General features: G+C 41.0%; 3 protein-coding genes across 4 annotated transcripts in view; all 3 read left to right on the forward strand.

Annotated features, from left to right (window-relative positions):
* Positions 1-308: 308 nt before the first annotated feature.
* Positions 309-25,409, forward strand: pank1a (pantothenate kinase 1a). Of its 2 annotated transcripts, none has more exons than XM_083988268.1 (8): positions 309-1,175; positions 11,887-12,033; positions 12,160-12,365; positions 13,332-13,585; positions 15,969-16,145; positions 16,920-17,043; positions 18,819-18,944; positions 19,097-25,409. In XM_083988268.1, the coding sequence occupies exons 1-8, from the start codon at positions 836-838 to the stop codon at positions 19,154-19,156; spliced, it is 1,434 nt and encodes a 477-aa protein (XP_083844394.1). In that variant the 5' UTR covers positions 309-835; the 3' UTR covers positions 19,157-25,409. The 2 variants fall into 2 exon arrangements, with proteins under 2 accessions (XP_083844394.1, XP_083844395.1); XM_083988269.1 differs by lacking the exon at positions 309-1,175 and adding an exon at positions 1,725-1,920 and having other exon boundaries at positions 19,097-23,433.
* Positions 25,410-26,753: 1,344 nt separating this feature from the next.
* On the forward strand, positions 26,754-39,407 carry LOC310998131 (monocarboxylate transporter 12-B-like). Its single transcript, XM_083988058.1, has 9 exons — positions 26,754-26,937; positions 29,929-30,280; positions 33,129-33,232; positions 34,229-34,372; positions 35,417-35,512; positions 35,737-35,893; positions 36,555-37,283; positions 37,378-37,637; positions 38,019-39,407. Exons 2-9 carry the CDS (start codon positions 30,141-30,143, stop codon positions 38,195-38,197), a joined length of 1,809 nt encoding a protein of 602 aa, XP_083844184.1. The 5' UTR covers positions 26,754-26,937; positions 29,929-30,140; the 3' UTR covers positions 38,198-39,407.
* Positions 39,408-69,138: 29,731 nt separating this feature from the next.
* The window catches only part of bcl2l11 (BCL2 like 11), an 18,260-nt gene continuing 15,309 nt past the window's right edge, over positions 69,139-72,089 (forward strand). Inside the window, exons 1-2 of the mRNA XM_083987598.1 lie at positions 69,139-69,384; positions 70,341-70,762. Of these exons, the coding sequence (XP_083843724.1) occupies positions 69,347-69,384; positions 70,341-70,762 (460 nt within the window). The 5' untranslated portion in view covers positions 69,139-69,346. The remainder of the gene's footprint in view (positions 69,385-70,340; positions 70,763-72,089) is intronic.

A 72,089-nucleotide genomic window follows, 5' to 3' on the forward strand; every position in this document is an offset into this window, starting at 1 on the left:
TTGTTATCAGAACCCATTGCTGAAAGAAACACATTTGTGTAATTGGTTGTGTGCTTTTGCATACAACAACAATAACAGGGTTACTACGGTTTGTTTCCACGGCTGATCATATTGACTGGCAGCTTTGTGCGCACACATCACGCGTGCAGCAGACTGCTGGGAATGAGTATGACAGCGAACAGCGTCGCTTATAAATAAAGCGACCACCACCACCACAGCTGCACGGACTGGTACCGCTTGTGTGTGCGTGTGTGTGTGTGTGTACATGTGTGTATTGGACTGTGTGTTTAATATTCCAGCCGCGGCCCCGTCGCTGTGCACGAGACGAGTCCTTTCTTGCGTCCTCGTGCTGAGTTACAGTGTCATTTTACCGCAGAGGAGAGAGAGAAAACCGGTCGGAGGAGGTGAACGGGTTCGGGCCTCGGTTGGAGGAGGTGGAGTGACGTAGCAGTCCACATACACACACACATTTGACATACACACACGCATACAAACACCGGCTGCTGCTGCTGCCGCTGCTGCCAGGATCTCAATGTAGGGAAATGACCGCGAGTGACCTCAAAGGAAACACTGTATTTTAGCGTCGCTCGTTTTTTTATTTATTTATTTCAAAGCAAAGATGGATGTTGGATATTGACTTGACGTTTTTTTAACTGTAAAAAAAAATCACGTTAAATCACGGGAACAAGCAGCGTTTGCTTCGGCTGTCTGACTGACTAGTAGCTTGCAAAGCGGCTAACGGTAGCTAAGCTAAGCTAAGCTACGGCAGCCCGGGCGGCTTGTCATTTGTCATTTAGCCAACGGCCGGCGGGCTAATGCTAGGCTAGCCGTTACCATGGATAAAGCGAAGTCGATGATGGACAAGAAGGGAGCGTCGGGACCCTTTCATGTCAACAACGGCCAGAGCCAGAGGGGCTTCCACGGACACGGCCACGGACACGTCGTTGTGGCCGCTAACGGGAGCTGCTGCTGCTGCAGTGGCGGCGGCGGCGGCGGCAACGCGTACGGTTCGAGCCCCGGCGGACCGAACTGCAGCGGCGGCGGCGGAGGAGGAGGCACGATAGAGAACATGCATCATCTGCACCGCAGCGGCGACGATGCGGAGTGCAACGGGTCCCCGGCCAAGAGGTGCAGGCTGCGGAGGAGGACGGAGTCGGTGCGGCGGAACAGACCCCGTAAGTTGTCATTGAATTGAATGTGTGCACACGATGTGACGTGGTGTATGCTGTTGTGTGTTTGTGTGACTGTTGTTGTCACCCTCGACTGATCAGCCGGAGGTTTGCACAACCAACCGCGCCGTGTTGCAATGAGAGCAGTCCCCCTCTGACACTGACACATAGCGTGCACTCCCCCTCTCACTGCCTGTATATGAACTGCTCTTATTGTTCGTGTTTTGTTGTTTTTTTTCTCGGTCACAATCTTGTCTTTTCTTTATTATCAGATTAGATGTCATGAGTCTCCGGCCAGCCGTCGTCAGGGAGAGAGAGAGGAGTCCCCCTTTTGTTTTTATGAACCCTCAGGTTGCATTTGGTGCGCGATGATTGGTCGTCTCCCCGGTGGTGAAAAAGCTCCTGATAAGTGGGCCTGGCTTGCCTCAGCCAACCAACACCCGCCTCTTGTCTTCAGAAGGCAGGGTTGAATGGGTCGGCACCCCGCCCCCTTATTTACCGAGTATTTCGGATGATGTGAGTAAAAGATCATCCAAGAAAAAACTTTCCGGTTTTCAGCGAAGAATGTAGAGAAAGTGTCGTTTTCTCTGTTGTGTGTTGAAGTGTGAGACTGACTGAAGCCAGTTGATCTCTCCTGTGACAACCTCGTTTAATATACCTCTCTTAATAGCTTCTTTTTTTTTTGATTTATATGCACCTGTGAGCTGATATTTTGCCTCAACTATGAAGCTTATTAGTGAAAAGAAGCCTGGTAAGTCTGAGTTGGTTTATGTTTCATTGTGGCAAAACATTTAAATCTCTTTTTACTGCTTTGAAAACAGATCTCTTATTTACCTGCATATTAATGTGTCAGTGAGTGTTACACATATGAAGGCAAAGTGTGACAACCACAACAGACTGGACCTTCTCAGTATGTGCTGTTAAAAGCCATGGTTTTGCAGACAGCTGATGGTGTTTAATAGCATGTAATTATTACTAAACAAACAAGATTTTTTTCTCCCCTGCAGTCAAAACCGCAAGGTTTGTTGTGTCCGAGTGCAGTTGTCATGGCAAAACTTGTTCTCACTTGGCAGAGATAACGGCTGTAAGTGTAGGAGCTTCGTTCCTTAGTCAGCCCTTTCGCATTGTTGATATCCAAATGTAATTGTGTTTAAGTGAAGGGTGGGGCGTCAGTTTTGGTTTCTGCTTCTTGGCAACTATTCAAAAGTATCACATTTTATTCAGAAATCATCTCACACAACAGGCTCCTCTATCGTTTAGATCTTTTTACTGTGTGACCATGGATGCTGCGGGTGAAACATTATTGGCAATCACTGATTATCACAAACCAATGCAGTGATCAGAAGCACTTGGCTGATTCACTGTGCGGTGATTTATAGCATTTATAAGGAGTCTTCCCCTTTTAAGCTACATCCCATCTAATTTAACCCTTTGTACACCTCCAGCTTTGGTCTGAGAGGTTATACCTGTACATGACAAAGTCACTACAGCTTTCACTTACTCTCATGTCGTATCAGGTTTTGATTTTAGTTTAAAATTAAATAGTTTTCTTTCCAATATCACTGTACTGAATGTTGTTTGCTCTTGCTCAGACACCATTCAGGATCATTTCTGTCCTTGATTCCTCAGTGGGTTCATTCATAGAAATTTGCAGCTTGTTGCGTGTTTTAACACAACATTGATAATTTGCAGTGCACATCCATCCAAGTGTGAAGTGAAGCATCAGCTGTCTCCTTTCACTGGAATATGAAACATGTTGTTACTCATCAGATAAAACCAAATCGCCACGTGCCAGAAATGTTGACGGTTAATCAGGCTCTCCACCGTAGATGTACAGTCTGTGGTGCAGATTCTGTATCTGTCACTGACACTGAGATGAGATGTTTGTTTCATATGAAAAGTTCAACAAAGCCAGTTATAAACCAAGAAAAAAAAAAACATAAGGAAACTCTCATCTCATCCTCATCTTGCATCATATGGTTGTGGGATAAGCAGTGTGATGTTGCAGTGAACAGACGGACTGAGAGATAATGCATTCTATCTTTTCTATTGTTTGCTGTGATGCATATATAGTAGTCAGAGAAAGAAAGAGAGAGAGAGAGAGAAGCTGTGCACTGGAGCCAGATGAAGTAATTAAAGGACATCTCATCAGTAAACTTTGAAATGTCCAGTCAGAGCTCCTATGCTTTATGGCTGAGTTATCCTTGGAAAGAGGCCAGCCGTCCCGATAAACCCGGATAACCCTCTAAGCTTTTCCTCACCGAGGGCCAGCCGTGGAATGTATTCCCCTCGGGGATGTGATTTTTCACTTTTGTCCTCAGACTTTTTCTCTACTCGGGGATCGAGGTGGTTTTAGGATCGGGGGTTACTTTTGGATAACGCTGCCAGCAGCTCCTCTTTGTTTACACCAGAAGCAACTTGGCAGCAATTTCACTGACTGTCTCTGGAGCAGAATTGCCCCTTATTGTAACCAACAGGCTTATCTTCCAGCTCCATCACTTCACTGTGACAGAGCTGAGGAAGTTTATTTTTATACTTCATATCTTTTCATAAATGTGTGTAAGGTAATTTGGGGGAAATTGTGTCATTTCAAGACAAACATCCCAGTAATTATAATTTCTAAAATACTTATATAGCATATGTAGATGTCACAGATTAAAGTAATCTCTCACTGTGTCTGTTGTTGGACAGCTTGATTTTATGGCTCGTTCACAGGACATACTGTTAATTATTACTGTGCTTATTATGTAACCCTTTCTATTTGACCTTGATGTGCCTGAAACTTCTTTGTGTACATTTTGTTGCATTTTAAATCACCCTGTATAAGACCGTATGGGTGTGGTTGGTACCGGGTTGGATAGATGGGTGAACAACAGTCAAGATGTGCTCAACATCCCAGTGATGAGAAGTCTTTAGTGATACCAGTGAAAGAAAAAAGAAAGGAGGGGGGGAGAGGGGGGCTTTCTCTTTTCTCTCTACAGGCTTTGTACGCTGTTGTGTACATGTGACAAGACACATGGCTTTGAGGGAGGTGTGTTGCACCGTTACATCTGCTGTGCGGGGGTCATCTTAAAATAAAAACAGGCAGCTCAGCAGTATTAGTAGTACGCTTTATTATTAGTTGCAATTTGCACTATAGGTAAATGCTGAAAGAGGTTTCACGTCGTACGCTATCAGCAGCGTTTCATGTACAAGGCCAATAGTTGATTTTGCAGAAGCCTTTTTCCAGTCAGATGGAAACACAGCCTGTGATGTTTGGTCTCAGGTTTTGAGGAATTTTGACTTGAATATTTCCAGACTCAGTGTTTTGACTGCATTGCAGAGAAATTGGTATTTTGTCACAGATAACAGGGGGATATGATGTTGGAAGTCATGGAAAAAAACAACTTTACCAGGAATCTCTATTGGGAGAAAGTTCCTAGTGTTGAGACTAGGCTTTCCCCACTGGTACGAAGAGGTTGTATCAGCAGCACCTGGAAGATAAAACAGCCCAGTTTTACCCATTGAGAATCACAGAATTGCTCCATCTTTAATACAGAGCTCTGGTTCAGCCAGTTTGGTTGGTTTGGGTGAACAGTAACTGCCTGAGAGTGTGTAATTTAGTAACAGAATAACTACAAGATACCTTACAAGGTTTGTCAGTGTCAATGTTCTACCACTGTCTGTTACATATTGATGACGTGCTAACAAGTTTCAGTCAGCTATAGGTGATTTGGGGGGGGAGGGGAATGGGGCCGAGGTGAGAGCGTAGAAGAGTTCATGTAAATCAAGATGATGGGAACTGTTCAACTTCGCTCTGTGGCACACCCGAAAACTATCCCAAACTCGTCGCTCTCTCTGAAACTGCACAAACCAACATGGTTAACATTTCTCAAACAAGGATATATCAGCCTCCTGATGTTTTTACTTCTCTGACTTATGTGTTCTCTTTGTTCTGACTCAGATATAAAAATGTTTTTCCTTAAAGCCCAATGATCTGCACAGTGGATTAATAAGCAATTAGTCAGTAAATGGATAGTTACCTGGCAGCTGTAATGATAATCTGTTGATTTTTCAAACACGCATGCCAAAATAAATAATCTGGTTTCAGCATCTCAAATATGAGGATGTGCAACTTTTTCCTAATTTTACATCACGACAAACTGTTGGTAGGACAAAAAGCGTTCAGTACATTTTATAGACCGTAACACTTCATGGATTAATTACAGAGATAATTGGCGTAATCACTGTTTAAGACAAAAAAACCCATCATCAAGCACTCACAATAGGAAACATGCAGCAAGGAAATAATGAGTATTTTTGCCTGAAGAATCACTTAAATGATAAATAGAAATGGCTGTACATTAATTTTAAACAATTAAGTCTGATTTGACTTATCGATTAATTGTGTCAGAGTGAAAGATGTTGCCACAGAAGCAGTAGCAATGCAGGTACTGGTAGTTAAAGTACTGAGGAGATAAATATTGAAACTAAAGTGAATCAGTGAAGAGAGTAACAGGACGAACTCTCCCGTGTTGTTATGATCTGTATTCGTAACGAGCGTATGTTATTGTATCTTCTGAATACAGGGCGTTCAGCTGCCTGCTGGTGTATCCTCCTCTTATCATTCAACACACTGTACAAGTGTTGTTCTTGTCCTGTGCTTGCTCTCTCTCTCTCTCACACACACACATGCGTGCACACACACAGCCGTCCTGTGAAACCTGAGATTAAAGGTTAAGCAATAGGAAATTTAATAGAAACTGTTTGTTGTTGCCGTTAATCCCTGAGGTCATGTTGGAAAGCTGAACATAGTCACAGTGGAAAAAAAAGAGATGTTTTATTTATTTATCTATGAGTCTCTTCTCTATTTTCATACTTACATACTGTACCTACCACATGGGCAAGGTACTGAGAGTGAGGCCAAAGACCTTTCACCTACATGGACGCAAATCACTCCCCTACCCTGCTCTTTGTCACACTGACCTTTGACTGGACACCGCGTGCGTGTGTGATTTATGTGCCTTTTAAATAGAAATTGTGCGTAAGTGGGCACGTGTGAGGTCTGTTGGACACACACAAGTAATTTGATGCATAGATTTTTTCATTTAATTTGATGATAAATATAAAAAATACATTATATAATAAAGCAAGAGCCACATATCTTTACCATCAGTCTGAGATGACATGACTGAATGAATGTGCTGGATGAGAGGGTGCTGCACCATTATAGTTTTTTGTGTTGTGTGTGTGTGTGTGTGTGTGTGTGCGTGCGTAGATTTAGCCACAGGGCTTAAGTGGATGAATGAAAGACGTTGGCCTGACTCTTCTTCCCTCAGTGCGTCGATGTCTTGACATCACTGACAGCGCGGCAGTAATGGCTCCTCTGGCGTGGTGGTGTATTAATTTTGTTGTCAGTTGGTTGTTGTTGTTTTTCCGCTGCTCAAGTGAATGATCATGGGAGAGAATCAGTCGATAAATGTCAAGTAGACTAATGACAGAGCTGGTCAGTTTTACTCTGTACATTCAGGACGCCTTAGATACACAGGTTATACAGAAATAATAACTGCAATCAGTCTTGGTACTTTAAGTATTTCACCACAGAACAAAAAAACTCCAACTCAATATGTGTCTGCAATTTTGAATACAAAAACACAACATATGCTGCAAAGAGAAACACTTGAATTATTAAAAATTTTGTGCACAGTATTATCCGATTGAAAGAAACCTTCACACAGAAACAACAAGCATGTATTAATGCTGTCCAGACTGTAAATTAACATTCACTCTCTCACTACAAACATGACTTATACTAGAAAAGCTGCTGGTTTTCCTCTTCCCCTTAATTCTGTGCTTTGCTGAAAGTCATATTGAGCACTTTGTTAAGGCTCCTAAACAAAATTGTAAATTACTTTGTTTGGATTGTCAAAATACCCAGTGTTATATAATAATCAGATTAGGATGACAACTGCAATTAATTGGTATTTTCATCAATTTCTGCTTGAAAAATGACTAAATGAATAAATGATTTAGCTGCAGATATATTTTTCTGTTGATCAACCACTCAGTTAATCAACCATTCAGCTCTCATGAAGGCATGAAACTGGAAACTGCTGCAGCACTGATTTACTGAACATTTTGACACATCAGTGTGTGAGATTATTTTTTTCTCCTCTGCTAAATACTTGTCTTCCTTAGCACCAGTTGCTATGTGGTGTTTTGGTGACATATTGCAAAACTAAAATTTTAAAAATTCCCCGCTATTACAACATCAATTTACAGGAAGAGAAACTCAAAGATTTACTAATAAATGCATGTATAAACAGTTCAATCTGAGTTCACAGCAAACAGCACTGACATAAGACACAGTCAACGTGATATTTGTGTAGTTATTTCAGACCAGAAGCCATGATCATACAGGTGTACAACTGTGCTGATATCATGTCCCGTGCTGGTTGTGAAAGTGTTTCTTGGCTGAGGCTGTGGAGGGAAATGTGATTGTCACTTGAGGCCGATGCTGTCATGCACCTTGGCTGGCCTCTAACACTCCTGCCTTTGCTTCCACTTTATCAGAGAAGATCATTTCAAAGGCAGAGATGGCTTCAAGGCTGAGGCAGCTGACCTCAATAAGGATTTCTGTTGTGGGGAAACAAATGTTTTCCCCCCGTGCACATGTAGTAATAAAAATATATAATGAGGAGAGAGAACAAGAACGATCATTATCTAGCTCCCTGTTTATCCAGGAGCTGGTTTGATATGAATAATGGGACTTGGAGCAATGTTGTCACAAGTGGAAACATATAATGAGATTAGTTGGAATTGTGCACAGCATAAAAACACACCACAAAACTATTTTGAAAGTTCTGCTAGTGACGAAAAAGCCCAAGTTTTGACCTATTTCAAAAGCAAAAAAGTCTGAGCTTAGATGTCCATCTATGTTGACAGACATCAGAGCAGGTCAGTAGGTGAAAGGTGACGACAGCCAGAAGTCAACCAAACAATAAAGGAGGTGATAGGTGACTCCCTGGTGGAAGTAACCAAACACCGGCCGCTGTAGTAGAGCAGCAGCGATGGTGGCGCTCATGGTGCTGCTGGTGGTGCTGGTGGTGGTGGTGCACACAGTCACACAGGTGGTTTCAGTTACTACTACTATGTGTTTCAGTAGTTTGAGTGGCCATGTGCACAAAATGTTTAATACAACAGCAACACAAACACTCAGAAATGGGCATTTTATTGGTGATAAATGTCAATGTATTAAAAAACGCATTAGATTGAATATGCTGACAGGTGTTATGATGGAAAAATTACACTGTAAATCTCCAGTAGTTCAATAGACAAAAAAGTCTGTCAAGCTGTTCTTAATCACTACAAACACAGTTTTATGACATAATGTGATACTCAAGATTCAAAAACAACAGATTTTAATGTTGTTTTACTCAATTTGAAGCATTAACCGTTAAACTCTGCACATGCTTTTCATTGCTAACATCGTGAGAAGTTAAGGAAGGGCATAAAATCCTTTTTTTTTTTATTATTATAGGTGGTTCACCCATGACCTTAAAATCCCAAGATCAAATTTGGTGTCTCTAATCTGAAAGTGGACTTTGTCTCAGTAAAAGCCAGACAGAATCACTCTGTTCCCTTCAACGGTCCGTTGTGAAAGAGTCACATCTCCTGATTGTCCTGACCGGGCAGTGAGGCGGCACAGCGAGGGCCGCGATTGGTTAGAAAGTGGCCAGTCAGAGGCGGGCGGGCAGCTCTGGTATGCTGATAAATCCCAGAGTGTTTGACCAGAGTTGAACCAGTGAGGAAGAAACTGTCTGATCAGGAAACAATTAATACAAAACCAAACCTATTTATTATCTTTTACTGAAAGATACTTCACTTCCTGTTTCTTTTATTCTTATGTCACTGTCAGTTTAGTAGTTTTTTATGTTTTGGATTATTTGCTGAAGACAAAATAAGACACATGAAGATATCACATTGTGCTTATTAACAATTAATCGCTTTAATCAGGAAAATGATCATCAGATTAACTTCTTATGAAATGAATAGTCGGATCTCCCACTGACCTACATTTGCTCACAATTTCAATTGAAATTGTTATTACCACATAATTAAAACATCTCTCCGTCATCTAAGAGATAAACAGTCAAGAATCCCCGACTGCTTTGTCTGTAATTACCACAGACAAATGTAAAAAGTTAATTAATCAGCACAAGAAAGGAAATGTCATCATCATACTAAATACTCATCATTACAATCATTGTCGGAATGATTTGATTTTTTAATAATCCCATAATAAAGCAAGCACTTGATTTTATTTTTTATTTTTTTATGAATCATTTTTATGAATGATTTCCCAATCCCGACCCATCTGAGCAGTTCGTTCCTGCCTGATTCAGTCTGTGTGTGTGTGAAGCACCATGGTTTGTGCAGCTTGTCGTTGCTGAGTGGGCTGAGACGACATCATCATGCACCACGAATCTGCATTCAACACATTCTTTAGTCGAACACTGCCGCTCTCCACAACCATCTCACAGTGACCACATGTTTGTCGTCTTAAACAGGAGATGTTATTGTTCTGTTGACGTTGTGAAGACGAACCCTCCTCTGTCTTGTGTAATAAGTGTAAAACATGACTGTTTAAAGGACTAACAGAGGCTGACGGGGCCTCTCTGACGTGACCCGCAGTAACCTCGTGTCAGGTGAGGAGCACGCCGTCCTCGAATGTTTACCTTTCTGAGATTCCAGCGAGGACTTTGTTGAATTGGTAACGCAAAGAGACGAGGGTCGATGCAGGCGGCTGCTAAAATTAGCCACATACGTACAGCTGGAAAGACAAAGATCTGTCTGCTCTTTGTTTTTGAGTTTTTTTTTAATTTTTCCATTCCAGTCTTTCAGGACTGTATCTCACGGTTGTTTGCATTGTTGATTAATCTGCACATTATTGTCCTCAATTAAGGAAATTCTCATTTAATTTATAAAACATGCATACATTTCCACTTTAGATAGACAGATACATAGACTTTATTGATCCATAATTCAAATGGAATGCAGTTATGAAAGAAGAACAACAATGAGTAAAGATAAAATGATACATAAATGCGCTTTGTACAGGTAACTTTCCAATGACGGTTGGAAACATTTTCAGTTTTCAAATTGAACTCTCATGTCTAAGAAGCTAAGAAGAAACTATTTTTATGTGAATAGCTGCAGATAAAAAAAAAAGCTCTACTGTCTTTTGACTTTTAAACCTTTTTGAAAATGAGTGTTTGTACTTTGACTCACTTCTCTCTGAGATGTGGGAAGTGTGTTTTCATGTGTTTTTGTATTAAAGATAAACAAAATTACAGTTTGACAGACAAAGCCATGTCGTAGGTTAATGTTGTCATATTGAAATAGCTTCATTCATTCACTTTTTCTTATCTGCTCTGCAGTTATTTTATCAGTTGGGCTGCAACTAATCATTATTTTCCTGCTGGCTGAATCTGCTGATTATGTTCTTGATTTAAAAAACCAAAGACAAAAAATGAATGAAACTCTTATTAAAATAGTTTCAAAGTGGTAATCAGCTAATTGTTTCAGGTGTAATTATCATGCAAATAAAAGCCCGCTGAACTCAACGGATAAACGAAGAAAGGCTGACGAGCCTCCAAGTTAAATATAGCAGTTGCTTTGTGGTGCATTAAAAACGTCTTGCAGCGTCAGTCGTCTTCCATCCACTGCCAGTAAGTCTCACACGGATTGGATTAAATTGATCGAGAGACAAGAAGAAAGCAAAAGATGGAGAGGTAGGAACAGGGGAAGAGAGAGAGGGGAGGAGGAGAGCGAGAGAAAAAGGAGGGGAATGGGGGAAAAAGAAAATAGGAAATTGAAGGAGCCAGAAAGGAGGATAAGTGGTGAAAAGAGGAGGGGGATGAGAAGAAGAGAGAAAGAGAAAGGAAGTGTATGAATGTGATGGAGGCTGAGAGATGGAGAGGAAAAGCTAAGTGAAAGAGAAAATAGGAGACTGAAGAGCGCGAGAGAGACGGAGAGGAGAGATGATGGAGAGGGAGGGGGGGGTCTGTTTCCATGGCAACTGTGGCTCTTGTTGAGCTGTGATGGTGTTTTTTTTTTTTTTTGTTCCCCTTTTCTTTTTTTTTCCAAACCTCTTGTGCTGGAAGATTTTTTTTTTTTTGTGTGTGCTGAACTCGATGTTCTGGTTTCCAACTAAGTCTCCAGACCCGACTCTCCTCCCCTCTGCAGCCGTTAACACCACCTCCAGCCTGCACAGAAACTATAATCGATCAGTCAGTCAAGAGAAAATGAGTGTGCAGCTATTTTGGTAATCAATTGATCATTCGCTGTCATTTTTTCCAAGCAAACAAATTGCCCCCCTAACTAATCAGTGTATTAGCTCAGAATAAGATAATTATAGTTATTTGCCAAAGCAGATTTGATCTCCATGTGTCGGCTGATTTATTCACAGGAACCTTGTTTAAAAATGATTTCCTTTCATTCTTGTGCAGTCCTGTGGTACAACGCACCACTGTGTTATTCAGCCTTTGTTTAGTACAATAATCCACTAACCATAATGGATCCTCTTAGGTCAAAGCTACATAAAGAGTTTTGCTCTTTGAATTAATTTCTGCTGCTCTGACAAACGAAAAAAGACAGAGCGTATTTATTATTCTAGTCTGTCTTAAAAAGTACGGTAAATATCCTTACACCTCTGTCTGCTCCTCCTCCTCCTCAGCCTTCCCGTGGTTTGGTATGGACATCGGTGGCACCTTGGTGAAGCTGGTGTACTTCGAGCCGGTCGACATAACCGCAGAGGAAGAACAGGAAGAAGTGGAGAACCTCAAGTCCATCCGTCGCTACCTCACCTCAAACGTGGCCTATGGTACGTCGTCTACCTCTGCACACACACACAATCATACGACTTGAAACGGATCATTCACAAAGTCTGATGGACTTTAACCACAGCTTTTCCTAAACCAAACCATCCATTCCTCCCTTCCTCCCTCAGGTAAAACAGGCGTCCGTGACGTCCACCTGGAGCTGAGGAACCTGACCATGTGCGGCAGGACGGGAAACCTGCACTTCATCCGCTTTCCAACGCAGGCCATGCCTCGTTTCATCCAGATGGGGCGGGACAAGAACTTCTCCAGTCTGCACACGACGCTCTGCGCCACCGGAGGAGGAGCGTACAAGTTCGAGAACGACTTCCGAACGGTGAGTTTGTGGCCGTGAGAAAATGTCTAATTAGAGTCGATCTGAACTTTTAACAGTTGAAGCTAACCATTGCTTACACACAACGTTTGATTAAGTCACTTCAGCTTTGAGAAAACAGACATCTTCCTTTAAAGGGATAGTTCAACATTTTGGCAAATTGGCCCATTGCCATAATCCCTATAGTTTTAGGAGTAGGTTCATTACCTTTAATTGTCGGTGCAAGCTATTTTTAGAACGGCGGAGCTGCTCAGAACTACGCTACAGAAGCTGAACGTTATGAGACGGAGTTGGTTTCGAGGCAAATGCAGAGATTGCTTGCCGAAAACGGTTTTGCATGAATTCACCTCAACAACTCCGTCTCGTGACGTTCTGTTATTATTTCATAGCGTGGTGAATGTGCAGGTCACAACTTGTCCACCAGAGCATTTTGGAGTTGTTGGATTGTGTATTTGATGAGTTTGATGAGGGAAACCAAGAAATCCCATTAGCCTCCGTAGCGTAGCTCTGAGCAGCTTGCAGCTCTGCTCCGTCGTTCTAAAAATAGCTTGCACCGACAATTAAAGGCAACGAACCTACTCCTAAAACTATAGGGATTATGGCAATGGGCCAATTTGCCAAAATGTTGAACTATCCCTTTAAGACAAAAAAGCAAAGGATTCACCAAAAATGGAAGTAATTATTATTTTGCAATCAGGTGATTGATTTGGCAGCTGATTGAGGTTTTCCACATGTTTCTGCCTTTGACGTCAACTTCGTCAAGGCCTGTTTACCTGAGGTCGTTGACCCTGTGGAAGTGGAGCAAGTCAGTGAACTTCTCTGACCCCTGCTGCCTAAACCGATAAACTGAACCACACCACACATTTAAACAGTTTTAAATTATTTTAGACCCATAAATTCATTCATTATTATTATTTCTTTTCACATGTCAGTATAAACCCTCCTCTGTTGTGTTCCTCTGTGCTGCAGATGGCCGACCTGGAGCTGCTGAAGCTGGACGAGCTGGACTGCCTGATCCGGGGCCTGCTGTTCGTTGACAGGGTGGGCTTCAACGGACACCCCGAGTGCTACTACTTCCAGAACCCGTCGGACACCCAGAGCTGCGTGAAGAAACCCTGCACCCTGGACAACCCCTTCCCCATGCTGCTGGTCAACATCGGCTCCGGGGTCTCCATACTGGCTGTGTACTCGGAGAACAACTACAAGCGGGTCACTGGGACCAGGTGAGGCCCGATCAATAGTTTTGTGGTGTGTGTGTGTATGTGTGTGTGTGTGGTGTATTGCACTAAATTTGAAAAGTGAAATTGAGTAATATAAGAATAAGCACCTAAGAGAACAACATCTTTGTTTCTTTGCTATTTTACTCTGGATTAAATCACATCAATATGTGATTTCCAGGTCAACTTCATTTCTATCATTTCTTACTTGAAGCGTCTCTGTCTCTCTCTCAAAGCACATTATCTAAATCTACGTTCACAGATTTGTTTTCAGAGTGGGGCTGGAATAAAATGAAATGTTGGTTCATTCATCTTGAGCTTCTCCAATATGTGATTTTGGTCATCATTTAAGGTTGGCAGTTGAATTACTGAGAATAAACAAAAGTAAAGAGCAGCGTGTGATGGATGGAAGCAGCGCTCTTGCAGACTGAACTCCGCCCAAGTGAGTGAAAAAAAACCTCAGAAACAACAGAAGGATTAGACCGCTGAAGTCCACATGAATCAGTGGGTTTTGATCTCTGAACGTTGTTATGCATGAAGGATGAATTTGTGCAGAAGGTGAAGGTTGAGGGCTTTTTATAGCCCTGCAGGTTAAGACAGAACCAGTTGTTTGCATTCCAGTCGTCCTTTATCTGTTGTCACCTCATGTACCTTGGTACTTACATAACAGTAGAAGCAGCTTGATTAGATAATGTGGGCTTAAACAGCTGGTAATTAAAAGAAGGTCCCAACCGGACCTGAAGCGCAGAATCAGCCTCCTGTTATCTGCTGCCAACCTCAGTTCAGTCACCCACTGTCTCTCTCTCTCTCTGTGTAGAGATTATGAGATGTTCCTCATAAAAAAAGTGTAAAAAGATCTTCTAAAAATGATTGATGTCTCAGACGAGGTGATAAATAACTGGAGTATAGTGGTGTTTCAAACAGACTGTTGTCTTCACTCATTATCACAGGTGTCTTATCTTCGAATCAATCATTCAACCATTTGAATGATGAGCATTATTAAATGGAGACAAACATTCTGTTCTGCTGTTTGGTATCACATGGACAAGAGGAGATAAGACGAAAGCCGCCTGAAGAGATGAAGAGGAGACAGTTTTCCACGTATGGTTGAGATGAAGGTGAAGGCCGTCAGACCTTCTCCAAGCAGCTTGATGTTGCTGTGACATATCACCAAGAAGTTGAACACAGCTTTCCTGGACGTTGAGTTCAAACGGTGAACAAAACTTCAAATTGACCTTCTAATTTAGCTGAAGATACAGCAGTATCCACACACACGATATGGAGCTTTCTCAGTCAGAAATAAGACTTTGAAAGACAAGAACACCATCACATAATGAGACCATGGAGGAGGCTCAGTGTGTTTGTTATGGGGCTGCTCAGCTGTTCGTCTTTGCAGCGAAACCAGAAGATCATCAAAGTGTCCGGCAGCGAAACGCGCTGCCCAGTGTCAGAGGACTCTGACTCCTCCAACAGCTAAATGACCCAAAACATGTTAAAAGCAGCCAAGAATAGATTAGACAAACACGTGTGACCTGCTGGGCTGATCTGAGCTCAGTCCAACTAAACATGTGAACTCTTTACTTGTCGGTATGAGCTGCTGAAGGCGTCTGATTACAGAGGAAAACAAAAGCTCCATGTCAGTTTTATATGGAGCAGAGGAATGTGGATGTCGTCAATTACTTATGTCAGTCTCAACTGAAAGGGCAGATTTTCCTTGAATGCAGCTAGGTAACACACCTGTCATTTGTAACTTCCTCGTTCTTTAAATGACAAGTGTATCGAAGTGTAGCCTCTCACCATGACACAGGGTGTGTGTGTGTCTAAAGCTTTCATTTGAATCAGTTACACTGCTTCAGGAGAAGATAAACATGAGCAAACCAAACTTCCAGGTTATGAGTATAAGTAGTCTAGCTCCTGGGTGTGGGAGTGTATGATTTGGTGTGGTGTAGGGTTTTCTGTGAATCCCTTTACTTGACAGTTTCTCTGATTACCTGATGTCGTGTCTTCTTACACAATGCATCATGATTCGGCTCAGACCTCTGTGACATTTTGTTTCCTCTGAAGCACAATGTAAAAAATGTGTTGGCAAAGTTTCCTGGAGTTCTCATTAATCCAAGGACAAAGAGACTCGGCATCAACGCCTTTTCACTCTCTTACAAGTGAAACATGAAACGTGTTATTGCAATAACAATCACATCCTCAGCTTGTTTTATATTCTCCTCTTTGTTATCGTTTCTTTCTCACACCATTTATTCCTTCTTCTCCTCACTCCATTGTCTGTTTTCTAAATTTATCTCCCAAAAAATGTATTCACAGTCTCCAATCTCCAACCTCGTCTTAACCTTTCATCATCTAATCTGACTTGATCCTTGTTCTCTCTTGTTTCCAGTCTGGGAGGTGGTACGTTCCTGGGCCTGTGCTGTCTGCTGACGGGCTGCGAGACGTTCGAGGAGGCGCTGGAAATGGCCAGCAAGGGGGACTCGACCAACGTGGACAAACTGGTGAAGGACATCTACGGAGGAGACTACGAGCGCTTCGGCCTGCAGGGCTCTGCTGTGGCGTCCAGGTGAGAGAGAAGATCCACATCTGACGTTCTCATGTGACAGATGATCAAAGTTTGCGTCTTGTAATTCATTCGTTGTAGAAAATCCTTAACATATCTATTCTATTCATTATAACTATTCAGATAAATTAAGTGAATTTCTTGCAGATTATTAAACTAATGAGTTGCAGTGGGTGAAACCAGATTGGAGCTTGTTGAATCAGCATTAAATGTCTTATTTCTTCATGTCAATTGCTCACGTGGCGGAATGGCAACACAATGTGACTTCAACAGGCGTCAAAATCGTGTGCACATGCTCTGCAGGAATGTGTTCATGCACAAACACACTCCGTCATAATAGAAATATGAAAGACACATACCAGCACATGGTGTCTGAAGGAATAGCTGAGTGGTAATGCAATAGTATGCACAAGGTACATACACACACACGCACATGCAAACTCAGTCAGACCTTTAGTTGCTAATCTGGGTTTAGCTTGTACTGTATACAGTAAACCTGCAGTCCGAAGGTCGATCCATAAACTAAAGAGAAAAACAGATTTTATCGCAGTCATCAGATTATAATCACTGTTCCTGTTGCCGTGTTACCTGCTGTCTTTTACTGAGACCACACACACAACACGTGTTTGCTGAAGGTTACTATGACTTTTTGAAATTGTGAAGAGTTCATCAAACTGAAATAACACACAGGTGGAAAGTTTGTCTGTGTGTATATTTGTGTTTGTATGCTCACATGCAGAATGACCGTCTGTCTTGTTTTGTTTTGTTTTTTTCCAGTTTTGGTCACATGATGAGCAAAGAGAAGCGAGACAGCATCAGCAAGGAAGACCTGGCCAGAGCCACGCTGGTCACCATCACTAATAATATAGGATCCATAGCACGGATGTGTGCTGTCAACGAGGTACACACACACACGCACAGGATCGTTCATAACACACAACCATTAACAGTTTATACTGTAATGACACACAAACAAATGAGCAGTCATTGTGACTTTCACTAGTGCAGTGACCCATTAACATACAAAACTCACACACACACAGACACACACAGATTAGCTAGTCAGCATGACTAATATTATGGATAGACACACCCTCCATCAGTAACACACATATACTGAATTCACAGCTTCTCCAGCCACTAAGCATGACTAACAGTATAAAGTGAACGATACGCACACTCAGACACACACACACACTTTGTCGCAGCTGCGGCAAAACCCCTGCATTTCCTCCCAGCACTCGTCTGACGTCTTGATGAGTTCCACATAATCAGCAGTGAGCTGGGAGGCAACTTTGGGGGATTGTGGGTACTAATTGGCGCCACAGTGAAATCGGCGAGTGGATCATAAATAACAAAATAAACAATTAGAAGCTGTTTTAATCTAATTATTTAATGGTTTCTAATAGTTAAATGACAGAAATGAATGAGCACACAGTGAAATGAGAAGCTGCTGCAGCAGGACAAACAGACGGTTGTCAGAGGCAACGGTCCAACTCTGACTTGTTGTTTGTTGTGGAGCGAGGGATCGGCCCGGAGTCGTTCTGTGTGCTGTGAGCTTCTTTACAGTGTTGCCTTGTGGCATGGCGATCAAGCAGCATTGTACAGGGCTATCACTGCACACAGAGGTGCAGCAAGGACACACACGCACACACACACATGCCTACAAACTGCTCGACTTTTTCTGGATGGAACCAATAAATCAATACGTCATGTTTTGACATGTTCGCCTTTAAATATTGATTATAATTATTGATACTCCTTTTTAATTGCTTTTTTAATAGTCTTTTCATCCCACTTCTGTCATAAAGCTTTCTTACACTATTTTGATTTCATTCATTTACTTTGTTTTAATCAATTTCATAAAACTGACGACAGAGGTTTATCTGTTTTGTAATTTCAAACATTTTTTTAACCGCCAGTCGCCACTTTTGCCAGATATTAGTTACATAATCTGCTGTCAAACATGCAGAGATTATTATTTTAATAAGATTATTTTTTCACACAGTTAATGTCAAACTGGAGGTGAAAGTATTAAGTACTTATGTGCGATTATAAAGCTCCTACTGTCAGGCTGTTTCCCCCAAATATATAGAAGTCAATTATGTATTTGATATTACACACAAGATGAAATTAACACATTTAGGTTGTTTCATTTTTTTTTCCTCTTTTAATTGTTGGTTTGAAAGCTTTTCAGTTTTTGTGGTGATGATGTTGTTATCAGACCAACATTAGTAGATTCACTGGTTTATCAGTTCTCTGGCGCCACCGTGTGGTGATTAACAGGAGTTACAGTCTAGCCACAGTTCCTAATGTGTTTCATGTAAACAAAATGGACTATATGATTAATTTGTCATGACCTAAGTCTTATTTTATTTTTTTTAGATTTAACTTACTTCTGTATCTTATATGGTTAATTTTTCTTAACTTACTTTTTCAAAATGTGAGGATTTGCTGCTTTTCTTTGGTCAAATGTGACTCAGTGAGGAACACGGCTCTGGTTTTGGTCAGCAGCCTCAGAATATGTCACAATATAATTTTTTTTTTTTTTTTTTTTTTTTTTACAGTAATCTGGAAATGAAAATTGATGATGATGTATGTTTTGAACAGTTTTTGTGTTTGTCTTTGTTTTCCAACAAGTAATTGGATTTTTTTTTGTCTTTTTCTTCTCATTAGAAAATCGAACGTGTGGTGTTTGTGGGGAACTTCCTGCGAATCAACACGGTGTCCACAAAGCTGCTGGCCTACGCCATGGACTTCTGGTCTAAAGGACAACTAAGAGCTCTCTTCCTGGAGCACGAGGTGAGCGCCGGAGAAATACACAGAACAAATATGATCCCAGATAATAAATAATAAAAAAAATGTTCACATCGACTTCAGAGACGACCAGCACAGTGTTGCTGTTGTGAACGCACCCCACTTCAGCTAAATGTTGTTGTGTGTCTCTGTCCTAGGGTTACTTCGGGGCTGTGGGTGCGCTGATGGAGCTTCTCAAGACAACCGAGGACCCGTGAAGGAAACTACGTGACACCATCAACCCTCGACACGTCGATGTCAACTCTTCCTGGACGCCGTGACGTCATCAACTCTTGATGCTGTGACGTCATCCACTTTTTGACGCTGCTGAAAGGTCCCGTTCACAGAGGCCGCGAAAGGAACACTAAGAGAGAGAGACACACAGAAACTGAGAAAAGCCATTTTAATAATTTAACACTTGTAAATAATGATAACCTCTAATATCTTTCTCCTAAATTTCCCAAACAGAGCCCCCCCCTCCCCCCGCCCCCCTATCATAGAGGTTTTAATATTGTAATCTTTAATTTATGGTTTCCTGTAATCAGCTCTGTTGGTTCCTGTCATCGGTCTGGTGTCAGGAAGCACAGAGACGGAGTATTTTAGTGTTTTTTTTTTTGTTTTTTTTTGTTAATGTGTCTATGTGCTTGTGTGAATAGCTACTGTAGCATTATGTTGTGGAGGCTGTGGTGCCCCGGGCGACATTTTGTGCAAGATACAACATCTACACAGAGATGAAGTTACTCTAGAATGAGTAATTGGGCATTTTTTTTACCACTGGAGAATCGCAGAAATGTTTTTTCCCACCATCACAGAAACATCATTTTACCACCAATGCCTCCGGTCAGAAAGACAGCTGCAGTCGAGCCTCAGTCGACCTACCGTAAAAACATACAGACTGCAGCTGAGGCAGTAGCAGAGAGACTGGCAGGTGTTTTGTTGTCGCCTATCTTTTGCACAAAACGTCGCCCAGCGCGCCACAGTCTGCTGAGGAGTGCACTGAAGCCAAATCCTGTTGAGATTCGTACGACTCCTGCCTCCTCCTCCTCCTCCTCCTCCTCCTCCTCCACCTCGGACAGGAAGCAGATAAAAAACGGTCTTTAATTCTCTCTGTCGCTCCACTGCACATGGCCTTCGCGTTTTCGTTTTATCTTCTCCTCCGTCTACCTACATGCAAACAGCATTAACGACACCGTGTTGCCACGCATACATACTATACTGCTCCTTACCGGCTGAGTTTAGTGTTAGACAACGGGACCAAGACATTGTCTTCCAATCGATAGCGCTGCGGCGGCTGCGTCTGCATTGTTCATTTCTGTTGACGGGCATCAACCACAGGACCCGGTCCGGCTCAGCAATCCCTGTTTATTATGATTTGTGCTTTATTGTTTTGTTTTGTTGCAAATCATCTTTTTTTTTTGTCCTCCCCCGGCCCGTCAGTGTGTCTAGTTCAAGGACACTCCGGCTGGGTGGGAGGCAGATTCCTCACCCTCTACCTTCTCTGCCACCCTGCTGCCTTGTTTGGGTTTTGCATTGTGATGTAATGAGGCATTCAGGTCGACTGAATGCAATGCTAATGCTCCATGTAAAACCAGGCATAAGAAAGCCTCAGCACCCCAGGCTCCTGATGCAAATAGCGGGGACCAAGGCGCTTTTAACCCAGAGTCGCCCCTCCTGTAAAAAAAAAAAAAATACTCTCATGCAAATTTGCTAACAGCAGAAACGGTTCCACCACTCACTGCATATTATCAGCCTGTTGGTGATGCTCTGCCTGCTTATTATTATGTTTAATTTCAGTGAATGAAACCTGAGGTACGACACACGCTCAAAGTCCAGATTGCTCGAATTTCAGTAGCAATTTGCGGAATTGCTCAGACTTCAACCACATCAATGCCAAACAAGTTGTGGCACAAGCAAGACTTAATGATAGCTCTTGGCCTCGTGTTTGTGTGTGTTTGTCCCAGATGCTGAGTTTGCATGCCTCTTTCTAACCACAACAAGTCAGGGCAGCCTCTTGTGTGTGTGTTGGACCCGCCTGTTTGTCCACTTCCACACCTGCACCTTAGTAGAGACTTAAGTGTTTAAAACTGTGTATTTTACTGAATACTTGAAAACGCTAGTGTGCATCTGCCAGTGTGGAGCTTTCAAGACTTTTTTTTAGTGAAGCCATGACCTGAGATGCCAGGATGGAGAATACCCTCTTACTTAATTACATACACACACCTTATACTGTAGGCAGGTTTTGCTGTATGCATGAGAATGACAGAGGCTTCATCATCAGCGAGCTTCAAGTCACCAACTATGACTTATCATAGAGAATTACTAAATTATAAAAACATGGACCATAAGTGTAGTGTATAGTCTCCTCTTATATCATAATAACGCCCTGCCTCCTAACCCTGAATATCCTGGACCTTTTACAGCCTTTCATATCTGTTTTATGGCAAAGCAGCTCAGCTATGTAACGCTGGATGGTGCCATTGCCACTGTTCACTGCTTTATTTACTCATTATTACCACTGTGTACATGCCTTTACTCTCTGTGCAGAGAAACTGTGCTTTTTCCCCCTTTTTGGAATCGGTCTTTTTTGAGATTCACCTTCATCTCTCTGTTTTCAGTGATTTACTTTTTAATACCTCCAAACCATCTCTACCGACACTACAGAGTCGGTTAGTTTTCTGTGTTTCTAATATAAGTGTTGGTTCAGCACTGAGGGAGTCTCTGGACAGGACCTTATGATTTATTAAATCTCACCCACCAGTGTAATAATGAAGGTGAAATCCTGATTAGCTCGCTGAACGTTATGACACGTTATTGGCAAAATCAGCTGATTGTGGTTATCTGTGCTTTGCCCTCTGACATACGCACAGACTACACTTTGACCCCGACTCAGAACATGTTTGCCTCTGTTTTGTTTTTTAGTTCATTCGTCATTCGTTGTTTTTAGGTACTTGTTTTTTTTTTCTATCAACAGCAATGTACACATATTACACTAACCTTTACAAACACTGTTGTGAAATTGAATATGCACCATTTTGAAGACATGATATTGAGAATCAGTATAGATTAGGATATTTTTAACAGAATAATCACATTAACAGAGTTCATACAAAGCTTGAATGTAAGACAATGTTTTTTTCTACCATGGAGACATGATTGGGTGTTTCAGCCTAAATAATTCAAATGTCAAACTGTGGTGAAATACTGTTTGTGTAGCAGTATTCTGGAGGAAAGGTTTTGCAACCGTTTCCTCTGAAAACATTTAATCATCTAGTTTCCATCCTGCTTGTTTTCAGATGTGATGACGCCGCCGATGTTCTTTTTTCGGGTGCTTTCTGCTCTGTTGTTGTTTGTTTTTTGGTTATGTTTTTTTCTCCCTAATTTGCCTTGTTCCAACTCATGTTTGGATGATTTCAGTGGCCTCGACCTGTCAGGTGCCACTTGGCTTCAACGTCAGGCGAGTGACGTTATCTTGTTTCTTTATAATCTGAAACCCCCGCCCCCCGCAATCTGTTGCCTTCACTGTGTGTTACCTTGGTTACACCGTGTTTGTGCCCTTCACTTTCTTCTGTGTGATTTCATTTCGGTTTCTTTTCCTGCTTAATTTTACCTCAACATGTTTTTTTTTTTGTTTTTTTTGTATTGTTGTGCATGCGAGATACGTTTTTATGGTCGGGTTTCACTTTTGCTTGTTTTTTTTGTTTTTTTCATTGTTGTACATTCTTCTTTGTTTTTGTTTTGTGTCCTAAAAATTGTACTGTATGAGAAGATTCAGTGCAGTTAACATGTATTGACAGATCGAACGTCAGTGTTTGAACTCGCCCACTAGCCCTAAATGCGTCACAGTTTTAAAAAACAACAACGTTAACATCCACTAGCACTGCAAAGGCTTTGGTTGTAAAATTTGAGATGTTTTGGAAATAGTTTGGTTTGGGAACATTTTTAAAAGGCCTGTCCCTTTGTAGTATTTTTATCCTGCCAGTAATAAGTTATAATGTGAGTTCATCTATTTTTCCACCGTGATTTGAAAATGCTCTCATGCCGAATTGAATTTCGGTTGTTTCCGAATGTTGGCACAACAGAACCGATTCCAACCCTTGCGCTATTGTGCTTCTCCGCTTGGGTGGAAGAAATTTAGTTTCCAGGCATGTTGCAATTTGCAGCACTTAAAAAAAGTCTCACTCAGGAGTTGGAACCTTCTCCAGCACATTTCACGGTTGTCCTTCAAAACCTTTGTCTCTCAAAGCAGAAAGTAGAAAGAGCATTTATTCATGGAGGCCGTTTTACAGCCCGTTGCTCATCATTTGGCTCTTTCTTTTATTAGAAACTTGGATAAGTGAAGATGTTTACAACATGATTCATGTTCTCTAGAAAATGTCGATGGTGTGTTTTGTAAATGCGTTTTCATACTCAGCAAATTTTAAAATAAGATAAAACTTTAAAAATGTGCTTGTGTAGCTGCTGTCGTAGACTTAAAAAACAAAAAAAAAAAAACAAATCTGCAACAATGTCTGGAATCTGAATTCTTCACCTAACTGGGATTAACGTTTTCTTCAAAGCAGTATAACATCTAAAACTGTAGCTGACATATTTAAAGTGTTTGAAACATTTTCAAAGCAAGAATTCAGTCATGCAAGTAAATCAGCTTCGAAGCAGTGATTTTTTTTCTTCTCTCTCTTCTCCCCGTTATCATGAGTCAACAGTGTGCAGGATTTGTGTCGACTTTGATAACCTGTGTGATTTTAGAGTTTGGGCTTTGAACCTCAGTGACACTTCGCCTGGGGTTCATTTCCCAATGGGACCACCTGTTCTCAGATCAGTGTGTTTTTCTCTGTACTGTAAGGAGCTTTGGCTTCCACCGAACGGCAAATGTTACGTCATCATCCATAGTGAAATCTAACCAAAAGGCTATGCAGCAACACATCCATCGATCTCTTTCTCTCTCTTTCAACAAACTCACCTCTTCTCTGAACCTACCACAGTTGATTTGACTTGTGTGTAAATGTTTTAAAAAAAAGTATATGTGTGTGTATATATATATATATATTAATATATATGTATACTAATTCCTGTTTGAATCTTGACGGAGAGACTGTCTCCTCCTGAAGTTTCTGTCCTGCTGATTTAGTTATTAACACTATTTGAGGTGGATGCTCCCAACAGGATGTTTCAGACTGAATTATGGGTGTGTCAAGTGTGAGTTTCCAGTGTTACTGTCCCACCTTGGCATTGTGAAATTAATCGTCAGTGTCACCGAGTTATTTTTGAACGGTACGATTATGGCAAATCATCAACGTTATCCGAGCGTTGCATCTTTTTGGATGAATGACCCTGGCTTGATCTGTTTAAACTTACGTCTCACCTTAGTTTACATCAGCATGTGTAAAAAAAGGCCAGGAGCTTATCTTCTAACAGCGTGCGACTAAACACTTTTTCGCTGTTGTGTACTAGTCACAGTGTCCCTTTTGTGACCTTCTGACCTTTTCCTTGTCTAATATTTTTCACCTCACTTTGCTAAAAAACCTTTCAGGATTTCCTCAGAGGTTGTTAATCTGGTCTGACATCCTGTTGCGAGAACACATCCAGCCTTTTAAACTGACTTCTGAAATGCTTGACTGGCAGGACAGACCTTTTCACCCCTGTTTATTTGATTGTACAGAGATTTTGTAAATAATATTAATATGATATATTCTACACCAGCAATCTGTCTGTTGATAAAAGTTTTTTTTTTTCAACTGTTCAGGGCCAGGTTTCCCAAACAGGATATGGCACTCCATTTACGATCCTAAAGCAGACAGAAGACGCATCGAGACAAACCACTTTCCTTTATCACCTTTTCCCACAACTTTACCCCAAGCCGTGTTCAGTAGTAATAGCAAATACTTTTAGGAGTCTGTTCTAACCTGCTTGTGGTACATGATTGATGGGATTTTCCTAGAACTAGATGTATATCTATGTGTTTTTTGCGATTGCCTAAACTTAGCAGTCATTGTAAGCTCACGTGTTAAATCCATCAATCAGATACAATTTTACTGTCATTTTAATGTAATCTTTGATTTGACTTAAAACAAAATTAACATCCTAAATAATCATACATTTTATGATGGTGATTGAGAACTGAATTAGTTCTTTTTAAGGAGGAATGTGGTGTGTTGAATTGGATGTTTCCTCTTCACTTTGAAGTGTTGAATTAATTTTAATGCTCTCGGTGGCCACAGCCCAGATGCCTGTTTTCTGTCTGCTGGATTTCAGTGCCGGTTGTTCACCTCAGCGTGTGAAAGTTTTGGGAAGCCATGTGCTGGTTGTTGGCGTCAGTTCTGCTGCTGCTTTTAACTCTGGTTTGGAAAAAAGAAAGGGTTAAAAAAAAAATTTAAAAAAAAGGCTCCCTGCCTTGTGCAATGTGTATGTACTGAAGTGAAGAGATTTTTTTTTTTTTCTAAAAAGGAATTAAACTAAAACTGGATGAAATGTGAATTTGGGATGTTTATTCACTGACCTGTCAAAAACAAGAGAAAGACAACAATACCCAGTTATTGGCTTTTATTATACTTACATTGAGTTATATTATTTTGGTTTGTTGGTTGGACATTTAAAACCCTGAAAAATGATTTTTTTTAAGAAAATAAAAAAGACAAACTTAAAGTTGTACCAACACGGGTTTAAATAGCCTACCACGTGTTTATAAAGTGAAGCTGTCATGGGACAGAGGCCAATTCATTTCCAGTACCTTCCTACAGCAATTTTAATTGTAGCTACAATTATAGCAATTATAGAAACAATGTTTCCAAATCAGGAATCAGTCTTGGGACTTTATGTTTGGTGGCTGGTTTCTAACTCTGTCACACTACTGTTTTATGGATGTAACTGCTGCTACTTCTATTTTAAAGCATTTTGTAATATTGATTTGACAAGTGCTACACAGATAATGGTTTTATTTTTGTTAGCTTCAGTGAAGTAGCCTTTTAGCTTTAGTTAGGCAGCTAGCTTTGTTAGCTTCACACATGTTTTCTTTAACTATGCTGCGTTCGAGAAAACTCGGAACTCGGAATTGTCCAATTGAATAGTCCGATTTTAGACTTCAAAGCGGTCGAGACGTACCACGCCAAAAAAAAACATGGTGGACCGCGGGACAAACCGGGACAAACTTTCACAACAAGTGCTTTACGCAAGGCGTTAAAAAATTGTAAAAGGGCACAATAAAAAATTTAACTTTTTCAAGTAGGAAGTCGGAAAAGACCGAGTTCCCGAGTTGTCACGAACGCATCATAGCTAGGTTTGTTTACTTAGTGTAAAGACCAATAAAATATTTGTTTTTCGAATTAGATTTTGGCAAAAGTCTAACTTAGTTAACACTTAGCTATATTCATTTAAATATCTTTGTGTCCTTGTTTCAGTTGAGTGACCCATTTAAATGGTGTTACTGCCTTAGTCAGCATAATGCTCCCATTATTACACCGCATAAAACATTAATATCAAACTTTTAAGATGCAATATCAGGTCATGGATTTTATTCGGGAATACTGTAGTGTAGCCTATAGGACTATGAGTGATGAGTTATCTTTACCATAGGACATAAAACAATTAAAACTGATTATGTTTTATTCACTTTCACTCTTGTACCAGGCTGCGCAGGGTAAGTCCATGGTTGCAGCAATAAAAAAACACAATAAAGTGACAAAAAAACACTGGTAAGCGGTTACTTTGACGTCTGGGTGGAAGTATTTTAGGGACATCTCCACCTCCTCCTCCCCCTCATCCCTCCTCGCTCCCTCCCTCCCCTCATATGCTCTACTGGTTTGCAGGCACAGCTGATTCGCACACAACACCTCCAGTTTGTTTTGCAGGAGCAGCAGCCAGCTGGCGACGTTTCTTTGTTTAAATTTCTTATTTGTTAAGTCGCCCGTTTGTGTTTCTTCTCGCGAACACACATGAGCCATGAGTCGGTGACCAGAGACCGAGAAACAGCAGCAGCAGCAGCAGCAGAGCCCGGCAGGAGGTGGATGTAAGTCAACACTTCTTTTAACTTTCGCTTCATTTTTGTGTGTCTTTTCTATCTTGTTTGTCGCCGATCGTGTTGTTTTCTGTCCTCCCTTCTTTCTCCTTTCTGTCTTTGCACAAAAAGAAGAGAAGAGATCTTTACTCGAAAACAAAAACAAGACACAAACACTCCGCAGTATCACGCTCTTGGCATGGCCCGTGCTGTTTTTCTTTTTCAATCACAAAAGCACGTGCAAATCTGTGTTGCATCAGGAAACTCATTATGAAAATATAAGACGCCTGTTGCAAAGGATGGATCATTTTTCTTACATTTTTAAATCACAAATGCAATTTCAGTTACATCTGGATTTTAAATTAATAGCCTACATATGCAGGGTATTATTGCTAATAAGTTCCCATTGGTGCTTATTGTACTTTAATTGCCTGAAGCAATAAAGGGCAAAGTGAGGGGAATTCAGATGGATCAACAACCTGGTAGCAACTAGTTGGTTCTTGTTAATACACAATAAGAACTAATTTGAGGTGAAGTAAAAATTCACTCTTTAATTAAGCATGAACAAGGAAGTAATATTATATGTTTGCAGTGAGTTTAATTACAGCTCAGTGCAGTGTTTGTCAGCACCTGCACTATTGTCAAGCTGCAGGCTAAGTCTATAGTGGGGCTAGAGTTTCACCTTATATGACATATGAGGTTTCCCATTTGCCAAAATTCAAAGTTACACTGCAGTTTTACTAACTTCACTCAATCCTTTTACTGTTTTTTTTCTGCTGAGCTGCTTGGGTAAATTGGGGCTGTGTGCATGGCTTGGAGCTAGTAAACGTTGCAGCTGGAGGGATTTTCTGTTGGTGATGTCCGCAGTCTGTCAATCAACACACACACACTCAAACTTTACAACCTGAAGGATGGCCTAGATAACCTTTCAGTGCAGCAGATGACAAAGCAAAAGTGGCTGCACAGAAACCTTTGGACAGGTGGACAAACAGTACAAACATCTCTTTATTTTCCTTTTTATGCCTTAAATCGTGAGGCCTCTTTTTTTCTTCTTCTTTTTTTTTTGGTATTTCCCAACCCTGGTATCAACACAGCCATGTGAATCTTGTTTGTCCTGGTTCCTCTAAACCTTGCTTGCACGTGTCAACTAGTACACGAATAAAACAGTGAATGAAGCGGGTGGAGTTTAGCGTCAGAGAGTGAAGGTAACCAGAGTCTGCTCTTTCAACCACTGAAATATTCAAACACAGACACACTGAGCTCCCAGCAGGTCAAGGGGAAATTTAGCTGACCCTTAACTCTGACCTCCACGCTGGTGTTTGACCACATGACCACACCACATATGTTTTGCAGTTTTTCCAGACACAGTGGTAGAGGTCGTGTTACTGTTAACTAAGGGATTAACACATGGCTGCTGTTCTGCAAGATGAGGAGCACAAAGAAGAAGGAAAAACATGCAGCAAAACCAGATTCCTGAACCAGTCTGCCAACAACGTATAAAAAAAATAAAATAAAATAAAGGCTTCCCATACAACTGTGGAAACGCACGTGCAGGAAATAAATAAATATTTGGCTATCTTTCTCCAAAATGCGGCTCTGACCTTCCAGATTTAACCAAACCACTAAAAGCCAATGATGATACATTGGTGCTATTGTATGAAGCAGCAGAGGGAGGGCAGATGTGTTGACTTTGTGAAAGATGTGTGAGGAGTAGGCCTACAGATGGAGCTTTTTTGTGTTATGTTGTGAGATTTAATTGTTGTTGGCGTCAAAGTTCAAGTGAGAACAGTGAAAAGAGACATTTCGTCTGTTTTCTTTAATGGAAATAAGTAGGTGGGGTGGAAGGGTGTCAAACCAGTCTGTGTGTGATTACCGGCTTGGCTAACCATTGTTGATGCCGGTCGGTCGTTTTTCTTTGCAGAGCAAGGATTCAAAACACACCCACACTAATCTTAATGGAACGCTTTTTCTTGTCTGAGTCCTCTAACAGCATTTTTGACAATGTTTTTAGCCTGATGTTCTTCTTAGGCTCACGTGTTGCTCTCCACCGTCTGAGCCACAGACACAGATGAAGAAAAACAGAAGTGTAGATATGAGCCCCCACACTCTTGCCTGCAGTGAATTACCTCCTTTCTTCTTCTCTTACAGCAGAAGTGAAGCCAAACTAAGCAGGATAAATCTGAATACGTGTCAGTGTTTCTAGTTTCTAGTTTCTAGTTAACGGGAAAAAATGGCTGAATTTTTCTTTGTGTTTGTTGGGATCTTGGCGCCAAAGTGATGTTTTCTTCTTCCTCTGCTTTTTCTGTTGATGAAGTTTCAATTTAATTAGCCAAACTCAACCCGAGTTAATCCAGATGAATTTCTGTGGGCGGTGCTCCTGCCTGTCAACTCGGCTATCTTGTTACAGCTCATACTAATAACCACTTCTTTGTTGTACGAAAACAAACTAAAAGTGTTATATTTCAATGTCTCATCAATGTAAAAGGAGTTTACTTGCCTCTTTGCCTCTTTTTTTAAACCAAAATCACAGTCTTTAACCACTTTGACCACTGGTTTTGAGTTGCCTAAATGCTAACCCTACTTGTCAGTCTTTATTTATATTAAGAAAAACGTTGACACCTCACATCAGCCTCGAAGCGTGTAAGTCTGTTTTTGCCAGCACTCAAAATATGATAATAAACACTAAAAAAAGGTAATATCACGTGTGACCGCAATAGCAGGTATTTGTGAACATGTTGTGCAAGTTTGTGCGCGTTTGTAGATTAAACATGCTAATACATGCCTTTAACCTACAGGCAGCAGTAGCATATTAGTCACTGTAAACAGTCAAATAACATTACATGTTTATATTTGGAGGGTGTTTTGTGGCCTAGGTTGTTAAGGTTTGTATCTCAAAATCAGCTATGTAATCTTACATAGTCTACAGAAAATTCACAGTAGCCTTTACCTCTATTCAGTGCTGATTTTCATTTTTACATTTCTGTGGTTTCTTTGTTTTCTCAGTGACTGAGGAAGACGAGGAGGAATAAGGACCGGCGTCTTTATGTTGCAAGTGACTGCGGTTTTTACAGAGCTGGCCCGGCCAATGAAAACGTGCTGTCCGCTCAGAAACAAAAGGACAACATTGAGTAGTGGAGTTGTAACCTTCCACCGCCCCTTGTGCCAGAGAGAAGCAGATATATTTATGCCAATCTGCCCAGTTTCTGGTTTGAGCGATGGCAGTCACCAAGCAGGGCCAGCCCAAAGGAGGCAGAGGACAGACGACCGGGGTCGCAGTCCCACCGGAGGGCGGCTGGGGATGGATGATCGTCGCCGCCTGTTTCCTCGCCACCATCTGCATCCGGGCGGTGACCAGGTGATGATCCTTACTCTCATGGTGGAAAACTAAAATGAATCTAATCTATTCTTTTATCATCATTTATCATTATCTTTTATCTTATATCATATCTTATATCATATTATTTTGACCGGATCACAGAGGTGTGGGGGAAAGTACATACATAAAAACATGCAAGACTTAGGTAGGTTCAAATCCAGGCCATTGTGGTTATATAATGTGTATTTTACAGCACTGGTCCATTGATACGGACAATCTATTGATAAAAATCACTCTCCACTGCTCTTTACAGTAGCATATCAGTACATCCATGTAATAAGAAGATGCCATGGAGGTGATCATATTAAATATAAGAGCTTTTCATTTCATATAATTCACCTTGACCCACATGAGAACATTAAAGCACTTTTTTTTTGGTCCTGGTACCCTTTTATCAAAGTCTGCAGAACATGACTTAAGCTCAGCTCAAAGAGATTTTTAGCCTCTGGATTAGCAGCACACAGCTGTGACATGTAGCTGTTCTTAACACGGCTTCATGTTCTCAGCTTTGGGTCATTAACACCTCCATGTTATTACCTGGCAGGACTCCATCCGCACTCGGCTCGAACTTTTAAGCTGCTGCTAACCCATGTCAGCAGCAGCCACGGTGTCTTTTTTCCACAGACTTTTGAAGTCCTGCTGAGATGTTTCCATGTTTCCAAGTTTTGCACAGGCTGCACATTGTCTCCGCAACTCAGCCAATATAATAGCCCACATTGACTTCCACCGAAAGTTCACTTGAACTTTCAAATATTATTTTCGTGTAAGAAAAAAAAAACATGAATGCCTGTTTTTGCAGGAAGCTGATGAGGGATCATGTTCTTGACACGGTGCTGGCAACATCTGTTAGATAGTCAGTAGCAGTAGCAGTTCAGATGTGGTGAGACAAGGACCATAACTCATAGTGAACCCAGAGCTCCCGATTTTGGGGGGGAAATGAATTGAAACTGAAATTTATTTACTTTTTTTGGAAGAAAATTTGATGAAATCTTTCAATTATGACCATCAGTGACAACATATTTAATGACCACATGGTTTGTTTTCAGTGGAGCTTCACGTTTTTAATGAAAAGTCTCTCAGATGGCATCCTTTTTTCAGGTTGTACTTGAGTCCATCGCTTTACCAGAACTTCTTAAAATTTGGCACAAACATTTATAAGGACTCAAGGATGAACTGATTAGATTTGGGAGGCCAAAGGTCAAAGGTGTGGTGACCTAGTGAAACACTTTTATGTCCTTATAAACTCATAGTCTTGGAACCTCCTCAAGGGACTATTTCATCAATTTGTTACCCCTATGTTCACTTGGACTCAAGGATGATCTGATTAGATTCGGGGCCGTCAAAGGTCAAGGGCTCGTTTCCAGCAGTGGTAATGCTATCTGATAAGTTCAGTTTCCTAATTGTATCGATGAAGAAACAATATTGAAACCCCTTAATTGTGGCAATTGTGGTTTTATTCAGAACGGAGGTAGTGAGCACTCACCCTGAATCTCAAAAAAGGAGAAAAAAAACTCTCATGTGGAGGTGCACGGCCAAGGCAGACAAGAAGAGAAGAGAAAACCAGCACCCTCCAATCAGCTCCTTTTAACTTTTTATTGTAGGACAGGCAGGCAGGACAGACGTTTCGACCGAACTCTTTTTCAATGTCCAAATGTTCAATTGTGGTTTTATTGCCTATTGGTTAAAAGTGGTGGGAGGGTGTGATGACTGTGCAGTTTCTGGCGTCACTCTCGGTCATTTAAAATCTAATCTGATCTTATTAACCTCCATAACTCTATATTTTGTAATAATTAACATTATCCTCAATTAAATAAAGGAATAAAATCAAAGATTATAAAAGATGTAAAAGCGTGGAACGGATCACACCACGGCCTCTGGACCACTCAGCTTCTAGTTTCACTTTGTTGTCGGCCTTTGCTGCCATTAACATTTAACTTGCTTGAGAGGGAGAATTAACATTCCTGGCATTTATTCACTGGGTGTGTATATAACTGTGAGTATATGACAAAGAGAGAGAATAGAGTAGAGTTCCCATTAAATGTAATGATATAGACAGATCCACACATCTCTCTTTAACAGATCCTATGTTAAAGTCATATAAGAATCATTAATGTACTATTTTAACTTCATCTTATGAAGGCAACATTTGTGTGGGATTTTTTTTCTTTTTCTATCACATGTCCACGCTCTGGCCTGGTCAAATACCATGAGAACGAGGAGTGCTCGGGGGCGTTGTATAATGGACACTGAGAGTCATAAAGAAAAAGGGTCAGGGAGTACAGAGCCCCGAGACAGAGCGGATGGAAAAAACAGCCATAAACTGATAGACAGGTCGCTCCACTCACAGTTTATATGGCTTAGATTATCTAATAATTATTACATCACACCTGCATGGGCTTAAAAACATGATATAACCACACCAGGGTCGTTTGAATATTGACCAATCTGATAGAAGACACCTGCTCATCCTGACCTAAGCTCACCTGTGTTACATGAGCTGTCTCCGCGCTGCAGTGACTTTGCTGAACATGATAAGTTGTTGTAAATGAAGCCCTGCCACATAGTCTCATAAAACGAGTGTCACCAGTTTATCACCTTCTTTATAGAGGTATCGCCCTCGAGGATTTCCTCAATCTTCTCACACCCATACACTTTACTGGGATCGAGCTTCCAGACAGCGACGGCACTTCAGCATCAGATAATAAGCTCGTATAAAAGTCAATTTGCTGCCGAGAAAAATAAAATAGACATCAGTGTGACACGCCTGCAGATTGTTATGTCCGAGTGCACTAATCCATCCTCCCTCTGTCTCTGTCTCTGTCTCCAGATGTGTTTCCATGTTCTTCGTGGAGTTCCAGCTGCACTTTGAGAAGGATTACTCCACCACGGCCTGGATCCACAGCCTGATCGACTGCATGACCATGCTCTGTGGTAAAAACCAACACTTTCACTATCTGAAAGCAGAGCATTTGCTGCAGTTTGACCAGATGTGCCAAAGCAAAGTTTATTCACTTTTTTGCAGGTGATCACATTTATCTATTTTGTGCAGTTTCAGTGGTTTCTCAACAGTTTTTTATAAAAGCAGCCAGTAAATCATCTGACTGGATTTGGTGTCACCTCTAATGGGAGTGACAGCCACTGTACAAAGAGAAATAAGCCCCTCGCTGCTACCTCCACTTCAAACACACTGACCTGTCCCATATTTAACCCTCTGCTTCCCAGCCTGGACTCTCCTTGAATACACACTCCAGTCCTTTCACACACACACACGCTCTCACACAGACCTCACATAGATATTTAAGGTACAACAGAAACTCTTTTTTGGGGACTTTTTAGAAGTCATGGTGTGTTATAAATCTTCTTAAGGACATTTTTTCATTGTTTTTATGAAACATGAATGAACTTTAGTTTAAAATATTTCTGTTAAAAGATAAGTTGAGTTTTATTTGTCCTGAATTTTTAGTTTAAAAGTCTTCAGAAACTCAAAACCATATGAGTTTCTGTGTAACCTACATTCAAGTTACACTGAAACTACACCCTTTGAGTTTATGATGGACTTAATTTTGATCAGACCTCACATTATACTACAGTTGAGCATAACTTTTTTCCTGTATTTTCTGCCACTTTTTGTGTTAAAAGATACAGTCAAATGACAAAAGTGTTTCTTGATGGACAGTTAACAGTCATAGTTGCAGTGGCGACCGTAAATATAGTTTTAAAGATTTGTCTGTAAAATCTATTTCACATGTATTTATAATACCAGCTCTGAAAGGAATTAAAATTGAGCAGTAAGTGAAGTGTGGGTGCATCAAAAGGGGAGTTGAAAAATTATGGACTTTTCCTAAATATTCTCATGTATAAAGAAATAATCCAGTAGACCATCAATCAGTGAAGTGAGTAATCCACAATAACTGTGTTTCCCCTCAGCTCCTCTGGCTGGTTTCCTCGGGAGCCGTCTCACCTGCAGAGCGACAGTGATTACGGGAGGTGTCCTGTCTGCTGCCGGTCTGGTCCTCAGCTCCTTCGCCACCAGTCTGGAGTATCTCTACGTTTCCCTGGGAATCCTCACAGGTACACAAACACGTCTTGTTTTAAACAGTGTCTAAGCTTTAGATAAACTCCACGAGGCTGTACACTTGATTTCTACCCTCTACAGCACGATCACAAATCAACACAGGGATGAAGGACATAGAAAAATCAGATGGTCCTTTGACCAGTGTGTGTTACATCAGATCAGTGGTGTTTAAAAGATTGTAGCATATCTGTGACTGATATACACTGACATTGGGTTTACCGTTTTGTAGATTATCTCAGACACAAGTTAAAAATCCATGGTGCAGTCAGTAGCACCCTAATCTGGCGTCAGAATCTAATTTCTATACTATATAATTATAAATATATATCTTGAAATGTTCAATATATGCAACAATATGTCATCAAAGAGAAGTTTTATTTCTTTAGTTTTACTTTTGAAAACTGCAATCTGCAACTCACACTCTCACACTTTGAACTTTTGAACTATTGAACTTTTTTGTGTTGTCTCACATTTTTAAACATCCTCACAGGACTCTGAAAACATATCATGTTACAGCTCTGTGAATGCAGTGGTCTGACTCTTGTGTTTTTCTACATTAGCGTAATAGAAGTTATAAATAGCTGGGTGGGGATGACATAACACAACAAGTTGATCGTGCTGCATTCCAACAAGTTGTTACTCGTTAAATGTTGTTGTGTTATTCGTGTTATTATTCATCAGTTCCTCAATTTGTCAGTTCATAACGAGGCATTGCACTTTTGTTTGTGCATGTGTAGAAACATCCTCAGACAGAAGATTGACAGCACTGATATGTAATGAGAAGTAGTGATAATCAGTATACTGCTACAGCTTCCACTTGTGTTCATGTAGAAATGCTGTCTCATTTCTGTTTGAGAGAGATGTTTTTTAAAGTTCAGCTCATGTTCCTGTGGAAATCATCTGTCAAGTAAATGTAATTTTCGATGCAGGTTTACAGTAGCTGAATGTATCAAGTTGTCACGCTCCTTCTGAAAACCAAGAACAACTGGCAACATTTGGCAGATTTGCCAAACTCCAACCGTTTTGTCCATCCTCTGCAGGTCTCGGCTTTGCTCTCAGCTACACACCGTCCATAGCGATGGTTGGGCAGTACTTCAATGAGAGGAAAGCTCTGGCCTATGGCATCGCCATGTCTGGTATTGACACCTTTTACTTACCTGTTGCTTTCTTTTCTTGTCATTTATTCCTTATTTTCCCATCTCCTCTCTTCTACTCCTCCTCTATCCATGTTCTCTTTTCCTCTGGCCTTATTCTTTAATCTCTCTCTAGTCTGCGTGTTAGTTCTTTCCTTCCCTTCTTTTTTTTCCTACTCCTCTTGTCTCATTTCGTCCCATCAAATCCAATTTCACCTCATCTTCAGGTAGTGGCATTGGGACCTTCGTCCTCGCTCCTGCAGTCCAGATGCTTATCGAGCATTACTCCTGGAGAGGAGCTCTGCTCATACTCGGAGGATTCGTTTCCAACCTGTGTGTGTGTGGTGCTCTGATGAGGCCGCTGCAGCCAAGAGGAGGTCAAAGGTGAGTCCTCAGCTCCTTCTTTTTCAGGCCCAGGAAAAAGTCTTTCTTGCACAGCGTGAAATAGGAACATAAATATCTGTGCAAATTCTCATTTGTTTAGGTCAAAGGCACCACTGGGCAATTGAATCAAGTCAACTGGACTTAGTTTTTGTCTTTGAGATGTTTCGCCCCCTTATCCCCCTATCCCCAGTCTAGTCTACACGAACGGATGAAGCCACTTGGATAAGGGGCAAAACGTCTTCAGAGACAAAAACTAAGTCCAGTTGACTTGATTCAACTGCCTAGAGGAAGATTAATACCACAACTTATATTTGACTGATCAATATGAACTTGGAGACAGTTAGCTTAGCTTAACACGAAGACTCATAAGTCAAAACAGAGGGAAACAGCTAGCCTCTTTCTTTAGAGCTAAAAATACACTATAACTTAATTATGATCATTAAGTTATATGATATATCTTTTCTGGATCAGTGAGAGATTCAGGAAGTCACTGCACGTGACCTCCTAAAGATATACGTAAGAGATGTAACTATTGAGATAATTTAATTTTGTGATCTAGCATAGCATAGCAAGGGTATTTCCCAAAATCTTGAACTACTACTTGTAATTTGTTGACCTATTCCAATGTCATTTCCTCTCTCTTGTTCTCCTCAATCTAAAGGATTTGGGAGAACAACATGAAAACCCAGGAGGAGGGCTGCGTGACAACAGCGCTGGACTCTGAACAAGCGCCAGCTGATTGCAGTCAAGTGGAGCCAAAGCAGCTGGAAACAAACAACTTAAAGGATATTCAAGGGCTACTCATCGCCAACGGAGCGCTCAAAAACATCGGGCTCGACGACAACAGACTAGGTCAGGGGAACATAGCCCTGCTTTCGAAGCCGGGAGACAGGAAGTTAGCTGACTGCATTTTATTCAGCAACAAGCTAACGGAGAAAATGCTAGGGGAAGGCAAATGTTCAGATTCAAAATTATCTAACGGCAACATGATGGAGAACATGAAGCTGGTGGAAAGTATGAACTTGAACAATAAATCAGTCGACAAGAGAGAAGACATCAAAGCCAAACTATCAGATACCTGTCACTTAGATAAAAGTCAGCCTCCTCTTCCTCCTCCTGAGTCTTTAGCGAGGGCAGAAAGATCCACCGGGGGTCGCTGTTTTACCCCGAAGTTCAGAGAGGAGTTTGGTTTCCTTCTGACTCCAGACTTCCTGATTCTGTCGGTGTCCTTCCTGTTTCTGGCGTACGGCTGCAGCGCTCCAGTAGTTTACCTGGTTCCTTACGCCCTCAGCGTCGGCGTGAAGCACACGCAAGCTGCCTTCCTCATGTCCATATTTGGAATCAGTGGCATTGTGGGGAACATCACCTTTGGATGGATCACTGACAGGAAGTAAGGCTGGATGCATGTGTGTTTTGCATGTGTGCTACAACTGACAGGTATTTAGTTGAACCCAACATTGATTGATATTTTTCTTTCTTCCTAGGTGTCTGAAGAAGTATCGTCTGTTTTGCTACATGGTGGCGATCGGCCTGGAGGGCCTCTGCTGTATGTTCATCCCCGCCCTTCACTCCTTCTCCCTCCTGGTCCCGTTTTCCGTGTTCTACGGGTACTTCGACGGAGCATATGTCGCGCTCATCCCAGTGGTGGCCTCTGACGTTGTGGGACCCAGACATCTCACCTCCGCTCTGGGTGTGGCCTACTTCCTGCACGCCGTCCCCTACCTCGTCAGCCCACCAATAGGAGGTAATTTTGTTGATAATGTTAGTTTTAGTTTCTGAAAATGTATAATAATGAAATTGTTTTGTTTTTTTAATCTTTTCTTTTTTTTTTTTTTTTTTATTCAATGCAAGGTACAGTACACATATGAAGCATCCATTACACTTGTTAAAGGAAGTAAATGTAAAGAACAAAGTCTAACAGTGGCGTACTGAGTATTGTCAGAACCTCACAGAAAAATGTATCACTTTCCAAAGTAGAGGACGATTTTACTGCTCCACCTAAACCACAGCCTTGAGCGTGTACAACATATTAGGTACCACGATGAACACACCTGTTGCACAGGTAAAAAAAACAGTTTTTTTTGTTTTTGTTTTTTTTAACCTTTTCATGTCACTCTGTCTCCAGGTTGGTTGGTAGACAGGATGGGCAACTACACAGCGACCTTCTTCCTCAGCGGGGCTTCCTTCATGTTGAGCTCCCTGGTGCTAGTAGCGACCATATTCATCAGACGCTGCCGGAGGTCCAAGACTGACTCAGCTGCAGAGTTAAATCCCAATGATCATTCTGAGCAGGGAATCATATGATATACCCGTCATGGTGCTGTTCTTCCATCAGTTCTGATGTAAACCATGGATTTATAAGGAATATACAGTAGTAAAGGTGCTATTTTGACATGTTTTTAGGTGTAAGAAGTAGAGTTAAGGTTTAACAGCAACAGTGTCCAGAAGAATGAAAAACGAACAACCTTTGCTTTTTTTGAAAAAACAAAACAAAAACAAAAAAAACACTACTGTATGCTGTAACTTTGAGACTCACATCATGCTATAATGACTAATTGTGTTTAGTAGTTTGTTTTTGTCGTGTCATGTGGATATTCTGTTTTCTCTAACCAAAAGGGCTTTTTCATTTTCCCAAATGATAAATCTAACAGCCTATCTACACATCAGGTAAAAAAAAAAAAAGAAGACATAAGCTCATCAAAAATCATGATTCTTCTGTTCTAGTAGACGTTCTCTAAAATTGTTAATGTGCTTTCTGTTTTTGTCTTGTTGGTTTTTTTCTGTCATATCAGAGGAAGCAAAAGAATGTGATTCATTTGTGTGTTATGAATATGTAAATAATGTAGTATTATTTTATTTTTAGTGGCAGATGCACAGGACCAAAAACACTGCAGACACGCTTTTCACTTGTTGTAAGATGAAAGGCAGCTGACCAAATAATGGTGATAGAGGAAAAAACATACAATAAGTCTTAAACTGTGAAACTGTCTCTTCAGCCAGCACCTCTGGAGCTGGTCTCCAGGGAGATATATTTGGGATCAAGTTTTATAAATGCAAGGGCAGCATTGTTTTCTTTGCCTGCGATATGCCTTACATCTTCATACAATAATGTTATATATCAAATATATCAGGTATGTCGAGCAAAGAAAATTCACATGTTGGCCCTCAGAAGCTCATTTATTTTAAGCTTCAATCACAATCAGCCAAAAACGACAAATGACAACCCGCTGTGACGCACAACATTTTCCTTTTATAAACCTTTCGTGCAATATCCAAACCTTACAGAAGTCTCATATGTGAATAATCTGTCAGGGTTTCATATAATGTAGTGACATGTGAAAGAAATATCATTAAAAAAAATACAGAATAGTTAGTTTTTCCAGTTACAGGGCCTTTAGTTTTGAATTATAGCTGAAGATACTTAGTGATTTACAACAAGTTCTGTGTCTTTGATTTGAAAAAGTATGTCTCACATTGTGTGATGTTTTACAGTTCACAATAAAAACATCACTTCAGACCATGAAAGACTCATGGTGGCTGTGCTTGGTGTGGGCTGATCATATCAGGACACTTATCACTTGACAAATACAAATGAAATGTTAGTTCAGTACATTCCTGCTGTTATGTGATAGTTTTATTTTTATTCACTCTGTTTTGAAAGTGGATGTTGTCATAGTTGAATGAAATAATTGAATTTTCCCATTTGTAGCAGTTGCCATTAAGCCAATAAGAATTCACAGGGACTGGTGTACAAGTATTAACCTGACATCAAACTAGACTTTTTTTTTAGACCAATCTGCGTTATTTTTTAGGGTTAGGGTTAGGTAACAAGGTAGGCCTCTACATTGATGCAGAACAGCACATCAAAAAACACAAAAAGTCAAAGCATTGTATATAGATCATTACAAAAATATAGTTTAAGAAAAGATCAATAAATAAGTCAAAGATGGGTACAAAGAGGATAAAGAGGTACATAAAACAGACCAATCCGCGTCCGCTGTATTAAGACGCACAGCCGTGACGTCATTACGCGGACGTCAATCTTGTAAATTTGGACCAATCGGCGCTCCCTGTTTGTTTTGGCGGTATGGCCGCCACCACAGGTAGTATCAAGACAGGTATTTTTAATGCAAATGTTGAATATTTAACAAAGACGGGGTATCTTTGATATTTAAGATGCCTTGTATGGATTACTCACTGACAAAGCTGCGAGGAGGTCTGCGCCCCTGCATTTTGAGGTGAGTGAAATTTTAGTGTTGTTTTTGTCAAAGTTTTAGCACTAATTAGCTGTTTGTTGTTGTGGCTGCACCTGGCATGTTAGCTCGGGTCGTTAACTTGCTAATTAGCCTATACATTAATTAATTAGTCAGTCCAGCTGTGTGTTAACTGCTCCACACAAGCCCCACACCACTATGGTCGATTTTGGGATTAGGCGGACTTTCAGTTAATCACATAGTAGCAGTGGTAGAGGAGGACAGGCCATGGAGGCAATTAAGAGGGCGAGTTAAAAGCAACATCGTGTTGTTGTAGCTCAGTCGAATCTGTTCACAAAGACATGATGCATATTATGAGATTTGGTGTGGCTTGAATGACTCTTTTTGAGTTTAGTTTACCCTGAGATAAACATCATGAACCCACATGGAATCAGGGTCTAACTAATCCACCTATAGTTGTCATAAACATACAATATTCAACAGTAAATGGATATTGTTAGTGGTGAATTATTTATGCTTATTATTTCAGTGTAAACCAGGGGTGTCAAACTCATTTTAGTTCAGGGGCCACACAGCGCAATTTCATTTTAAGGTTATAGCTATAAGTAAGGAGAACTCGAAATGTTGCTCTTTCTTTTACTGCAAAGAATTACGATGTTTACATCTAATGAACTCTCCTTTTACAAAACATTATTAACACTCTGAAATTTCATGACAAAAATGTGTGCAATTTCAACAATATTATGCCTCTGTAGCAGCTGTGAAATGGTAAACATGGACTCAGCCACACCTCTTCTGTCTTCGATGTCATTTTTCACACTTGGCAAATTCAATCCCGCGGTCCGGATTTGACCCTCTGGTGGGCCGGTTTTGGCCCGCAGGCCACACATTTGACACCCGGTGGTGCAAACAAATATCAGCTGAAGTAAAGTGTGTTTTAAGCATAAACCACTGAATACATGGCAACATTATATATTTACCTGCTATATACATCTTTAACACCATCCAAAGGCTTTGTAAACCTGTAGAAAACATCTAGGCTAATGCTTCAGAAACCAGACCTATAATGGCAAGTGACAGTTGTGGAGAAATCTCATCAGAAAAGAGGGTGAAATTAATATCTTGTAGTAACTGTATTGTAATCCATCATCTTTCCTCTATTTTGTTGTATCGTATTGATCTACAGAGGCTGTTCAGTTCCACACAACTTAGTCAGTTCTGTAAAATGTACTGTGGTCTATTCTGCTCTGTTGTCATATATGTTGTATTATGTTCTGTTTTGTCGAACAGAATATAATTTGATGATGATCTGATGATCTTCCCTGTGCTGTTGCAAGATGTTGCCCACAAGGGGTCAGCAAGCTTACGTGTGTGGCTGTCAGTGAATGAATTCCCTTGTTGAGTCTGATGTTTCACACATTTAACAAAAGAAGACTTTTCATTCAGCACAAACAGACTAATACCAGTCAGCCACTGAGATGTTCAGCAGCGACGATGCAGCTTGATGGAGAAAGATTAGAAAAAGTAAAAAAAAAAAAAAAAAATGTGCTGACAACTTTTTGATAAAATTTATCTCTGTCTAATGCTGTTTTACTGTAGATTGTATACTCGGCATTGTGCTATTAGTCTCCACAGTGGTAGAGTAGTAAGATATTGTCCAACAAGTGATACTGAAACTTTCATTAAGAAAACCTGACTTCAAGATAGACACCCATAGTGATATTAGGCTACATCCGGTTTGCCTGTTCACCTGCTGGCTTTAATCAACATCCCTTGTTCTCTTTTAGTTTTTTAGTATGTTTTTTATTTGAACTTGTATTACCGGTATGAGTATTTTAAACTATTTATTGCACTCTCCACACTTTCTCTTTTTTCTCTTTTCTTTCTTGGATATGTGTGCCAGTGTTGCTACTGTAGTGTATGTATTGTGTATGTATGTATTACAAGTACAAAGCAGCTGTTACGACGCCACCTGCCCAAGACAAATTTCCCTTCCGGGACAAATAAAGTTTATTTGATTGATTTGATTTGATTTGGTATAAGACCAAAAGTGCTGAAAAAAAAACTGCTAAAATGTGGATCTTTTTGAATTAAAAGTTTTGATGACAAAGTTGTGACAGAAAGGTGTAGCCTCAAGATTCACATCAGAGTAGGCACCAAGTGTGCAAAGTCAATTGCCCTTTGACTTAGTGCAACACCCACACCCTTCTATGTGTGTGGTATGTATGCATGTAGGACTATGAACTGTGTGTTGTGTTGCCTCCTAAACTTCTGCGTGCTCGTGCGTTCAGAGGAGTGTGTTTGCACAAGTGTTTGTGTACTGTGTGTGTGTGTTTTGTGTGTGTGTGTGTGTGTGTGTGTGTGTGTGTGTGTGTTCACCAAAGAGAACATCCCGTTCTGAGTGTGTCAGCCCCCACACGGGGAGCCCTGCATTGTTCCGCTACTGCAACCACTGTTGCGTGTTCTCTGCATCCTCAAATGTGACACCTGTTTGTAGCAAAGACACAGTATTTGCCCGTGTGTTTGGATTTAGATTTGATACTTATCTCACTATCTAATCTCATATAGGCTACTGTTTATTTAATGCTTTAAAAATATATATCTGATGTGTTTTTTGTTGTTGTTTTTTTGTAGGAAGTCTTTATATATTTGCAGAGGTGAGACATTGCACAACACCAGCTTTGTGTCAGTCAGAAATTAACTCATTTTCAGTTCTGCAAAATACTTTTTGTCGATAAGGGGGCTTGTACAGGGCAATGATGAATTCATTTTCTCTGTCATGTAGGCATATACTGTAGATGTTTAGATCAAAACGAAACCAGACATTCATCTATCAGCATCTCACTATCAGTTGATGAAAATGGGTAAACGTCTGTGAAAGTATTTTTTTGTTATCATCATCACCATCAAAGGTTAATGTTGTGTCACAGATCTAATGTGATGTGCTCTTAGATAGGGTTAACTGGACTGTGAAACAGGAGCTTCAGGCGGGTTGTGGTCTGTTTGTAGATGCATTCAGAGATGTTGTTTGTGAAAGTGAGAAATCTGATAAGGTGGTTGTGTATTCACTAAATGGTTGTGTCTTGAACTTAACCCAAAACTGAGTTGGAGCAAATGGCACAAATGGAGAAAAAAAATAACCCGTGCAAGTGGTGGTTTTGGTTTATCTTGTGAGTTGATCTGTTTTGATGATGCTGAAGTGTCACATCAACCCCAACAGTTGACGACCCTCCAGCGTTCAGTCACCTGGAAATAAGTTTTCAAACTGACTCAACAACAATTTTTGTTGGTTGTTACTTTACTTTATCAATGGTACAATACCGTTAAGCCGGTGTTACTTAAAAGAAAGTATGTAGCCCGTGTCGGGGAAAATATGTGTAATATAACTTGCAACTGCATTATACAGTATCTTATCCATTTAATTTTTTTTGCCTCATGCATTGTTTGTCTTGTAACATCTAAAACCAACACATTCACCGAGAGCATAAAATGACTTCAGACTTCTTGTTCTGACTGTGCAACAGTCCAAACCTCAACATTTTCTCAGTTTACTGTAATTTAAGGGAAGGAAAAGCAACACATCCTCACATCAGAGAAACTGAAACCATCAAACTTTGTTAATCACAGCTTTTCCTGAAAAACGACTTCAATGATGAATCATTGTGTCGATAACTGACTTGTTATTTAAGATCAAATTATGAAAGGGGTTCAGATTCAGTTCAGTTTTAAAACATGACGCACTGTTAAGGCCCCTAATGTATTATGTCGGTGTGAGCAGTTGGTAGCAAATATAGTGGAGTAGATGTATAAGTGTCATAAATAAAAAAGAAAAGTTATATTCCATCTCTATTTCCCCCCAACACATGGCTTTGAATATGGCTGCCAGAAGGTGTGTTACATCATGTGAAAGGCTCCACGGGCAGCCCCCAATGATCAAAGTATGTGTGTGAGTGTCTGTGTGTGTCTGTGTGTGTGTATTTTCAGACAGAAGTTTCCACTGTGTAGGTGGATGCGTGGGAGGCAGGCAGAGGAGGGGTTTCCTCTGAGGTTGGCATCCCCGAACGCTGAAAAAGATACAGAAAAGAAAAGGACTTCCCCCTGTTTTCTGTAACACACACACACAAAACCTCTGTTTTTCTGTCTGACTGATGTTCCCGTTTGTTTTATTGATGAGAAACACCAAAGAGCACAGTGTGCAGTTTCAGTACGTGTGTGTCGTCAGTACTTCGGTTTACTAGTAGTAGAAGCCTTTAATGTTACGTGATTCAGATTTTGATCTGATGCAGCTATTTATAAACGAAATTGATTTATTCATCATCCACTTTTCAGTTCTCTCTTTCTTGTTGTTCAGTCTTGGTACTTACTCCAGATGAGGCATATGTAGAGTAATGCATGTGCACAATCTTTGGCTACATGACTAGTATCAGCATCCTGAGTTCACTGAGGTTGTAGACTGTCCACATGGGGGAGGCAAAGCCAATGTGATGCTGGAGGAGAGGCCACCGTGAGGGAGCATGCATGTGCTTTTATACATTCAACAGTGACAGATTCTTCTTCCCTTCACCTTCATCTGTTGTCATTTGTTCAAGCTGGGGCTCTGTATTTTCATATGTCAGATAAGCATCAGCTTGGAAAACTGGAAAAGCACTGGTTTTCAAGAGGAAATTATGAATTTTTGAAGACTCAATAATATCTTCCAGTCCAAAAATACTGGCCTTTTAGAAAACAATGTAAACTTTTACAATACTTACTACAACACAGGAGGTAATTTACTGCTAACAGTCTCAAATAAACATGATGCACTGACATTGTACTGTACTGCCTCCTTAAAGCCAAATCAAACAGTCTTCATGTTGATTTCCGGTTTGCAAGTTTTGTTCATTCAGAGACAATATTGGACTGCAACACAGCACTACTGATGTCAGCCAGGAAAAGTGGTCTCTCTCTCTCTCTCTCTCTCTCTCTCTCTGTTTGTTTTTTTTTCTCTCTCTCTCTCACTTACACACACATACACACATAGAAACACACACAAAGACACCTGTGTTGTTGGTTTACACTAGATTCTCTGGGTGATAAAATTTGTCATACTGCAGCCAGGTGCATAATGCCAGTGTGTGTGTATGTGTGTGCCTGTGTGTGTGCATTTCTCTGTGTGTGTGTGTGCGCGCGCATATTTATACGTGCATGGGTGCGTACATGTGTTTTACCACATCACTCACACACACTTCTATGTGGGAAGACAAACACTCTACAAAACACAAGACACTCCTGATGAAGCACTGATGAAAAGGACACGTGTAGAGTAGACACTTCCTCACAGAGCCAGATAGATACTCTATGTTCCCTCATGTCATCTTTATCTTACAGTCTTACTCTATTTGTGATTGGATTATATTTATTTCTCTGACTTGTATCCAATTTGTTATTTTGTAGTATTTCTGCAGTCATGTGTACTCCAAAACAGTGTTGTGACTGTCAAGAACTGAACAATACTGTTTACTGTGTATGAGTAAAAATAGAGTTTCCAGTACACAGCGGCACAGGACAATCATATTGTAGCAATGTCTTTGTTTACATGCTTCAAGTGCTCCCTCATGGTTTTGGTCGGATGGCTATAAACAGTCACACCACAATTGGATTACTGAAACCTGCAAACTGTGGCTGTAGTTCTAAGACCCAGGGCAATGGCATGATAACCTTGTATTAAACAGGTTGCAGTCGTGTAGAAACATGGTGATGCTTTCATGTTTAGCGTGATCCAAAATACTCTGTCTTCTTAATTGTTGTTTGTTTGTTCCAGTTTGTAATTCAAAAAATGGGGAACATATTTAAAAAGTGACACAGTTTCTTTCTCTTTCTGCTTTTTCCTATAGTTGTTGTATAAGTCTGCCGCTAAGGACACGAACAAAGTGATGTTTACTGAGCACCAGAAACCGATGCCTCCTCCAACCACAGCTGTCAGGTAACAAAAGACTCATAGCCAATTAACTTTTCAGGGTGCACAATTCAATCTGTGGAAAAGAATCGAAAGATTATGATAACAGAGTTTAGTGAACAATAATAATGCATGTAGCTACTTTTACAAACATGAATGTAGTACCTCACAGTCACTGGCTGCTGCAGACCTGTGTTACACTGAGTTCACTGGCAGGTTCATGAAGCCACAGCTAATAGCACGCAATCATTTAATCATATGCAGGTGGTTTCATCCTCACTAATGAACCTGAGAGATATGAGAGAGCAGGATCAGTTGAAAGGTGTGATTTAGTCCTATAGTAAATATGTTTTTTTTATCCATCATAATGTTTAGCTGCAGAATATTGAGTGAATTCATGATTTGATTGCCTGCCGGTGCAAGTGATGCAATTACTTGGTCAGGATGTGGTGTAAGTGTGTGAAACATACTGGTCTGAAGACAGAGGGTAAACTCATAATAATATCTGGCCGTCAAAACGCTGCTTTGATGTGTTTGCACAGTGGTGCCCCAGATTTTTGTTGCTAATTACCTTGTTGCACGTCATACTCTCAGTTTAGTGGCTGTGCACTGCACAATTATAAAGATGGGGAGGGTTACCACATCTGTATTTGGCAGACCATCCATTTAGTCATCATCTTTACAGGCTTTTATCTTGTAAAACTCAAGTAAAGCATAAATCTCACCTTTATGACCCTCACTGAAGTTTGTTTGTTGCCCATTGTTTTGTTTTTTTTTAGTATTGCTTTTTTTTTTATTGTGAAACACAAGACAAACAACATAACAGACATACAGCAATGGATACACAAGATGTGCACAAGGTGTGCGTGTGTATGTGTGTGGTTCAAGTGCCAGTGACATTGGTCGCAATAACAAAGCAGTATAAAGGGTAGTAGGGATAACAGTTGTGATAGCAAACATAACCTAACTCATAATAGTACTAATGACAGCAATAATTCTGAAGGTAAGACGGAAGAAATAGGGACAACAGGGACAAAGGATGAAAGAATGAAAGAAGGGAAGAGGGAGCGAAGGATTCAATTCAATTCAATTCAAAAAACTTTATTCATCCCCAAGGGGCAATTAAAAAGCACGCTGAGCAGTTCAGGTAAGATCACAATAAACAGCAAACACTCACACATACACACACACACGCGCACACACACACGTGTGTGTGCGCGTGGAAGGATGGATGCTTAAGTGGAATTGGACATGAGTAAATAAATGAGAATAGAAAGATAAATAAATAAATAGATAAAATGAGTGAAAGAAGCTGTGCGAACGGGAGGAAAAAAAAAAAAAGTTAATAAATAAGGAGAGAAAAGCAAAAACGAGCAAACAAGTGATAATATATCATAATAGAATAATAAAATGGCATTTTGTGAAATGTCACATTGACAAGATGCATCAGGTCCCGTTGATCGGCCAGGCATTGGACCGCGGACACCCGCCACCACAGCCCCCAGGCAACACCCATTGTCGCTGCTGGCAGAAAAACCCACACTACTCCTCGCAGCGTTTCTCTTAAGGTTTTACAAGCAGTGTTTTTCAGCCTGGTTTGGTTTGTCAAATGTATGTCTGGTTAACACCCCCACACACCCAAGTCCGTAGCCTTTCTATGCCTTCCATGAAGTGTTGAGATGTTACAAACAGAGCTAGAGGACTGCAAGTAAAATGAGTGCTGTTTGTAGGTTTAGAGTTTATGTTGATCACAACAAGGTGGCAGCGCTCTGAGCCAGTGTCTGTTTATCAGTTTAGGGAGGAATCATGATCCTCAAAGTGCGTTTACTCTTCACATATTTAACTTAATTCATTAGCCTGGACTGCCCCTCAGCAGTTGTCAGACAAATATACTATGTATGGAAAATGTGTAATTAGATTTGCCATATTTAACTTTAAATGGTGGTAGTTACTTTGAAGTTGGACAGAGGAAACAATTGACCTGCTCTGAACTGTATGTCCTTATTTGACAAATAGAAACCTACAGTGTTTTGTCCTCGTGTAATGCAGAAGGGATATATATTCATAAGGGAACATATCTGTTTTTGTTATTACCTCATTATGGAACAATACTGTTCAGATTTAAAGCTTTTGGGGTGATTTAAAATCAACTTAAGGATCAGTGTGGCTCAGTCCAATGTGCACACCATATTGAAGGACAGTCAATCGACAGTCTTCAATATCAGTGCTCTAAGTAAACTAAACAGGAGGGTCGTCTGTATAGCCAAATTGATTTCTGCAATACAGCAGTACGTCTTAACTTCTTTTACACACCAAATATCATTTTGCTTGTGTTGTAAAGGTGAGAAAACTGAGCTCATGAGCAGCGGCTGCTGGCTTGAATTTGAAGATCAGACATGTAATTTAGATTAGAGGCTGTGGAAATTTCAACACGATGCTGCCCCACAAAATGGTCTTTGGGAAGTCAAATAATTCAGAGGGTGAAATTTTTGTATCTATAGCCATGTTATTGAAGGGACGCTAAACGCACCACTACCAGGTGTGTAATTGTGTCTTTTGGCTGAGGACTAGCTGTGAAAAGATATGGCTGAGTTTGCTTGGATTTGCCCCTCTTTTGCCTTTTCTAACAGAAACACTATTGTTCAGCAGACCGGAGATGCAGGCTTCTCCCTGAATTTCTGACTTACTAGTAAGATTTTAAAGAGAAAGCCTGTAAATCTGATTCTAAACTGAACTCTCTGTCCCCATCTGTGGCAGAACAATCTTCACGTTCAGTCACAAGGCCTCCCAGCTCCACTTGACATTTGAAAGCAACTTTTGTTGACCCACAGTGCACTAAGTGACCACTCCCAATGCGGAAAAATCAGATGTTTATCACACTGAAGACAGGAGGGAGATTCAGCTGGCTTGTTTAGTAGTGGCATATGTTATATGGTGATATAATGTTAGGTTTAAGACTTTACTCAATGCATCTCAATAAAAAAAGGCACGAGTGGCAAATAAAACACGAGAGGACAACTATGGACACGTTTGTTAATGTTGGAAAACACCAGACCTTCCACTGTCAGGCATAAAATAATCCTCAAAACAGGATCAAGGACAAGCTTGACAGCATGTAAACAGCATTAAAAATGGAGTAAAGGAAGGAATGAAGAGAGTGAATAACAAAATTAAGAGGAAGATGGGCTCCAAAGAACAAAAATGATTATAGTGTTTAAGCAGTTAAAAATTACTTGGAAATATTAAAGTAAAAAAAGGCTGTAGAAAGGCAGAAAGTTTAAGGAATCAAAGACACAGTGTTGTCATAATGTAAAAGCTGTATGTCATTGTGCAAGGTTTAGCTCCTGTAGAACACAGCAATATGATGAATTAGGGTCTGTGCTGTTTTTTTTTTCAATTAAATAATGCTCCATTGTAGATTTATCAATGAAGTGTTTGTGAGACCTTTTCTTCTGGCATTTTGTTCTTATCGTTCGGTCGGTCGGTCGTCAGTAGAGATGCAGTATGCCAAGGAAACGCAGGGAGAAGAGAGGGGAGGAGGTGAGGCAGGTGCCTCCACTCTTTACATTTACTTATTTGTTGGGGGCAACTGGTAGCTTAATGGTTAATAATATAACTATAACATCCACAGGTCCATCATTCACTCGTGGTGGAGATGTCTTTGTCCCCTCAAAGTTTTTATTTCTTAGTTTTAGATGGCAGAGACAAAGTTGGTTCTCCAGATAAACAATTGTACTGTAGCAGAGATTGTTTTCAAACAAACAGGAAAGCTCTGGAAGCTGAAGAATAAGCCCTGGTTTATATTTCCACATTTTAACCATGGTGTTTGTTTTTTGCAAAAGTACTATTGAACGCAGCTCATTGAAATTTCACTAAGTTTTCAGGACACCAGGGAATCTAGTACATCTAGTACAAGTACTCTACACTTTTTTACCTTTAAGGGGCGCTGTAAGGTTAGTTTACTAGTTATATATTTTGCTGTGACATGAGTAATGATGCATCACAAGACATGTTATCACATTGGACTGATCTGTGAGTCGGACCCAGCTGCCAATGTATTCCCTCCATCCGCAGTTCAGTGTCTCAACCTGATTTTTATCTGCGTTCCCGAGAAGTGACACAAAAGAAGTTACGGATTTAAAAGTATTATTGAAACTAAAACTGAAACTATCATTTCTGTGACCACACTGAAGTCATTTGTCTTGTCAGTGGTATTTTTTGTACAAATATGGTCTGTTTGCAGAGTTCCCATGAGTTAAGTTAGTGAAGTGTACACACACACATGCTTGATTAATCGTTTGACAAACGACTCAGTATAGTGTGACATTACTGGATACTAATTTGCCTGACTAATTTGTTCACAAAGGGTCGTCTGATACACGCCTGATGCAGGATTAATCTGTAAAAATTGGAATGCGATGCTCATAATATTAGGACTGTTCTCAGAACAGCCTCACACACATCACAACATTATACCAACATCACCCATGCACTACTATCTGATCAAGGATCTTGCTCATAAACCACTCAATAAATAAATTCATAGACGTGGTGTGTGTCTGGTGAGTGTGTGTGTACATGTAGTGTTGGAGTGTGGGTCTGCACAAGAGAGTTTTTGTGTTTGTGTGATTTATGTTGCTGTAAGTTGTTACTGCAGGTTTTTTTCCCTCTTTTTTTTTTGCACATACTTAAAGGCGCAGTCAAGGTATAAAAAAAAAACCACACACTCTTTCACACCTGTAAGACCATAACCTTTCCAACCTTTCTTCTCCATCCTCCCCCACACATACCCCCACACACATGCACACACACACACAGGCAACTTTGCAGAGAGTTGCTTCTAGAGTTAAGAATGTCGAAAGAAGAAAAAAGTGGAAAACAGTCGATAACAGAGATGAGGTAACAGAACGAAAAGAGAGAGAGAGAGAGAGAGAGAGAAGAAAAGAAAATGTAAAAAAAGAAAGAAGTGGGCTTGGGGCAGACTCAGTCTTTGAAATAGCCACAGTGTGAAGGGGAGTGTGTGTTTTAAATATTAAAACCTCACACTGTGCAAGAAACAACCCAGATGAAAAACAAACAGGGTTAAAAAAGAAACACAGAAAAGAAAATTTAAAGGTAAGCTCCTTTGTTGTGGCACTTTGCTGTGTGTGTGTCAGGCAGGTGCATTCTCTCACTTGCCGTTTTATGTTCATCATCTAAGATTTGATTTTAGTGTTGTATGACTATAAGAAACTAGGCTTCTCAAACTTTAGTGTTGATGTGAGCAATGCGAAAGGTGTCGCACATCGTGATGAACCTACAGCGAATTATCACCTGACAAAGCTAAACGAGACTCAGCGTTTGCCAAGCGACAAAAACACAACTCACACATGAATGATAATAATACTTTGGATTGGTAGCATTGATTGGTGATTGTTAGGTAACATGTTCGCATTATCAGTTTAAAATGCAGATATTTCAACGCTGTGTTCATAAGTTGTTTCTGCTGCCCCCAAGTGGCCGCAAACCTTCAGTAAAGGCAGGTTCAGTTTTTTTTTTTTCCCCCATTGATGGGTTCTGAAGTCCAGGACTGGACCATAACCCCAGACTTCTGCATCACCACTAATACTTTCAATACATCAATGGAAAAAATAAACTAGAGTCTTCATATCAGGCACCAGAGAGATTGGCGTATTACAGACCCTATTGTACCACTGCCTGCCTCTTCCACCCAGGTTATCTGCCCCTTGGAGGCGACATGGTGCCATGGTGCAGTTCACTGAAAAGGAACAAGTTAATTGAAAAGTGAAAAAGTCAAATAAAAGATAATGAACTGAATTAAATACAGTTATATAAAGTAGCATAATATGATCCACACACATATTTTTTGTTGGGTCATTACACACGTGAAATTACACTACAGCGTCCAAGCTCTTGTACATTTTGGCCTTTGACCCTTTGTGGAGATCACACTGTTTATTCAGCCCCCTGTGCGTCCCTGTATACTGTAGTTACCCTGGTGTAGTTTGCTTTGGCTGTTGAACGGTGCCTTGCTAAAGACGACCACACCTTCTCAACAAAGGTGTGTGTAAACGCACGTGTGTGTGTGTGTGTGGGTGTAATGTGTTTGCTTCATGTTATGCATGTGTCCATCTCGGTGTGTGTGTGCACTGTGTGTGTTTGAATGTTACATTTTTTTTTCATGTAAATACTTTGTTGTATCGAAACTGTAATGTTACTATGGTCTTGTAGAATATTGTACTTACTTGAGCCTGTGTGTGAAACCAGTTTTCCACTCGTCTTCTGTGTCTCAGGCTTGTAGAGGAAACCCTAAGTTCTAGTTTTGAGTCAGCCCACTGTTGTCTATGGAAACTTCACACACACAATTGCACACGAACACACACACAAACTCAAACAAACAAACATGGCACATGAGAGAACACGCCGTTAGCATGTGTGCATGTGGCACGTTTGTCACCAACACAAAATGTAGATCTAAATATAAAAAACACAAACAACATGTGTTTAAAAAAAGAAAAGAAAAAGGTGTCACGATAAAAGCTGCGGCCCACAGCACCTCAGAGATGCTGCCACTATATGATTTAAAGGAAAGGTGTAATCACATACAGGTCATTTCTTGGGATCTGAACCTGAAATTGTGTTTGGTTCTGTTGTGTTCATATGAATGTTTCCGAGCAAAATGGAGCTAGTTCACAACGTACAATCAAAACAAATGTGCTTAACTTTCCATCAGCTCAAGGGACAGTTTGTGTCCTGTTTGCTATGATGCGATACTCATTCAGCAGTGTCGGAGTGACAGTGTGGCTGTCACATAGAACAGGTCAAAACCACAAATGGCTTCAGAAGAAGAGTGAGAAAACGAGGCCTTTTGTTGCCTTATAATAAAAAACATTTAAAGAAGAGTTTAGCTCAGCCCTTAATGAGACACTTGAGCCTGTTACTTTACAGCTAATCTGCCATACCACAGAATGATTGTTAGAGGATTGCGCGTATGTTCCACTGTTCAGTCTTTGTGGTTAACCAGGTGTGAGCAGTGTTCACTTACAGCTCATAGTTGCAGATATCCATTTTTATCTGATAACATATTTGCAGACCAGTTTGCTGCGAGCCATTTGCTTCTCTATTAAATCCATGCACACTTTGAAAAATAGGTGTCTTTTGCCAGATACAGAGCTGGGTGTAGTTTCATGATATATACTGTATCTATCATATCGTCTGTAAGGGGGGAAACACCGGCTGCTCTTTCTACTGTCTCTACTTCTTTCATCTAAAAATCAGCATCCTGCCTCCTAAATATCACATTTTGGTTTTTTAAGGGGGTTTGTGGTGGGTTTTATTCATGTGTCAGATGAGTATGTACATGTGGGGGGTTTGTACTGTAGAAATTGGGAGGTATTGAAACGTAGACGAAGAGTAAAGTAGAACAGATGAGAAAATGTCACGGGGTCATGTTGAAATGAGGCGACTTCTACGATTAGGGAAACATTTTCTGCTGTGGATGTTTTTACAGCGTAACACCTGCTGCACGCGTCGTGTATTTTGGATCTGTTATGATCTGTAATATGTGCAAATTAACACGATTTCTCTCGGTAAATCACATTTACAGCAATAAAAAAAAAGGTCCAATGTGAGCTTCCACTTTTAAATCAGGTACTGCCCAAATTCACACCACTTAAGGAGACTTCTCAACTTTCAAATCTTGTTAACTGTGTACGTTTGCTCTTTGCTTTACTTGCACTGCCACATTTCCTGTCACTTTGCTCAATAACACACCAGAGTTTTCAGTGTGCCTGATTGTAGTTTGTACGATGTACGTATGTGTCAACGCCGCCTAAAGGCGACAACGTTTACACCTGTCGAGCTGCCGTAGCCTCCTCCTGGCTGTAGCACACTGCACTGCCCTGATCTCTGTGGTTGTTGTTTGCCCTTGTAGTCTTGAACCGATGACTGGGGATAACATAACAACATGCACTTGTGGACGCTCCCTATTCAAAGGCATTCATAGTGTTGCTGTTGCAGTCACTAAAGTTGTTGTAAGAAAAGTGAATGTAGGGAGCTTGACAGTGAAGTTCACACTTTGCCCTAGATTCATACCTCTGCACGCTTGGCCAATCACTGAAGTGGGTGTAGGTGCCTGTTTTGGAAAGTTACAGAAATTATCAGAAGCATCTCCCCTGTGGTGCTGTTGGAAAAGGGGGTTTCAGGTGCACAGAGCACTTGGTGAGAAGAAGCACACCGTGGCCTTCATTTATTTACTTATCTAGAAAGGAAGCTGAATTTTATGTCTTAATTTTCTCTCTGGATACTTTAGCATGTATTGCCTTTCCAACAAATGGCCCCTTTCATGGGAGCTTCAGGGCTGTGGTGTTGTGCACGCTGACTCACTGACACACTGTCGTGGCTTACCGAGACACTTGAATAGAACAGAGCCATTGTTAAAATTGTAAATGACATCTGGGTCTAATTTGTGTGGTGCATGTAATTACAACAAGATGTATTTGACATCACTGGGAATGCTGTCTCAAGAAGAATGATACTAAAATATCAAATATAGATTATAATATCAAATGTCTGTTATGATGCAAATTTGAACATTGGTTTGATTGGCATCTAGTGAGGGACAAACATTTACGGTTCAGTTATGCCGCTGCCAATTTACAGTTTCATATAAACACTGCAGGAGCAAAACGTTGTTCAAAGCAGTCAGACTTGTGTTGAAAAACACCAGTTAGACAGTTGTAGCACCAAAGTTTTACAGCTTATGACAGAGCAGACGAAGAAAGCTGCAAACATCTAGTCTGTATTCAGACGGATGAACTCGTTGACCACTCTGAAGTTATTGGCAATGATAATGCCAACCGAAAGTTGTATTGTGCATCTCACAATGTGTTTTTCCACTCTTTATTTTGACCCCACATGGCAGTTGAGATGCACACACACATACACACACAAACAAACACTGTAGAGACCATCTATTAAAGCAACAATGTCTATTTTTCCATTTCCTCTGTTCACACAAAGCTGCTGAGGTATCACTAACCACATGCATTTTTCTTTTCCAATAACCAATTTGACTGTCTACTCACAAAACACAGCGCAACGTGTGTCTTCGCCCACACCACTGTCAGTTTGTAGATTTGCACGTGTGCTCCCCACGGACTGAATATTTAATAACTATACTTAGTTTACACCTTGTGGGTGCTGTTTGCTTTGATGCTGTTTTGATGCAGTATTTTTAAACCAGGTAGATGGAAACTTCACTTAAACCTAAACATCCTGTAGAGGATGAAGGGTTTCATAAGACTTGAAAATAATAAAACAGGAACGATTCACTGAGGCAATATCATTACTAACACTAAAGAAAACGAACCAGGATTTTGATTAAACTTGTCTTGTCCTAAGTCACCAAATGAATAAAATGTGCAATACTGGAAATAAGCCAATTCAGTTTGAAGAAAATCTCAACACCATGTCTGTTCAGTGGATGCTCTAGGGGGTTTCGACCCTTTTTGTGATCTTTATCATTCATGTTCCTTCACAACTTCAGCAACTGCCTAAGAAAATGGCATCACAAGGTTGAATTACTGGCCAGATATTAAGTTTTTATTTACATTCTCGATCAGTAGATAAAGTTCAGTAGGAAGACTTGACTGATGAAGTAGAGAATGGCCATTTGAGCAGCTGCAGCACACAACTTCTGAGGGAGAACTTGAAACTTATTACTTGTCTGCACAGGAAGTGGTTCAGCCATTTTTTCCAGTCTCAAGTGCATCTGATGAGATGGTTGCGTTCTAATCAATCCCACAGGCCGTGCAAGAGTCTTCATTTCACTCAGGCTGTAGATGTGTAAATGTGAGCGGAAGCATATTTTTACACTTCAAATATATTTTCTTCTGTGGTTGTGTGATTTGCTCTCATCTGACATACAATTCAGCTTTATGTTTTTAGCCATGGAGCACCCAAAAAAAACAACATCAGGGTGAATTTGACACATCACATTTACACACTTCCTCTGACATTTCCACTGCAGTGCACTGCAGAGGAAAGCTGAAGCATCAAGGAGGCACCGCCAGCTAAACTGCAATGATTTTGCATCATTGTTAGCAAACAGGATTTAACCAACTGTATAAACTCTTAAATGTGTACATTCAGTGTTAGAAAGGGGAATCATGGAAAACTGTGGCAGCACCTCAAGTCTGGTGAAGATAAACACTTGCTAGCTCTTTTGAAATACAGGATGGGGGAAAAAAGCGGGAAAACAGTTGCTATTGGCAACCTCATAACTGGTAAAGGTTATAACTGGTAAAAGTATAAAGTTTGACAAAATAATAATGCAGATTAAACGTTGTAACATGTCCTCATTGACCCTCAACTTTGCACAGCTGATTTTCATAGCGTTTTAATACGTAGCGAGCGCATGGGCTGCCTGGAAACTCAAGATCTGGACGATTATGTTTTAGAAAATGGTTGGAAAGGGGGTGAACGATAGTGATACGATCGTCCGGCTAAATCGTCATTGCGGTCAAAGTGGATAAGTTGTTGCCAGAATGATTTTTGTACCACAGGGTGTCAGTGTTGTTGCCAGTAGAGATCAGTAAGGCTAAGAAACTTGCTTCACAGCTCTTTGACAAAACACTTTGAACATGTGTGCATGCGTTTAAATCAACCAGGTTCAGAGACTCAACGATGGTTTGAAGCTGTAGTTAAATTGAACCTCATTTACTTCAACAGTGTGATCAGTGAAGTGAGCAGAAAAAAACAGCTCATTAGAACATTGAACATATACGTACGTAGTCATTGAATCAGCATAGAAAAACACAACCGTTGGTGTCTGTGCCTCAGGTCTGATGAGGTTTTTCCTGCAGGTCATTTCAAGTTCTGCTCTGCAAACACAGCACATTTAAGATTAACCCACAAATTTTCATGAATGTTCACAGAGAGGCCACTCTTGAGGGGAAACACTAGCCCAGGGTGGGTTGCTTTGGATCACTACTCTGCAGTGTTTCAGTGTTGGGGAAGCTACTGTGCAAGTGTAGCTTGTAAAACTGCATGTAGTTCAGTCTGACAGTAGTTTGAACATGATCTACATTTCTACCCCTGGAGAAATGTAGTTTGTAAAACTTAAGAAAAGAAAGTAGCTTTAGCAACTACTTGTACTCATACTCATTTAACTTGGTGTTAAATAAATCAACATGTGGTGTATATGAAACAAAATATAAAATTCACATGCCAGCAGAAATATGCCTCTCAACTCAGTTTTATTTTTTAAAGAAAAAAATGTGACATTTTTGTTCAACATACTGTACTGTAGGTTCACCATAGACATGTTGGGTAATGTATAGACTTGTTGGGTAATATAAAGAGAAAATGAAAATCCTACCCCAATACCCACTTGCTAAACAGAAATGTAAATCAGTCAACAAAAAATGTAATAAAAAACACAAAGAGGTAGACATATATTCTAGATCGGTGTGTCTCTTGAACAACAATGTTTCGATCCATGACAGGAACTTCAGAGCCACTAACTTAGGCACTAGCACTAGACGTCAGGGCAGAATCGCTTGTTGACACGACACATGAGCAGTCTCTCAAAGTTTTTATCAGACGGCCGGTTCCGTTTGGCACTAAACACATCTTTGCCAACACTAAAAAGCCGCTCACATGCTGCATTGGCTGGGACTTCATGCCTTTTTTCAAAGAGAGTTCTGGAACACAATAATGGTAAAATAAAATGTGTATATATAGGTATTTTTTTAATTTAAAAAAATTGGCCAATTGTAGTTTGTAATTTGAGTAGAAAAAATGACCCAAAAAGTAGTTGAAATACTTGATGCAGCACAAAATATGAATGTAGTTTAACTACCGGCAAGTTACAGCAAATTGTAGTTAAGCTATGTAGTTCAACTAGCTGTTATGCTGCTCACAAGTGGAACAAACTACCAGCAGAACTGAGATCAGCCCCAACTGTAAGCACTTTTAAATCCAGGTTAAAAACATATCTCTTTTCACGTGCTTATAGCTGAGAACTTAAAACTTTATCTATTTCCTTTTTCTTTTACTTTTATTTGCTCTTGCTTTCAACTCTGTTTTTAGTGTTTTGTTTGTTTTTATTATCCATTTTCTTTTATTTTACTTTTATTTGCTCTTGCTTTTAACTCTGTTTTCAGTGTTTTGTTTGTTTTTATTCTGTCTTATGCTTCTTTTTTTAATGTTTTGCCTTTATGTAAAGCACATTGAGTTGCCTTGGTATGAAATGCGCTATATAAATAAAGATGCCTTGCCTTGCCTTGCCTACATGTAAGTCTCCCCAATACTGCTACTCTGTTGTAGGGGCCAATTTCTTTTCACTTTCACTTTCTGCTGCCAAAGGAAAGCAAACATTTTAAATTTTTATACCAAGCATATGATGAAATTGTTGAATCAGATTCACAGGAGCACTGTTACTTTTGTTTGCTGTTGTGTGTATGGAGTTAGACACGGCTAGATTAGACTACAGATTAGTTGTTTCCCCCCATGCCGACAAACAGCACGTGTCCATGTCAGTATTCAGCTGGACTGTCTGCTGTGGTGTGTTCAAGTGCAGATATAAAACAGAAAATTTATGGCTGCATTCCTGTTTGTGTTTCAGTCTTGCCAGTGCTGGTCGTTAAAAGTTTGTTTGATGTGTGTGAGCACATGATGAAACGCAAACAGTGTGCACAATAAATTCCAACCCAGAGAAGACTTTAATTAGAAAGATGCACAACATTAGGTGTGTGAGTGTGTGTGTGCACAGGAGTGTGTCACTACTGTTTGATCACAGCAAAGTGAGAACAACTGTACTACCAGACTGCTGGAACTGATCAACAAGGAGTGTATATACGCACTGCACACAAATGCAGAAGTGCTTTCCAATCAGTGTTAAATGTCTCCCGTTTCACTGAGTGGTGCTAAATAGACGAAGTTCCAGGTACATTTGTAACATTAAGGTCGAGACACATGACAGATGGAGTGATCGGAAAATAGACGAGACCAAATAAAAGTCGGACAGGAAGCAGCAGAGATGTTATTTGGCTTTCAGAGAACAGTGCGTTATAACAGACACGGTGCCATACATTCAAATAAACCATCCATTTCTGTGCCACAAAGCAAAAAATCAACCTCACATGATTCAATCAGTCAGTTTGTAATCGTGATGTAAAGAATGAATCTCTGTTTGGGCCGATTTGAGTAATTTCACATCATTCAATAAAACAAACTTTAAACTCAAAATGAAACGCTGGAAAAGATGGATCCGAAGTAGAAGTAGAGCTGTCTTTAATTCACTTAAGAACAAAGCAAAGGAAAAACAACCCGAGTCGCATACATAGACAAAAGATAAGAAAATAAAAGTAAGGAACTTCATGCAAGGCATTGCACTACGACGAACACAAGGAAGCGACTGACTCAGCCTGCTGATGTAGCGGCTTATATAGTCCAGTGGTGATCTCATTCCAACGCCAGCCCCTTTGTCAAAAGTTTTATGACTTTCATCTCATAGTTTGCAATACACGTGCATTGGGGGAACTCACAGTTCTTTGATGTCCAGGAGTCCTACCCATTCAGAAGAAAGAATGGGGGGTCTGGGCTGTAAATCTCCACACTGTCAGCACATCTGTATCTTTGCTGAACTGGTGTGTTCCAGCAGGTGCACGACTCCCACCCATCCTGAAGAGAGAAGGGGGGGGGGTCTAGGCCATAACTTTTAGAATTTACCCAAGTTGACCATGAGAGGCGCAGGCCGCTGTTATCTCAGGCCTGCACTTGTTTTTCACCTTCTCAGCTGACATTTACTGGCTGACTATAATTCATGAAACATCAATCTTGCAAACAAACAAATGAAATAAAAACATTACATTGATATTTGGCTGACCCAAAAAATTTGAAGCTTTGTTCGTTTTTTTTCCTTTTTGACACTGGTTCTCATCGGCAATTGTTACATAAAAATGAGTAGGCATCCTGGAAACCTGCGTGATTTTGGAGATATGCAGATCGCACCCAACCCCCCCCCCCCCCCCCCCCCCCCCAAATATGATAATCGGGACAGCCCTAATTGATACTTTTAACTACAGATCAATTAAGATGACCATACTTAAATCACAAAACAATAAAACAAAACACATTCATTTTTAATGGTAACATAATATTCTTTTATAGCTACCAACCAAGATAATGTGTTGGAGTTTGTGCTAGTCTACAAAAATTGAAGTTCTTTTTATCACAGATATTCACAGTGTGCAAAAAACGTCCAAACAGTATACTGTATTCAGTCTAATCCCAAGTGTGTTATTCAAAATTTGACATCAAAATTTTCATTTTTACTGCAAATTAATATTGGTTTTAAATATGCCATGCTCCACACAAGCAGTGTTAATTAAATTATTATTATTTTTAAAATCAGTCCTTTGTTCCTGTTTCTTCTGCTGGTGTATCGTGTTCAAACTCAAGTAATATGGATTGAACTTCAGCACACACTGATGGGTTCCTTCATCATTATCATCTTTTTCTTTTCTTTTTTTGCAGTCAAGCTTGCATGTGACGTTCTGGCTACGGTCGGTTATGAAAGTCTACACAAACCAATGATTGAGTATTTGTTCATAATCAACCACTTATCAGTGAAACCGTGAAGAATGAGAGCAGTGGGTGTAAATCTGTAACGTCCATGCACAATATCCACATCAGGGAAGAACAGGGAGCACATTCTGTGTGTGTGTGTGTGTCTGTGTGTGTTTCTGTGTGTGTTGTGACACATAGTTGTGATGTCTCTCAGCATGGTGTTAGCTCTTCAGAGTCACAGTGCTATTGTGTCTTGACCTCTCACATTACAACTGGTCAATACTATGACAGGCGTACTACACACACACACACACACACACACACACACACACATGCACACACACTATTGGTCCAGGTGGTCAGTATTGTATTTGTAGGGGAGGGGGGGCACGCTTCACTGCATGGGAACTGATTGACTTTTCCATTTACACTAAATGACTAATAGTATCTATTTAACACTGCATGTTATGTGTACACACACACGCACTCACACACACACACTTACACATACACACTTTTTTCTTTAGCAGAGATTCACTTAAATGTCACTTAGATCAACATAATTCAGATTAAGTCACTCCATGGTTGTGGCTCACAGTTATTTTCATTATTTATTAATATGCCAATTAAAATTAAATCATGCTTGATAAAGTGATTGCTTGGCCAGAAATTGGTAAAAAACAAAACAAAACAAAAAAACATCCATATTAATGTTCAGTTCAGTTCAGTTTTATTTATATGCCGAGGGAAATTGAATTTGCAGCAGGCATCACAAACATAACAGAGAGAAGACTGCACCAAAAACATCAACATATCACTAGCCACAACATAGTGCAGTAGTACATAAAAACAGTATACGAATAATAATACTCGGAATAATCTTCCAGATCTAAAGGTGATGTCTTCAAACCAAAAACCCAGTGAATATTCATATTGGAAGAACTTGAATCAGAATGATTGATCAATTTCCCTTTTGTTCAACTAAGTGACTGATGAGAAACATTTTGACCATCTTCATCGGCAAAGCAGTTTCGCTTTGTTATACTTGCGTTATATTCATGACGTGGTGGTGGTAACGGTTCGGTACAGAAGACTGTTTTTCATCAGATTAATTAGTTTCATCTGTTTCTTTTGTTGTTTTTCCTCGGAGGCTACTGTGAATTCATGGATGGAGAAGGTTCCCTGAGTCACTGGGATGACTTGGTTACTCCCACGTTTCAGGGTGTTGGTCTCTGGTGCATCCTGCTGGAGTTACAGCTCACACTGTACACACAGCAGTCAAGGAATGTTTCAGAGGATGTGGTGGGTGTTGAGTGGGGTTTAAGCTCAGATATTTGTATAGTGGATGATATCATGGTTGCTTTCGTAGCATGAATTCAAAATGTTAGAGAAGAGTGAGTAAGAGGAGGAGGAGGAGGAGGAGGAGGAGGAGGAGGAAGCCTGCGGGAATTGTGTCGTTTCACACACACAAATCAGTTCCTCACTCTCTCTCATTGTCGTCTCATGATCTTTCTTAGCTTTTACTTCACTGATGACTGGTGAAAATGAATCGATCGAACCAAAACGCAGGTGTTTCAGAGCACAAAAACAAATGCCTTACTAATATTGTCCTCTCTTTATAAGCTGGATGTAAATGAGTCTCAGTAAATGGCATGCTCAGCAGCCTATTTACCACTTCATTGGGTTTTACCACTGTGTCAACAGCAACACCACTCGTCTTGAGGCAACAGACTCATGTTCCTGATACATTTTCATCTGTATTTTACACATTTAGTACAGTGAAATGTCTCGATTCTCAATAAGGAGCAAATAGAACAGACTGTTGCTATAAAATCTAACGTTTTCGTCAGAAGATTTACCTATGAATGACCATTAGTTGGTTGTTCACTCACCAACTGTTAACGTTGGCACTGAAGTCTAATTTACAGCTCTTTACGCTCAATTAGGTTAAATGACGTCTACCGTAGTGTGTAATCTGTAATTACCCTCCAGTTCCCCGGGGGCCGCTGAATGATGTTATAAAACTCTGGTAGGTTTCGATGGCTCACTGGTATCAAGGCTCCAACAATTATTTGACTGTTTTAAGCAAATTTGCAAAAGGGAGCACGAGCGACCGCAAGGATCAGTCTAAAGCGGGAAACATTTAAATGCAGTTGTATAAAATGAATCATCCAGAAGAAAAAAAAACCCAGTTGCTTGTTTCCCTTTTTACTCTCACTGCAGAAGTCGTGAAGTTACTGGTTGTGACGCAACTTTGAGTGATTGGAAAGTGGAAGCGTCTGCGTGGGGGTCAGGTGAATCAGCAGCAGGACTCTCCAGGAGTGGTGAAATGTGGTATTTTATTCCACCTGGGTGCGGGTGCTCGCTCGCATATTTCTGGCATTGTCTAGCAGCTATATTGATCCAGTTTGTATTTGTCATTTCCAGTTAGATTCTCATTTACCTCAACATACATCATGACCAGTCACAACTGAGCAGTAATTAAAACATTCCTTGATGTTTTGTGAGGAAACGACGTTGTTGAATATGAATTTTATCACCACTGCTCATCATCAACTGAGGCACAAAAAGAGAGAAAACCCACATTAACATGAACATTAACCAGGGCAGATATTAAAGGCATTCACACAAATGTTCCCACACTCTGAGGAATTGATTAGTATTGATCACATGTAAATAACATTGATTGTCTCACTCTTTTGTCTGTCTGTATTGATCCGTGTATGTGCGTTTTCACATTTTTGTCTGACTGTGTGTGTGTGTGTGTGTGTGTGTGTGTGTGTGTGTGCAGCTGTCAGAGTCGTGTGGATCCAACCATCCTGCTGCCTCCAGGCACCGATGGCTGAACTCGAGCTCGGGGGGCTTTCTACTCCTTGTCGGACCCCCACTCGCCTCCTCTGCCTCATCATCACAAAGCCAGCACCACCGGCAGGATGTGAGGTCTGTTTGACTGCAGGAATCATACCCTGTAAGTGGAATATCATATCATTAACATAAACCTGTATCATATCCTGTCAGGAAGCAGGTGCAGCAGGAGAAATTATTTGTTATCACTCGGGACTTTTGTCTTTCTTCACATGATGTGCTGCGTTTCTCTGTGCACATGTTCATCTTGTGCATCAGTGGCTTTTTGATATCAGTGTTCCCTTTGATTATAAACCAAGCCGTCATGTTGACATGCAGACAGAAATTCTAGTAGTAAACAAAAAACTAGTCAGTCCTGGCCTGAAGAGGAAGTGAGACAGGGATGTGATTATAAAGCCACAAAGTCGGGAAGGTTGAATGGGTGAGCAAAGCGTCGCACTTTAACACGGAGAAGTGATTGTTAGATGACCGTAGTTTCCCTGTGACAGTCGATGCCGGTCATTCCCTGACCTTAACATTAAAAACACACATGATTAAGGTTTAATCATGTGTGTTTTTAATGTAACCATGGGTGACAGACCTGACACCTGACCCTGATCACGTAGTAACTCAAGTCAAGTCTTGAGTCTGTAACCAATTTTATTTTGTGCTTAGATTGAACTACAGTAATCCAAACCACAGCAGTGTGAATCACTTGGTTTTGGTTTTTCCCGACTTAATCTGAAGGGCCGTGAGATGCACACTACGAAATTGAGGGGAAGAAAATCGAGGGCTGCACACAGGAGTCCTGGAAACCACTGAGCCATACGCAGCGAGCCAAGTTAAGTTGGTGAATATTACACAAATTATACAGGGTGGTGGTTAAGAGTATTAAATACTACAGACACCGGAGGAGACCTGTCACCGGTGGTTTGTGAACGGCAGCGCTCCAAACTGTTCTGCGAGATCGTGACACTTCACATGACGCCGGTCTGTCCGCCTGCACACGTTTTTTACTCCTTTTTTTACTCCTGCTGTGTCTTTGAACAGCTGGAATACGTAGCGGAATTGACATACAGTAAAACATGATCGCAACTCACATTCCATCTGCATTTGTTTCATAAACTTTGTATCTATATTCATGACATTTAATCAAATTTCGCCATGTCTACAAGGAATTTTGAAGTTCTTAATGGGAATAAAAACATGTGCATGTAACAGCAGCAACAACAGCTGATGACACTGCCTGGCAATTTTTGTTTTTGATCGACATCCGTTGATTTGTCAGACGAAGTAGAATAAAAACAGCCAAGGAAATCGGTAACGCCACCACTTGAGCTGGCATTTATTTGATAGCACAGTGAGATAGACAGGAAAGGGGGAAGCATAGAGAGGGGGAATGACATGCAGGAAAGGGCTGCCCGACGCGGGACCCGAACCGGGGACGCCCGCGCCGAGGACTGCAGCCTCGACACGGGTCGGCCGCTCCAACCACTGCGCCACGCACCGCCCCTGGAGCTGGCATTTTTGAAATGAGGGCAAGAAGCGTACGTCGACAATATGCATGACGTAGGTGAAGACGTCTATTACGCTAATTTGCATGAAGTGGTGTCCCAATTTGTAGGTAAAATTCCCTACCCCTCAACACTATCCCTTCGTCAGTGAGGGGAATCTATCAAGCAAGTGCACTTGAAACCAAGGGGTAAGGTTAATATAACATAAGGTTAATATCATATTAATATAAGGGCGGAGAATTGGGATTGGGCCACAGTCCAGAGAGTTGGAGGATTTAATGCAGTGCCCCAAAGAAAAAGTAGGAAGAGAAAAAAACCACAGACATAATCCACTCTGTCTTTGATCTCTTCTAGTTTCGCTGAACAACCACTTCTTCTGTACAGGTGTCACGCTTGGCTTCTATCCTCACATCTGAGGTTATTCTCCTCTCTAGTAGTATCCTTCCAGGCCCCCTCCCTCTCTCCTACACACTCTTATCATGCCCGCCGATCTCCCTACTACTCCCACAGTGGACTCCACTCCCACCCCAACCGGGTGCTCTTCTGGTACATTCCCCTGTTTAAACTGGCAGCCGGAGGCTTTGACTGACATTGCCTCTTCTAGTTGACGTCTTACAGGACATAAATGCAAATTAGCTACACACTACACACACTAGTCTTATACCTCTTAACAGGCTACAAGGTGGAAAGTGTAGTTCACTGAAAGGTTTCAAGTTTAATGAAATTCACACACCATGGTTATATGAAGTTTCATAATATTGATGTGTCTTCAAACCCAGATTGGGCTGGAGATTTTAAATTTTTTGCCTCTTTAACAGTATTTTAATACACCAATATAAAATAAACTAGTCTTCAAATCAATCACTGAAGAGAGTTGAAGTTCAATGCAGTAGAGTTTTATTCACATTACAGTCAATTTAACCCGAGTCGTACACAAGGAGGACAGGGCCCTGACACACAACACAGCATGACTGACTTCACCCTCCTTTCCCACACCATTTCTACTTTTTACATCAAACATTGGACTTTGACATGTTTTATTACATTAGTTTGCATATTTCTCCTCTTGCTCTCTTCCCCCTCCACCATTCGTACTGTTAATCCTTTCCACTATTTCTCCAAATGGCAAACTGTGCAGGTCCTTCTTATCTCCACTCCTCCTCACAATCCTCCTCTACCCGTTCATGTGCAAAACCCTCCATGCATTTATTTGTTTTATTTGTTCGGATCCCCATTAGCTGCGCTCTAGAGCACCGCTAGTCTTCCTGGGGTCCAGGCTGATATGACAGCGGGCCCCTTTTATTTTTTCTACCCATAATTCATGGCACAAGCGCACCTCCTGCAACCGACAGCAAAAAACATGGCTGAGCGACTCCTCTCTCTCTGTAGCTCTCTCTGCTCTGCTCCTGGGCCCAACTACACTCTTGGGGGGTTTTAGTACAGGACTGAAGTTCACAGAGGGGCCATGCACTCACATCTAAATCTGGGTTATATGGTGTAAGTTCATTAAGAGAAACAGGAGTTCAAGTAAAGGGCAGTCAAATGTTATAATGATATCACAGTAAGAGTTAAACAGATTATATCATAAATGAAATGTACACTTTTGATTATAATGGAGGGCCTACACGTTCTATGTTCTCCTTCACTATATAAGCCTTCATACACAAATTTTTATACTATATTACCTACATAATAATTGTTGTTTTGTAGTTTCAAGTCATTACACACAGAGATGCATGGACTACAGTACACACCGAAAGTGCAGCCAGCAGAGGTCACTGTATTCTGTCAGAAATCCCTTTTTCAGAGCCATGAGAGTCTTTTATGTACGTAGAAACATAAATGTGGCATCAGCAGAGCTCTTAGGATGATTCATATCTGCAGTAGTAGCTCATACTGGGTTCTACTTTCATGCCAACAGTCATAGTACAAGTGTAGGCGTCAGTTTCATCCAAAATTACAAATGTCTCAATATCACAACACACGCTCACAGTTTTCTCAGGTGGCGCATGAGTAGAACGGTGGGTTCAAAGACAATCTGTAAATCTACCAAAGTCTGTATTGTAGTGAAATTACCAGTGAAACCTGTGTTCAGTGGAGGCTGGCGTCATTGTGAAAACAAATTAGATAATGTTGATGGATTTGATGACTTGAACTGAAGCAGTGTTGCACGTTAGCATTTTGTCCCGACAAGAAAATGATGAATGAACAGAGTTTGCTTGACGAGATGTGCACCTGCAACTCTGGAGATTTACAAGGACAAAACAAAATGATCCATCAATGATTTGTTGGTACTTTAGTTTCACATTATGACTCAGCTGAGCAGAATATTATTTTGCTATTAGAGAAGTCATGAGTCCAGGTGGACCTGGATCACCACTACAGAGTCTGAACATCACAGATTGATTACAGGATTTCTCTTTATCATACCTTAAAGTCAAGTAAATTTAGTGTCTTTGAGACATCTTCAAGTTGAGTACCTATGATCCTGTCACTGTTCTGTTGTATCACATATCACACTTGCTCAGTATCTGGTTAGAGATGTAGCATGCAGCTGGAAGACAGCTGTATAGACAGAGGTAATGTGTGAGAGTAATGTGCAGAGACAGTGAAAGACAATGAGTGTTACAATGAGCAGTTACATTTTTGTTGTTTTTGTTGTTGCTACCTCTGTTTTGCTCACTTTTTATTTCTCTGGGTGTCAGACACTGGGGCCAGTGAAGTCACCCAGTAAAACCCCACCCAGTAGGTCGGCCTATGTTTGGAGGAGGAGCTCCTACAGTATCACACACTAGATACCTATTGTAGAGTAGAGAGCCAGTCTCACACAGAGAGAGACAGAGAGAGAGAAAGGAAGGAGAGACTTCTTGTGCAGACAAAGAGCCAGTTGGAGTTGTTTACCGTGGGCTACACTCGGATTATTCAACAGTTCCTCCCTTCAGAGAACTTCAGCTTTGGGATTTATCTCACTTTTGACTTCTTTCTTTTTTTTCCTTTTTTTTTTCAACTCGTGGAAGTTGTTGCTTTGCTCACTTTGGACCCTCGGATCCTATCTGGACCTGCATTGATATTTTTTTTTATACTGCACTCAGTGTGACAGCGTGTTTGCGGAGCCAGCGGTTATGTGTCGCCACTGACATGCAACCACCGTCCAGGTGAGTTGGGACAGACGGAGCGGAGGTGTTTGTGTGTGTGGGAGGTTTTATTTGTTTGGGTTTGGGTTTTTTTTTCTTTCGTGCTTGTACAGAAATCCATCTCCCCTTAGAGCTTTACCGGCATGTCAGCTGTCAGGCTGCACAAAGCCGCGCTCTTTCCATCATAATGCGGTGTTTTTAAAATGCAAGAGACGTGTAACCAGATCAGCTCTTGTACTGTAGTGTTGCATTTTACCGTGAAATGCCACCGTGCTCTTACCGAAGAGTGTCTGTCACGCGTAAAAGGTGGCTCAAACCGAATTAAATCCACTGCACGGAGTTTTCTTTTCACATACCGAGAGTTCAAAGCAACATTTTCCCACCTTGTGCAGCCTTCTGCTTTGACATCGGCAGATGTTTTAGCGCGTGTCACAGCGTTTGCACGGTGATGATCTGTCTTCGAGAGAAGGCGTCATTTTACCGACATAAAGGCTTCGCCGGTCTGGATGACAGGCTGAGGGAGCCGGTGCAGGTCGCTGCTCGCCAGCGCTGTAAACAATACATTACACTTTATTATCTGCATCGACTGTGTGAGTGTGTTTTCGTCAGATGTTGTGCGATATGCATCTTTTTAAACACTGTCCGGACCGACACGGTGATGTTTACCCTGTGACGGTACAGAGACAGAGACAGTTTTCTCCCTGCGTCGAGTTGAGTCGGTTCCTCTCCTGAGGGAGGCGCAAACGCACCACTGGCTTAACTCCACATAGGGAGCATGGAGGCTCAGCGCTTGTGATTGCAGCTGCAGAATTATTTTAATATCTCTGTCTAAATAGTAATGTGAAACCTTATCGTGTGAACTGAAATGTCAGTTGGTGTTTTCTTTCCGGTGACACTTGAACAGTTCTGCCGTCGCCCACGGAGACAGAAACTCCTGTCACAGTGAAGATGCAGACGTGTTTCTGGACCGGTCTCGTGAAACATTTAACTCCTGGACGCCTTGTTTGGCATTTTTGGCGCCGGACTTGCGGATTTCCTCTCCTCCATCCGCGGCAGCCGGCACGTTACGGTGCCATTTCTCTGCGTGCCGCTGCCGCCTGATGCGTAATATCGCTCCTCTTTGCGCTCGGACCTGGACCGAAAGGCGCAGGGAAAGTTAACTCTTTAACAAAAGCTCGAGGACAGTCTTCAGGTCCAGTTAAAACGCCGCTGATGACGGAGTCTCCCCGTGCGTAAAGATGCGTAAAATGCCAAAGGATGACCAGTTACATCAAAGGTGCGTAAATGTGTTTCTAAGTACTATGCGCGAAACTTGGTCGTAGTTTTAGGTCATTTTGGCACAGAAGTAGGTCATTACCGCAGGGAATCCGTGCGCCGAGGAGGCTTTGGTCTGGACAAACAGGAAGCGAGGCAACAAAACATATACATTTTTAAATACCCTTATTTGACTGTCACCATGTGTCTGAAATTAGTTGTTCAAACGACAAAGGACAAAGCTGAAAACATTTTGTGTGGAGATTTTGTTCCTGCTGGGAGTTTATATTTTTAAATAAAGTCACTGCAGATGTAATAGCTACAGGATAAGTGCCTAATAATACATTCCTCGTCAGCTGTCGGCGAGCAGACGTGAGAGATTATTAAAACTAGTTTATATTTTCCAGACTGACTGGTCAGCAGTGGCGGGTGTCTTTCAGGCTGTTGATGTGTGACGCAGTTGAAGTTACTCCAGCCGCTTCCTTCATGCCTGATTTTTTTTTCCTCACAAGTCAAACAAAGATCTGCTGCAATCAGCAATTTCTGACAAACAATGGAGACGCACTGGGCGGCCAGTTTGGACAGGAACCTGGGATAGCGCCAGAGCAACAGCACATACACATAGTCAAACAGTTACTACACAACTCCCAGCGCTTCACCCGGTGTCCACTGCTTTGGGAAGTGAGTTAGATATGGCAAACTCGCCGGTAAGTTTTTTTGTTTTTCTCAAATCAGCTTTTATTTGTGAACGTGCGCGTTTGCGCGTCAGTCGCAGCGCTTCCCCGTGAAATGAATCAGATTGAAGTGACAGAAATCGCGCGGTTCTTGTCGGGAAAACGCGAACCTACGCGGTCCAGACCCGAAGCAGCTCTGCGCTGCCACACGGCCAGCTGCAGCTCCAGGTACCGCGGAGCCGTGAGGGCTGTAGGCAGAGTGATGAGAGCCCAGGCTGACGGTGCCGCTCTGTTCACCCAACAGACCACCAACCCGGTCCGATGGCTCGACCGCAGTAACGCCAAGAGAGGAGAGCGAAGGAGACCCACCACTCCTCGGTGCCGCCGGAGCCTCAGCGCAAACACCCCGTTCAAACGACAGCGGCGAGCGGCGCGGCGGAGAGGGAGAGCCAGACTCGCCGCCCCGGCGCAGACCCAAAGCCATCTCTCCTGTCGACAGCCTAGGCGTGTTTCAAAAGAGGTCGATATTCAACTTCAACCGCCGCTCCTCCAGTGGATATTTCTCCTTCGACAGCGACTCGCAGCCGAGCTCCCCGCTGTCCCCGAGGCCAGTGACGGCTGACCGAGCCACGCAGACTCCCAGCCCCTCCAGCCAGGTGATGACACACGCCTTGCAGCGCATCAATGAGCCGCCCGGCGCAGGACTGGGGATGTTGCAGCAGCACGGTGAGCAGGCACTTTGCATGTAGCCAATAACCGATGATAAAGCAATGCTCTGAATGCACGGCAGCTACAAAAGGTTGAAGTTTGTCATGACAAAGTACCATTACTTATAAATAAAGTCATTATATTAAACAATTATACTACTTCCCATCATTGCAATGTCCATATGTTTTGTTTGTCCTTAAAAAAATAATTCAACTATATTCTACACTAAAAACCCAAATAAACACTTTAAATCGCGCCTGGAATAATTTTTCCTCTACTTTTTTTTGGTATCACCCAGTGTGAGTTTAAACTCACTTTGTAAACTGCACTTTGGGGGGTTTAAATGCACCAATGCACTCCCTGATGCTGTGTCAAACACCTGCTGTGAAAGTGACTGGCCTTAAAGCAGCCAAGCACGAGCTGCTCTCGAGCTGTTTCCACTATGAAATTTTAGCTGCTGTTGCTGCTTCTGCTGCTGCTGCTGCTGTGTGGGTGTGCAGCAAATTATGAAACCAGATATAGGAGCCCAACACAAACTCCCTGAAGCTTCCTCTATCAAAGATTTTGGGGGTTTGGGCGGGCGGTGGTGGTGGTGAATGTTAACAATGATTCAACAGATGAACAAAAACATCCTGAGTATGTTTTTGTTCTCCCAGTCAATCTTCCTCACGAGGGAAGACGGTTCTTTTTTACTCTCCTCTAATATTTTCTACTCTCCCGGATGAGTAGTCACTTCAGTGTTTATTTTCCCATTCTGATTTATTGACTAATACCCAGCATGCCTCACTTCTTTGGCTCTCAGAGGGAAATCCAACGATCCCATGCCGAAACCCACATTTCTAAAGCAACACTAAGATGACTCCTCGGTGCTGCCAAACCCATTTCTGCTGATTCCCATGTTTTCATTCCATTGTAGTATTACTCTGCTTCCTGTTGAGTAACGTCTACTGCCTTTTGAAAAAATGTGAAAAACCCTCACAAATCCCACAGGAATACTTTTAAAAAGTCCAAACACACAAACTCTACTTCCTGAGGAATTTCATGACTTTGAAGAGTCATGTCCATTACGTACTGGGCGGGAAATCGGACACACAAAAAAAGGGATGTACACAGCCAGGGATTCATATGTCACAAACTTAGGGAACTAACCCGATGGGACATAATGAACCTTTTAGTGATATTTTGCATTAGCAGAACCAGTAAATCTGGTGCTGGTCACTGTACAAGCTACAAGCTAAGTATGCTAACTGTTCTGACAGCCTCATCATCTGAGTCTGGGTGGCTCGAACATTAAGTGCCTCAGCCTCTCTGACGTTTCCTCTAGTCCTAAGTCCTTCTCTCGTCA

Source organism: Trachurus trachurus (genome assembly GCF_905171665.1).
Source record: "Trachurus trachurus genome assembly, chromosome: 15".
Taxonomy (NCBI): Eukaryota; Metazoa; Chordata; class Actinopteri; order Carangiformes; family Carangidae; genus Trachurus; species Trachurus trachurus.

What these genes read in the sequence shown, in the direction of transcription:
- pank1a (XM_083988268.1), top strand. Translation starts at nt 836, where the DNA reads ATGGATAAAGCGAAGTCGATGATGGACAAGAAGGGAGCGTCGGGACCC. An exon ending in GGTGCGGCGGAACAGACCCC is followed by an intron (nt 1,176 to 11,886) that starts GTAAGTTGTCAT and finishes CCTCCTCCTCAG; the next exon opens with CCTTCCCGTGGTTTGGTATG. An exon ending in CACCTCAAACGTGGCCTATG is followed by an intron (nt 12,034 to 12,159) that starts GTACGTCGTCTA and finishes TTCCTCCCTCAG; the next exon opens with GTAAAACAGGCGTCCGTGAC.
- LOC310998131 (XM_083988058.1), top strand. Translation starts at nt 30,141, where the DNA reads ATGGCAGTCACCAAGCAGGGCCAGCCCAAAGGAGGCAGAGGACAGACG. An exon ending in CTATGGCATCGCCATGTCTG is followed by an intron (nt 35,513 to 35,736) that starts GTATTGACACCT and finishes CCTCATCTTCAG; the next exon opens with GTAGTGGCATTGGGACCTTC. An exon ending in GGATGGATCACTGACAGGAA is followed by an intron (nt 37,284 to 37,377) that starts GTAAGGCTGGAT and finishes CTTTCTTCCTAG; the next exon opens with GTGTCTGAAGAAGTATCGTC.